Here is a 72,089-nt window from a genome sequence, read left to right as displayed (position 1 = left end):
AGGACCCGTTTTGACCATCTGTTTGCTGTGTCCATTTATGCCCATATATGGAGATATCTGTATCTGTCTGTCTGCGTCCACTTTATGCCCATATATGGAGATATTTGACCATCTGTTTGCCTGTGTCCATTTATGCCCATATGGAGATATCTGTATCTGTCTGTCTGCATCCATTTTATGCTCATATATGGAGATCTATGCAGACACAGTGCCAGTTCCGGAAAATCCTGATGTCAGACATCAGAATCCGAACCGTTCGTGCTGGTTCAAGAAAATCGTGTATCAGGTCGGGTCGAGGCCGAGCACTGCACTACCTGCTGCGGTGGGGAACGCGTGTGCCGAATTTGAAATAGGGAATGAATGCCCCACCCTTTAATGCAAACCCCATGAATGCCCCACCCTTTAATGCAAACCCCAATATATCTGTTGTCATAGGATCTGTTTGTCTTTGTCCACTTATGCCTATATATGAAGATCTCTGCACACTAGGGATGGTCCGATCAGGTTTTTTGGAACCGATCACCGAGCACCGATCACAAAAGTTTGATCACCCGATACCGATCAATCACCGATCCGATCAAGTTATTATTTATATATTATTTATATTTTCTAAATGTTAATGTTTTAACTTTAATTCATTAATTCACTCATGAATTAATTTATATATTTGCCTTATAGTTATTTACCAGCATTACTATGTATAATATTCCTTCAGCACTGTGGAAATCAATACCCCAAAATGGCCTCAAGTGGGCATACTGAACGGCTGGTTGATCGGATGCACCGATCGGATCGGATCGGTGAATTTACCTTTTGATCTAAACCACCGATTATCGCCGATCACGCTATGATCGGCCCGATCCAATCCATTGCCGATTGATCGGTAACATCTCTACTGCACACACAGTACCGGTTGCGGAAAACTCTGATGTCAGACATCAGCTCCGCATACGGGCATTCATTTTATTCCCATATATGGAGAACGCGCGTGCCGGTGGGACGAACGGTTCTCGAGATACGCGGATTACATACATACATACACACTCACAGAGATTTTTTGTTGACTCATGTGGCGTACGTGATGTCAGAGCCTTTTATGAAGTGATGTCACAATGAGTCAGCGCTTGCGCCGATTTCCTCCGGAACAGCCTGATGTCAACAATCAGCCCCGCATAAGGAGATTCCGAACGTTTCGCGCCGGCTTGGGAAAAGGGCGGCCGAGCGTCTAGTCGGCGCCCTGGCCAACTCGGGAACAATGTAAATAGGGAATGAATGCCCCGCCCTTTAATGTAAACCCCATTATACCTGTTGTCATAGGACCTGTTTTGACAATCTGTTTGCGTGTGTCCATTTATGCCCATATATGGAGATATCTGTCTGTCTACGTCCATTTTATGCCCATATATGGAGATGGGCGGCCGAGCATCTAGTGTAAATAGGGAATGAAGGCCCTGCCCTTTAATGCAAACCCCATTATACCTGTTGTCATAGGATCTGTTTTGACCATCTGTTTGCGTGTGTCCATTTATGCCCATATATGGAGATATCTGTCTGTCTATGTCCATTTTATGCCCATACACGGAGATCTCTGTAGGACCCGTTTTGACCATCTGTTTGCCTGTGTCCAGACTCCTTTTATGCCCATATATGGAGTTATCTGTCTGTCTGCGTCCATTTTATGCCCATATATGGAGATCTCTGTAGGACCCGTATTGACCATCTGTTTGCCCCGCCCTTTAATGCAAACCCCATTATACCTTTGATGACTATGGCGGCAGTAACGGCGGCGCCGACGCACGGCTGCAGCTGTGTTTGCTCTAGTATTTGCAGTTTTAGCCTCTTTAGTATTCTTAGTTTAAGTTTGTCCCTTTCCATTAACGCCACACACATAGTCTCCAGTGTCCACACATATGACAGGCACACGCTATTACAGATAAGATCAGCGATCGCTCACCTACCGGAGTTCCGTGGGACAGATCCTCCACACAGCTTCTCTGCGGGGGGGGATCCCTGGCTAACCGGTGCGGTAGCAGTGCCACCGAGACGGCGTCGGAGAAGACTCCGGAGAGGAAGGTACCGGGGAAAACGCGCCGGAACCCTGGTACGGGCGAGGAACCGAGCCGGCCGACTGCCACTGCCATCGCTACTCCTCGCTAACGTCCAAACGCTGGACAACAAGATGACCGAACTACGGGCGCGGATGCGGTTCCAGGGAGAAACAAAGAACACTGGAATTGTTTGTCTCATGGAGACATGGCTGGACGCTGGGGTTCCTGACTCCGCGATTGAATTACCCGGTTACTCTCACTTCCGGGTAGATCGATCAAAACAACTGACCGGAAAGGAAAAGGGGGGAGGAGTCTGCGTCTACGTCAAGGACTCCTGGTGTTCTGATGCCCAAATAATTGGCTCCCTCTGCTGTCCTGACGTGGAATTTGTAATGATCCAACTCAGACCATTCTGGCTTCCCAGGGAGTTCAGTGCTGTGATCTTTATTGGTGTCTACATACACCCAAGAGCCAGTATAGACACAGCGCTGAATAAACTGCACAAGGTCATCAGTGAAAAAGAGACTGCTCAGCCCGAATGTGTCTTTGTGGTGGCTGGAGACTTTAATAAGGCACATCTTAAGAAGGTTCTCCCCAAGTTCCACCAGCACATCACCTGCAACACCAGAGGTGATAATATATTGGATCACTGCTATACCACCTTTCCAGGCGCCTACAAGCCCCTCCTCCGTCCTCCGTTTGGAAAATCGGACCACAGTGCCATTCAGCTCTTGCCTGCCTACAAGCAGAGGCTGAAACGAGAGCCCATCTGTAAAAAGGAGGTAAGGATTTGGTCCGAACAATCAGATTCTACACTACAAGACTGTTTTGACCACGTGGACTGGGAGATGTTTCAGAACGCTGCTGAAAACAATGTCAACGAGTTTTCAGACACAGTCACATGTTTCATCAGCAAGTGTATCGATGACATTGTTCCAAAAAAGTCAGTCCGGATTTTCCCCAATGAAAAGCCATGGATTAACAGCGAGGTAAGAGCTGCTCTTCACGCACGAAACGTCGCCTTCAGATCTGGAAATCTCGGGGACACCCGTGCAACACTCCTGAGGACCATCAGGAAAGCCAAGAAGGACTACACGACCAAGCTGCAGGACCAGTTTGAGAGCGGGGATGTGAGGAGTACATGGCAGGGGCTGCGTACTATTACGGACTATAGAGGGAGAGCCAAATCTGCAGAGACCCCCTCTGCCTCCCTCCTGGGGGAGCTGAACACCTTCTATGCCCGGTTCGAGTCCAGTAGCACAGAACAGCCTTTGCCTGCACCACCTGTGGACACCAGCCCCTTAACCATCACGGAGCATGACGTGCGCAAGGCCTTCCAGCAGGTCAACACCCGCAAAGCCGCCGGCCCGGATGGCATCCCAGGCCGCGTGCTCAAAGCGTGTGCAGTCCAGCTGGCGGGTGTGTTCACAACCATCTTCAACCTCTCCCTCTCCCAAGCTGTGGTCCCCTCCGGCTTCAAATCCTCCATTGTGGTCCCGGTCCCCAAGAAGAACCACAAGGCAGCGTGTCTCAACGATTGGAGACCGGTCGCTCTTACACCGATCGTCAGTAAGTGTTTCGAGAGACTGGTAAGGGATTACATCTGCTCCACACTGCCTGCCACACTGGACCCATGGCAATTTGCTTATCGTCGAAACCGATCAACGGACGACGCAGTTGCCCTGGCCGTACACTCTGCACTCACCTACCTAGACAAGGGGAAGAACAGATGTGTGCGGATGCTTTTTGTGGACTACAGCTCGGCCTTTAATACGATCATTCCAGCTAGACTGGACATGAAGCTAAAAGACCTGGGCCTGCACCCGACTATGTGCAGCTGGATCCTGAACTTTCTCACGGGCCGCCGTCAGGTGGTGAGGATGGGTAACATCACGTCTGACCCCCTGACCCTCAACACAGGAGCCCCTCAGGGCTGTGTGTTGAGCCCTCTCCTCTACTCGCTGTACACCTATGACTGTACAGCCACGCTCAGCTCCAACGTCATAATTAAATACGCTGACGACACGACGGTGATGGGCCGGATCGAGAATGACGACGAGACGGCCTACAGAGCCGAGGTTGGGAACCTGATGCAGTGGTGCCAGGATAACAGCCTTGAGCTCAACGTCGGGAAAACAAAAGAACTGATCGTGGACTTTAGGAGGACCGAGAGGGACCACGCACCGATCCTCATCAATGGTGTTGCAGTGGAGCAGGTCACTGACTTCAAGTTTCTGGGGATTAATATCTCGAGGGACCTGAAATGGGCCAATCACACCACTCAAGTGGTGAAAAAGGCCCAACAGAGACTCTATTGCCTACGGCGTCTGAAAAAGTTTAAAGTTGGTCCCCGCATTCTTAGAGCGTTCTATAACAGCACGATCGAGAGCATCCTGATCATCCTGGTTTGGGAATTGCACTGCTGCGGAACGGAAAACACTGCAGAGAGTGGTGAAAACAGCACAGCGCATTGTGGGAGGGGAGCTTCCACCCCTTCAGGGGATATATGAGAGACGCTGTGTGGCGAAGGCAGAGAGCATCATTAAGGATGTTCACCACCCCAGCCACAGCCAATGCTCTCCCGCATCCACGCCCAGGAAAACGGTACAGGAGTATCGGAAGTAGCACAACCAGACTCTTGAACAGTTTCTATCCAACAGTGATGAGACTGTTGAACAAGACCTAGGTCTGGTGACACTGCACAGAACTGTGTTATAAAGGACACATTTATACTGTATATATATATATACATATATTTTTGAGCGGTGGTCACACCGTCTCCATAGCGTGGCCGTGTGTGTATCCGTGTGTGTCTGTCTGTCTGTCTGTAGCCTGAGTACCCTGTGTGACCAGAGAGGTGCTGTTGAGTCTAGTCTGCCCTGAGCATCAACTGCCGCAGTGGCGGCCTGAGTGACATCATGCATGCACGCAAGCAAGCACCCCCCCCCCATATATGTTTTTTTTTTTTACACATATATTTTTTTTTTTATTATTATTATTATTATTACCCATATATTTGTTTTGCTGTTGCGCAGCCTCCACGACCACCGCTCAGTTCACACAGGTGTGATTTTTAATATACACTGTATTATTGCATTAACATGCTGAGTGTCATTTATGCACTTTACTACCCCCTCTCTCTATGAGAACTTTGTATTTATTATTTTTTTAACTGCATTGTGGAGCCTACACAATCAAGAATTTCACCCACTTACTTGTAATGTGATGTGACAATAAAGATTGATTCTGATTCTGGTCATAGGATCTGTTTTGACCATCTGTTTGCGTGTGTCCATTTATGCCCATATATGGAGATATCTGTCTGTCCACGTCCATTTTATGCCCATATATGGAGATGGCAGCCGAGCGTCTAGTCGGCGCCCTGGCCAACTCGGGAACAATGTAAATAGGGAATGAATGCCCCGCCCTTTAATGCAAACCCCATTATACCTGTTGTCATAGGATCTGTTTTGACCATCTGTTTGCGTGTGTCCATTTATGCCCATATATGGAGATATCTGTCTGTCTATGTCCATTTTATGCCCATATACGAAGATCTCTGTAGGACCCGTTTTGACCATCTGTTTGCCTGTGTCCAGACTCCTTTTATGCCCATATATGGAGTTATCTGTCTGTCTGCGTCCATTTTATGACCCATATATGGAGATCTCTGTAGAACCCGTATTGACCATCTGTTTGCCCCGCCCTTTAATGCAAACCCCATTATACCTGTTGTCATAGGACCCGTTTTGACCATCTGTTTGCGTGTGTGGAGATCTCTGTATCTGTTTGTCTGTGTCCCAGGCTGTCCCTTTATGCCCATTATGGAGATCTCTGTATCGCCCTTCGGGCGGCCCAGCGTCTAGTCGGCGACCTGGCCAACTCGGGAACGATGTAAATAGGGAATGAATGCCCCGCCCTTTAATGCAAACCCCATTATACCTGTTGTCATAGGACCCGTTTTGACCATCTGTTTGCCTGTGTCCATTTATGCCCATATATGGAGATATCTGTTATCTGTCTGTCTGTCAGCGTCCATTTTATGTCCATATATGGAGATCACTGCAGATATAGTTCTGGGTCCATTTTATGCCCATATATGCCCATATATGGAGATATCTGTCTATTTGCGTCCATTTCATGCCCATATATGGAGATCTCTGTATCTGTCTGTCTGTGTCCCTTTATGCCCGTATATGGAGATCTTTATGGAGATCTCTGTATCGCCCTTCGGGCGGCCCAGCGTCTAGTCGGCGACCTGGCCAACTCGGGAACGATGTAAATAGGGAATGAATGCCCCGCCCTTTAATGCAAACCCCATTATACCTGTTGTCATAGGACCCGTTTTGACCATCTGTTTGCCTGTGTCCATTTATGCCCATATATGGAGATATCTGTTATCTGTCTGTCTGTCAGCGTCCATTTTATGTCCATATATGGAGATCACTGCAGATATAGTTCTGGGTCCATTTTATGCCCATATATGCCCATATATGGAGATATCTGTCTATTTGCGTCCATTTCATGCCCATATATGGAGATCTCTGTATCTGTCTGTCTGTGTCCCTTTATGCCCGTATATGGAGATCTTTGTGATTCTGCGTAAATTTTATGCCCATATATGCCATTTGCGTCCATTTTATGCCCATTTATGGAGATCTCTGTATCCGTCTGTCTGTGTCCCTTTATGCCCGTATATGGAGATCTTTGTGATTCTGCGTCCATTTTATGCCCATATATGCTATATATGGAGATATTCAGAGATTTTTTGTTGACTCATGTGGCGTACGTGATGTCAGAGCCTTTTATGAGTGATGTCACAATGAGTCAGCGCTTGCGCCGATTTCCTCCGGAACAGCCTGATGTCAACAATCAACCCCGCATAAGGAGATTCCGAACGTTTCGCGCCGGTTCGGGAAAACCGCGCGTCGGGTCGGGTCGAGACCCGGCACTGCACTCCGTGCCGCGGCGGGGAACGCGCGTGCCGAATCTGAAGCCGGTGGGACGAGCGGTTCTCGAGATACGCGGATTACAGACAGACAGACACACACGCAGAGACTTCTCGCATTTATAGATAGATAATGGCCTGGCTTTACTGTGATGTCAGAGATGTGTTTACATCTCTGATGTCATATTGATGTCAGTCTTGCCCAAATGCTGTGACAGGTAGACGGATCTGAGATGATGGATTCACGAAACGTGAACGCTATTCCGGGATTTACTCGCTTTTACGTTGGCGCTGATCTGTCCAGTGGTTTCCGAGAATATCAGAAGACAGACAGACAGACAGACAGAGATAAAAGACACAGCTCGCGTCCTTAAGGTGCTGTGTAGAAAAAAGCATAATATGAGGGTTTTTTTGTAGGCTACAATACATTCTCTACTACAGTCCCCTTCAGCATAACACATACCATCAACAAAGGCCTAAAATGTTGCATTTCATTTCGGTTTCTCTTCCCCACTCTCTATCTCTCCCACCTCTTTCTTCTTCCCCCCCTGTCTCTCCTTCTCTCTCACTCAATTCAATTCAATTCAAAGGGCTTTATTGGCATGAGAAAACATACGTTTACATTGCCAAAGCAGAAATGTACACAATACAATACAATACAATCAGAACAAAATATATACAGGTGAAAACAGTTTTCATGCATCACGGTAACGTGCAGGCAGAGCAGTGATATATACAATGGTTTTTAGGGTGGTTGGGTTCCATTTGATATCCTTCTCTTATCACAGCAGCTCACGAATCTTGCTGCTGTGTTTGCACATTGTTTTACTTCCCCCAGCAGGTATGGGAGTTTTTCATCATTGGTCATATTTTGAAACTCTCCTTGGGTGGTTATGATCTGTGGGAAGTATGTGTCTCTGATGTCTTGGTACAGCGGACAGGTGGTTAGAAAATGTAGCTCAGTTTCCACTTCATTTTGTGTGCAGTGGGTGCAAAGTCTGTTTTCTCTAGGGAGCCAGGTATGCCTGTGACGTCCTTTCTCGATTGCAAGACTGTGCTCACTGAGTCTGTACCTAGTCAAGATTTTTCTTTGTTTTGGGTCGGCCACCTTGCTCAGGTATTCTGCCATGGTGTATTCTCTGTTTAGGGCCAAATAGCATTCTAGTTTGCTCTGCTTTTGGGTTGCTTCTCTCCAATGTGTCAGGTAGCTTTCTTTCTGCTGTTTTATAATTTGGTTTAGTCCAGTGAATTGTCTGTCTGGTGGCTCTGCTTGTGTTTGTGTACAGAGTTCCCGGACCAGTTGGCTGAGGGGGCATCTCTCTAGGGTTTCTCTGTGTGTGAGTGCCTTGTTATGAAGTGCATCTGGGTCACTTTCTTTTAAGTGGTTATAAAATTTGAATGCTCTCTTTTTTATTTTGATTATGAGAGGGTATCGTCCTAATTCTGCCCTGCATGCATTATTTGGTGTTTTCCGCTGAATTCTGAGAATTGATTTGCAGAATTCTGTGTGCAGGGTCTCTATTTGATGTTTGTCCCATTTTTCAAGGTCTTGGTTTGCGGCTGGTCCCCAGATCTCACAACCATAGAGGGAAATTGGTTCTATCACAGAGTCCAGTATTTTTAGCCAGGTTTTTATTGGGATGTCTATTTTGATGTTCCTTTTGATGGCATAGAAAGCCCTTCTTGCCTTGTCTCTCAGGTCTTTTACAGCTTGGTTGAAGTGTCCTGTGCTGCTGATGTTTAGGCCAAGGTAGGTGTAGTTTTTTGTTTGTTCTAATGGGATTGTATTTAGAAAGAATTGCTGGTTTTGGCGGCTGGATCTCTTTTGAAATATCATGATTTTAGTTTTGGTTAAGTTTACTGTAAGGGCCCACGTCTGGGAGAATTTGTGTAGGAGATCGAGTTGCTGCTGCAGTCCTTCTTTGGTTGGAGACAGTAGCAGCAGGTCATCTGCAAAGAGTAAGCATTTGACTTCTGTTTTGCCTAGGGTGATGCCTGGTGCTGCAGACTGTTCTAAAGTTTTTGCCAATTCATTTATATATATATTAAAGAGAGTTGGACTCAGGCTGCATCCCTGTCTAACTCCCCGGCTTTGGGGGAAGAAGTCTGTGCGTTTTCCTCCTATTTTAACTGCGCATTCGTTGTTTGTGTACATTGATTTTATGATGTCATAGGTTTTTCCCCCGATACCGCTTTCCAACAGTTTGTACATCAGACCTTTGTGCCAGATTGAATCGAATGCTTTTTTGAAGTCAACAAAGCAGGAGAATAGTTTGCTTTTGTTTTTGTTTATTTGGTTGTCGATAAGGGTGTTGAGGGTGTAGATGTGGTCTGTTGTACGATAGTTTGGTAGGAAGCCAATTTGTGATTTGCTCAGGACGTTGCTTTCTGTGAGGAAATGTAGAATTCTGTGATTGATGATCATGCAGAGAATTTTACCGAGGTTGCTGTTTACACAGATCCCACGGTAGTTATTTGGGTCATATTTGTCACCACTCTTATGGAGTGGTGTTATCAGCCCTTGGTTCCATAAGTTGGGGAAAATCCCAGAGCTGAGCACGATATTAAGGAGTTTTAATATGGCCAGTTGAAATTTGAGGTCAGTGAATTTTATCATTTCATTAAGAATGCCATCAACACCACAGGCCTTCTTACTTTTTATTGTTTTTATTTTGTCTTGTAGTTCTTTTAGGGTGATTTGGGAATCTAATGGATTCTGATAGTCTTTTATGGCTGACTCTAGGTTTTGCAGTTTATCTTGTATCTGTTTTTGCTCTTTGTTTTTCTCCATTGGGCCAAAGAGGCTGGAAAAGTGGTTCACCCATGTGTCTCCGTTTTGGATGGGCAGTTCGTCCTCTCTCTCCCCTCTTCTTCCTGCACCAGCTGCTGCTGCTGCTGCTCTAGAGCCAGGGTGGAGAGCCCCCTCACCCCCCTCCACCACGTACACAGACAAAAGGCCTGATTCGCCTGCTGAACACTGCCCCCCTTCTCTAGCCATCCCTCCATGCTCTCAGCCATGGTGGCAGAGCTGCAGGAAGAGACGAAGGCCTGCACTGGGACTAGAATCTGGGACTGAGCCACAGAAGGAGTGAGAGTGGAGGGAGGTGGAGGAGGAGGAGGAGGAGGAGGGCGAGGAGGAGGAGGAGGAGGAGGAGGGTGATGGAGGTTGGATTGGCCGGGGCTGAACAGGGCAGGCGCTGACTGAGGCCTCAACAGGAAGGATTTCTCACTGGGGGAAAAAACTGAGAAGGGTATGCCACCATTTCCTACTGTCTGCATGGTTATGTCTTTATTTGGGTATAGTGTGTGTGTGTGTGTGTGCGTGTGCGTGTGCGTGCGTGCGTGCGTGCGTGCGTGCGTGTGTGTGAGTGTGTGTGTGTGTGTGTGTGTGTGTGTGTTGGGGGGGGGGGGGTGCGCTTGTACATGTGGTGCAGAGTGGTTGGAGATGAGGGTGCAAAGCATGCCTGCATGCAATACCTGTGTGTGTGTGTGTGTGTGTGTGTGTGTGTGTGTGTGTGTTTGTGTGTGTGTGTGTGTGTGTGTGTGTGTGTGTGTGTGTGTGTGTGTGTGTGTGTGTGTGTGTGTGTGTGTGTGTGTGTGTGAGAGTGTGTGTGTGTGTGAGAGTGCGCACGTGCGCGTGTATGTGTGTGTGTGTGTGTGTGTGTGTGTGTGTGTGCGTGCGTGTGTCATGGCCTCTTTTGCTGTCTTTCTAACAATATGATGGGTACAATCAATGTCAACACAGAGTATCTGGATTGTAGAAAGGCAGCTGTTACACTGGACAGGAAGGAATGGGGTCAAGTCTAGGCAGATGCAGACTTCCTTCCTGTGACATGTCTAAGACCAACTCAGCAGCACTGGGAGTTCTTCTTGAGGAGAAATACCCAGGTACAGAATTGGTTTTCATGGTTTTCCAGTATTTTCTCTCTCTCTCTCTCTCTCTCTCTCTCTCTCTCTCTCTCTCTCTCTCTCTCTCTCTCTCTCTCTCTCTCCTTTGCAGTGGTAGTTGTGTTGTTAGTTGGCTGTGATTTACTGCTGCCGCTAGTCACTAATACAATGTTTGGTACATCTTGTTTACCATAGTTATTGTTTGCTCAATTAATTGAGACTTTTCTCCTTTCCCTCAGTTTGTATTTATGTCAAGCTATGTGTCTTTATTTGAATATTTTGTCACCTTCCATCAGGAATGCAGTTTGTGGTTATAGAGGCCTAATTGTATGGCTGGGGTAGGGATGACCTCCTTACCAGATCATCAGTTTAGAACAGCCTCCCTGTAAACTCTTCTCCCACGCAGCCATAATGTCTGCTACTTCTCTTTTACAATAACCGCTATAATCTCCACATTAATACACAATATTGCAACATTTCGAGGAGCTTTGGGCACAAGCTGTCTCTCTGTGCTGGTGAGGCCGTACTGCAGCAGAAAGGTTTTTATGTGGGGTGACCGGAACCGGCTGAAACCGGTTTGAGGCAGACGGAGGGCTGGCAGGAACAATGCCGGCTCTGTGCTTCCACTGAGGGATAGAGAGATAGCCCAGCTTCTCCATGGCGGAGGAGGAGGCTTCTGCAGGAAGGAGGCTCTGTCCTAGGCGCTATGGCACAAACACAGATCCCCGGCAGCATAAGGCTGGTTGCTGGCTGGACCTGGGACTGGGAGTGCTGTGTGCAGCATGGCTCACTGCAAGAGGAGCAGGGAGATTTGGGAAGGGGACGGGACAGGGGACGTGACGGGCTGGGAGTTTGTGAATCTGCAGCCTGCCTCTCTGGACCATTGTCTGTCTGTCTGTTTGTCTGTCTAGTGGTGCAGGGAATGACTCAGGACTACGACCACCACACACCAGCTCCCTGGATGTAACCCTATTCTGGGCCTTCCGTTGTCGGGTTGGGAAGAAAAGGATATTCCCCCCCCCCCAGCCAAGTGGGGTGGGGTGGGTGTCTTTTTGAGGGTCAGTGGTGTTGTGCCTGTGTTTGTTTCAGGAAGGAGGGAAGGAAAGAACGCTTGGCTAGTGGCTGGAGACAGACACAGACAAGTGGGTGAGGAGCTGCTGATTCAAATTGCATGTTTCCACTCTTATGATTTACTGGGATGCTGGATTATTGTTACATGTTCTGGAGTCGAAGTTGTGATCATGCATGTTTATTAAACCGGTGGTGTCATGGGGAAAGTTTGTGTTGTGTATTTTTCATATTTGTTTCTATAAAACATTCATCCACTGTGTACATTTGGCTCTTTTCTTTTTGCTGTCATGGCTGCCACTAGCTGCTCTGGTCCTCTCCTCTGTCTCCCCACTAGGCCTTTAGCTACTGCAGCTCACTGTCCTCATAGCTCAGCAGCCATGTTTTGTTTCATCGCTCTCTGTCTTATTATTTCCTCCTGACCCCTCAATACCAGCAGTTTCTCCTTGCACCACGTCCGTTCATTTTACCTCATTATTTTCTGTGCCGTCGTCAGGATTGGAAATAGTTATTATTTTTTATTATTTTTTTCAAAAAAGGAAGCAGATACGAAGAGAGATGGATATCCGTGTGGTGTGCACTGCTGTGCAGATGTATTTACTATCCACCCTGATCAAACAGCAGCACTGGCTTTTCTGCACACGTACAACAAGAGCTGCTCCATGGCTCTGCCTTTGTCCACCCCCCACCCCCATCACTCACAGATAGTACATTACTCATTTCCATCAAATTATGTTTTTAGTGTTCACTGCAAAACATTATCATTAGATTTGTTTCAACAAACCTTTCTAATGTTTGATGCCAACATCCACTCACACATACAAAATGTATTCGTACAATGGTATTTTTGTTTCATGTAAACATTGTTTGCATGCTTCAACTATTGCCAATTTTGGTAAACAACTGTAATGCACCATTTCTCTACATACAATTCATAAACTCATATTGTGTAAATTGAATTCTTATTGTGAATTGTCTTGCAAGAAAAGAGTTGTTAAACTGTTTCTTAATTTCAGCCATTGTAAGCCCATTGAAAACAAAACGAGTAAAAATCCATATTAAATGTGTCTTTAAAAATTCCACCTAACCCTGGATTATGTCACCTCACTTAAGAAAGAATTGGGCAGATGAAGAGATGTGTGCAAACGCCAACAGGATGTGGTATTAAAGTAACATCCATTGTTCCAGAGCATTGCACATGCGTTTGCTACAGCTCTGATGCAGCGATGCACACAGCCCTAAGACTCCAGATCCTGACAAGACCCAGGCTTCATTTAAAGAGAGAGAGAGAGAAAGTTGGCCGATGCCCAACAATCTGAATTAGTAATTAGACTATTATCGTCACTGTCGGGCAGAAACCTTGTATCTCCATTTTTTTTTTTTTTTTCATAAAGTAACACCCTGCTTCATAATACAAGACTGTTGCACAAAACTAGTGAAAATAGCAGATCTACACAAGCATTGTAGATCGGCTATTTTCACTATTTTAAATCGCTTTTTGAAATGATAAATACAAAACGGTTTTGGACATGCAAGGTTTCCATCCGACAACAACGATATACTGTACTAGTCTTCAAAGAGTGAAATCTTCATGTAGGCTACACAAAGGTAGATTTGTGACTTACAACGTCTTATGAATAGCATTTAGCTATGAGCAAAACTAGAGTGAACAGAAATCTGTGTGTGTGTGTATATTGGACCAACATTTCAACATTCAGCAGTTTCCTGTTAAAAAATACAAATATATTTTCCAACAGTGACAGTGCTATAATAGTTGAAAGGAGGCATAATTTACTAAGGGATTTCCCTTAATGACTCATCAAATCACCCCCCCCCCCCCCCCCCCCGCATACAATACATCCATATCTACATGAATGCTATTCACTGTTCTCACGGTGGCATTACTCCATACGTGAAATGTGCAGAATCCTAGCTGCCAGAATGAAGAATCAATTTGGCTGTCACATCAGAGGTTTACAGGTGTGAAGAAGTGGGTGGAATTATGTATTTGTGTAAGCTCCATCATGTGCTGTTTTGGGGAAATAAATAAAGGGGGGGAGGCAGAGAGAGGGAGAGCAAGGAGACAGAAACAGAAAAATCAAGATATCTACATACACTTAGCATATGTCTAATACAGAATACTTAACATATTGATTGCAAGGCATTAGAAGGCCTTGCACTCCAAAATAATTAAACAGCAGAGGACAGGGGTGGACTGGGCATCTGGCATAACAAGCATATGCCCGGTGAGCTGACTATACAAGTGGGCCTGTGGGCCTGCTGCCCCCTGGGGGGCCACTAAGTGGAGAGGACCAATCCTTCAGTAGCACCGGCCCACAGAGCAGAGGGGCATCACATGATTGGCCCACTGGCTTCTCTATAATCTGAATACTGGCCTAGTAGCCCAATCAAAGGCTACTGTGGCCCAGGAGTCCCACCCAAACATTTAACAGCTGATACAAGCCCACAACGCATCGCTGCCTCGACACATTGTGGACTTGTAGATCTTCTATGTTTGGTTTGCGCCGGTTGTGGTGGGCCGGTCTGGGCCAAGATGCCAAACACAGCCAAACAGTATTTGCCACACCTCGAGGTCTTAAGATAAGGAATAAGAGCTGGTACTTAAGACAATCAAAATAGAGCCCTCGGTATCTAAAGGTCTGGAGACTTAAGGCAGTTTTATTTAGTACAGGATCAGCAATAATCATCAACTCAGGCATCGTTATGTCTGGGTCCTTCTGCAATTTGCTTTCTGCTGCTGCAGTTTAAAGCGTTCTTATATGGAGAGCTCTTATATCTACAGTATGAGACACAGACAACGCATTGTTTACTATAATGTCCTTATTACTGGTCTCAAGAGATGCAACACATCTGAGTACCCTGGGTAATTTCTGATGTTAAGTATGAAGAAGACCTGAAGATGTGCAATAAACAGTGGTGGAAGAAGTACACAGATTCTTTACTAAAGTAAAAGTCGCAATACCACAATGTACTATAAGTCCTGCATAAAAAGAAGAACTACTACAAGTATTGGCATCAAAATATACTTACAGTACCAAAGTAAAAATTAACAATATTGTCAAACCTTTCAAAAATAGCTGATCTACAAGCTCACAACGTGTCACAATGCAACATGTTGTGATCTTTGTAGATCAACTATTTTTGAAAAAGCTATGAAATAGGCCTTACGTGGGTAACTATGTTTTATAATAAATAATCCACAGCCATGACATTCTGACTCAGACATAACCATAAAAAAACCTGATCGGGCGGATACAGCCATATATAGGCAGGAACACGGCCACATCACTGTGATTCAGACATAACATTAAACAAACACGATAAGCCCATTTGGTCATGGTCGTGCATATATGGGACCGACCGACTTCAAACTCACAGTGGGCATTGGCAAGGACTCGAGGGAGTGTTGTGCCCATAAGATATTGAACATTTTAAAGAGCTGGTGCCATAGTTTTGTACTTTTTTGGGTTTTCATGTGTCTAGGAGGTTGACAGTACTTCATTAGACCCCCTGGTGGGGTTGTTATGAGCAATCATGTATTCCCTTTGTATTTGGGGTTTCTTCCTGGAGGCTGACACGTTGTGGGTCTAAAGTGCCGATCAAAAAACACAGATTTAATGACATCATATAATCATCCCATCCCCTTTTACCGTTCACCCAACACTGTGGGTGTGGCTAACTTCAGCTGGGTCACCACCCACCATGACAACGAGGTATACTTAAATTAATGAACTGGTGGGTGTGGCCACATAAAAAACACATTTTAACTCTTTCTGTACCCTTTTTTGAAAAGATCTTCCTCCTAGTGTATATAGCCTACCCGATAATCTTGTTTTAGCTGGAGAAAAAATCATGGCACTGCATCTTTAAAGTAAAAGTAATGTACCTCAAAATTGTACTCAAGTACCGTATTTTCCGGACTATAAGGCGCACTTAAAAGCCTTTAATTTTCTCAAAAAAACTACAGTGCGCCTTATAGTCCAGTGCGCCTTATATATGGATCATTCATTGACATTGACATTCCCTTTAGCACAGCTCCATATGTTGGATGCATAACGTAGTGTCTATTATGTGCGCCTTATAGTCCGGTGCGCCTTATATATGAAAACAGTTTGAAAATAGACCATTCATTGACAGTGCACCTTATAGTCCGGTGCGCCTTATAGTCCGGAGAATACGGTACAGTATTTCAGTAAGTGTACTTGTAGTTCACTTAAAAGTGTATTAATTTAGTGTCCATTTCTTTTGCGTTGTCTAGGTAATCTTATAAGCCCAGAAGCAGGACCATGGGCGATATGAAGACGCCAGACTTTGATGACCTGCTGGCGGCCTTCGACATCCCCGACATGGTAGATCCCAAGGCTGCTATTGAATCTGGCCACCATGACGACCACGACGGCCCGCTCAAACCAGCCAGCGGCGCGGTAGCTGCCAATGAGGACGAGTCCCACAATGCTTCAGGACATGATATCGGAGTCAGTGTCATTGTCAAGAACGTCCGAAACATGGACACCGGCGAGCCTGATGGCACCCCGTCAGAAAAGGACGGGCAACTGCACACACGCCATCATGCTGATAGCATAGGCAATGGACTTCATAATGGCTTCTTGACAGCCGTATCACCTAACAACCATTTCAATACGAATGGAGGGAACGTTTCCCGGGAGGAAAATGCACCCGCTAACCACCCAACTTCTACTTTCAATCAGTTCAGTCCTATCTCCAGTGCAGAGGAGTTTGATGACGATGATAAAATTGAGGTAGATGATCCTATGGACAAGCAGAGCAGTCAGTCCCTTTTTAGGCCAGCTGCCAATCCCTTGACAGGCCGAACCTCCTGTCCTAAGAGAGAGGAACACACAACCAAATCTTTCATATCAGTGGATAATATTAACACAACTAATAGGTCCATTACAGACTCATGTCATCCCAAACCTGATCCAAACAATGACAATGGCAATTCAGATTGCACCAAACCTAATGACATCCCTTGCTTGAGGACGTCGGAGGAACAAGCCAAAGAGACTATTGCTAAACCTCAAGAACAGGAGGGAAAGGAGGCTGGAGAGCCCTTGGCTTATGGCAATGTCGCTGTGTCCAGTCTCTCACAGGCCAAAGCCAAATCCTCAGCCAAGTTATCATCTTGCATTGCTGCCATAGCAGCCCTCAGTGCCAAAAAGGCCAGTGCTACAGACTTGGGGGTCTCCGGTTCTCCTACCTCTCAGAGAGAATCGTTGCCTATAACTCCCCAGAAGGAGTCCTCGAAGGAAATCAAAGATGGTCCCAGAGTTCCAGAAAAACCTGCTGAGCAGGAGGTGGCTCTTGAGGTTGCCAAGAGGCTGATGTCAAGAGAACCTGACAGTCCTTCCAGTGTCACCAGTGAGGGAAGCAGTAAAGGCTCCCCCGCCTCACCTACAGGCACCGCTCCCGTTATTCCCAAAGTCAGAATCAAAACCATTAAGACTTCATCAGGCCAGATCAAACGTACAGTGACCCGGGTCCTTCCACAGTTTGACTTGGAAGACCAGAGGAAAGAATATACAAACATTCCCTCTGTTATGGTCTCGTCCAGTGCAATTGTATCCTCTCCCATGCGTTCACCTCTCTCTACCACGGTAGTGGCCACCTCTGGTGGTCCTTCCATGGAAATAACCAAACAGATGACCATTAAACCTGTGGCGACGGCCTTCCTTCCCGTCTCAGCGGTCAAGACCGCAGGTTCAAAAGTCATCAACTTGAAGCTGTCTAACAACACCACTGTCAAAGCGACGGTCATCCCTGCTGCGTCTGTACAGAGTGCCAGCAGTGCCATTCTCAAAGCTGCTAATGCCATCCAACAACGGGCCATCATGGTGTCCGCCACCAGTCTGGCTAAAGCCAAACTTGTGCCAAAGACTGTCCATCTTACCAACATTAACCTCCTGCCACAGACTGTGTCCTCTGCTGCTTGTGATCTACATCAGGTGTTGTCCTCTTCAAAGCAGCCACACCATCAGAAAACGCAACATGTCAAACAGCAGGCAATGCTTGCCCCCAAGAAAGTGTCCCGGGTCCAAGTATTAGCCAGCTCTCAAACGTCTGTGGTGGAGGCCTTCAATAAAGTCCTGAGCAGCATGAACCCCGTTCCTGTATACATTCCCAACCTCTCGCCCCCGACGTCGGCTTGCATCTCGCTGCCAACTCGCGGCTACAAGTGCCTGGAGTGCGGGGATTCCTTCGCGCTGGAGAAGAGCCTGACCCAGCACTACGAACGACGCAGCGTACGGATCGAGGTCACGTGCAACCACTGTGGCAAGAATCTCGTTTTCTACAACAAGTGCAGCCTGCTATCCCACGCCAGGGGCCACAAAGACAAAGGCATGGTCATGCAGTGTTCACACCTAATCCTGAAACCCATCCCCGCAGATCAGATGATAGCCACGTCCGCCTCATCGGGCTCCATCGCCACCACCGCCACCTCCACCACCACCCAGTCCGCCACGGGCCACACCCCAGGCAAGACTGCTGGTTCTGGGGCTCAGACTGCAGTGATCTCAGCCCCGTGCAGCGCTCCCCTAGTGGCAGCCATGCCCTTGGAAGACGACGCGTCCAAGCTGTGCAGACACAGTCTAAAGTGTGTGGAGTGCAATGAGACGTTCCAGGATGACAGCTCTCTGGCCATGCACTACCAGCAGGCAGCGGATGCCAGTGGACAGGTGTGTGTGTGTGTGTGTGTGTGTGTGTGTGTGTGTGTGTGTGTGTGTGTGTGTGTGTGTGTGTGTGTGTGTGTGTGTGTGTGTGTGTGTAGGCCCTCCTCCTGCAGGACACCTCCCCATGCACACCCATTGTAACTTCATCCTCCATTTTAACAAGATTCATCAAAAACACCCATTATTCTTTCTTATTTTTAATTTGTTTTATTCGATTACTTTTTAAATTTATTTTTAATAATTCTTTGGGAAAATGGAAAAAATATAAAAATATTAAAAAGACATGAAAAAATGTATCGAAAAAACACGGCCTGCTTTGTGGCTGCTAGGAGGGTATTATGAGTCACCAGAAAAAATAATGGGTGTTTTTGATTAATTTATCGTGGTTAAAATGGATTTTGAAGTTACAATGGGTGTGTATGGGGAAAGGTCCTGGAGGAGGAGGGCCTGGTAACATTTACATCAAATATTTAAATATTGAATCAATCAAATTAAAAAACTGTTCAGGGTGTTCATAAAAACCTGATTAGACGATAAAATGACCAAAAGTTTTTTTGAAAGTGAAATATCTTATCTTGAGTCCTGCCGCCGGGCCTGCGTAGTTAACCCCATATAACCGTATCTACCTAGGTTAGAATAACGATCCTGTCGAGATGAATCTAAATTATGTTTTTGCTTTCTTTATGTCCTTTATGGTGACTATAGAAAACGTGCTCCATCTGCCAAATGATGCTTCCTAATCAGTGCAGCTTCGTGTCCCATCAACGGATCCACCAGCACAAGTCTCCGTACATCTGTCCCGAGTGTGGCGTGAGCTGTCGTTCTGTCCACTTCCAGTCGCATGTCACCAAGAACTGCTTGCATTACACCCGCAGGATTGGCTACCGGTCAGTACTTGAGAACAACTCAAATCCAGTTTTCGTGTTGATTCTATCATTAGATTAATTGGGAAAGTAATCAATAGAATAATCGCTAAGACAATGAGAGACAGTTGCAGCCCCTTTTCACAGAACATGCATTTCTCTGTGTGTCATTTTGTCCATGCAGCTGCCTCCACTGCAGTGTGATCTTTGCTGATGTTGCTGCTCTGAAGACCCACATCCAGAGCACTCACTGTGAGACCTTTTATAAATGTCCCATCTGTCCCATGGCCTTCAAGTCTGCCCCAGGAACTCACTCCCATGGATACACACAGCACCCAGGGGTCAAGATAGGGGAGCCCAAGTAGGTCTACCCATAATGCACCGTGTTACTTTAGTGCGGTAATTCATATCGTTCTGATATGAGGCGTTGTGTGCTTGTAGATCTGCTATTTTCACTAGTTTGTGCGACAGTCTTGTACGATGAAGCAGGGCTTTATTTTCTTTATTATAAAAGAAACGTACATATTTGAATCTTGGAGATACGACGTATCTGCCCAACAGTGACGATATATATTTCTGAACCAGTTCATTCTGGTAAATTGAATTGACTTCAGTATTTGTGACACACTTTTTCAAACACGTTTTTTACCTGCTTACGCACACCCACATACACTTTACACAAACTCACACACAAACACACTCTAACCGTATGTTACCCAATACTCGTGTCGAATTCATTTTGGCCAGATAATTGAATGTGACTGACTTGTGCGACACAATCAACAGTTGGGTTTAAAGGCTGTTAGACATGGAGGCTTTGCCTGCGTTGGGTATTTTTCCACATGGAACACTTTTACCTGGATTCTTTCCCCATCTATCATTGAACCGATAATGTATACCAGCATGAGCAGGTGTTCATGACCACCTCCTTCCTCACACACAAGGCTATTATAGTTTTGAATGTTTCATTAGTTTTTATTTCCCCACTGAGCATTTTTCAGCCTATTAGACGCCTAAAACCTAGGCTAGGCTTAACCTAGACGTTGAAGCAGTGTCATTTCAACGGCTATAGACAGTCTATATATAAAATTGAAAAAACCTTCACTTTTAGACCTGTTATAACCTAGTTTTATGAAAACATGTAGTCAAAACAATTGTTTTGACGATAAATTAAGTCGGTTCTAGCACATATTCCTGCATTGATGCTCAGTAGGCTACAATGTGAAAGGGTTGCTGTTTTTTTTTCTGTCTTTCAGGTTGATCTACAAGTGCTCTATGTGTGACACCGTATTTACTCTACAATCTCTACTCTACACCCACTTTGATCAGCATGTCGTCAACCACAAAGTGTCAGTGTTCAAATGCCCTGATTGCTCGATGCACTATGCCCAGAAACAGCTCATGTTGGACCACATCAAGGTACAGCTCAGTCAGATTTATTATTACTATTTCCCCATTATGACAGCAGATATGCTCTAAAAGGGTGAAAAACTTGTTTTATTTCATTGTTAACCAAAAATCTCCTACCTTGACTGCATGAACAAATATCGTAATTTAGTTCATGTAATTTAGTTCCTACACTTCATACTCCATTGTCAATGGAAGCCAGCAACATGAAGTTCAAACTGATGCCTGAAGCTTGAAGCATTCAACTTTTGACAATGCTTCAATGACTCAGAGTATCGTCAATCAATAATATTTCACCATTTCTCTCTATGGGATGTAAATCTAGTCTAGTCCATCCTTGCCATCAGCAATTTACCTGTTCTTTTAAACCAAAGCCTTTATATTTTACCTTTTTATTTTCACACGTTGGATGCCATCAACTAGTATGTTGTACAGCATTTCAAAGGCAAGAAGAAGGCAGGCGACATATGTAGCTTTTGTGGCTGCTAGTGTGCACACAGAATAACAGTGAACAGTCTGACCATGTACAGTGTATTCCAGATTTCATAATCAAGCGAATGTCAAAAAGGATCTTGAAAGGCAAAAAAAAAATCATGTTTCAGAATTTATAGGAAAAAATACTATCTTTGCTTTGTCCTGGTCTATCCGTGACAGGCCCTGCACGGGACTCTGAAGACCGTTGAGGGTCCCCCCAACCTGGGCATTAACCTGCCCCTCAGCACCAAGCCCACTCACTCCAACAGTAGCAACAGCAATAACACCAAGGATGGAGTGAATGTCAATGGAGACAAGAAATCCTCTGCGTCTTCCCTCAAGAAAGCCATGGGCTCAGCAGACGTGAAGAACGCTCCTGGTTCAGGCTATGCGTGCGGAGACTGTGACGGCACCTTCACCTCCAGGGAGGCCTATGTAGCACACATGAGGCGTGAACACGGCAAGGTAAATGGACGTTTTAAGCACATTCGGTTTTAGCTCTACTTTAGATATCTTAGATCTTCCCCAGAACACATTATTATTATTATTATTATTATTATTCTATAGATTATTACTTTTCTAATTCATTGAATAATCCAGAAGCATGTGTTTTTTGTATTTTTGTATTTACCACTTACGTTATTTTATAAAAAATAGTGAAAATAGCTGATCTAAATGCTTTTCTGAGCTTGTACACTTGAGTTTTTCGGTGAAGAAATTTGTGCAGAGGGAAAAAAGGAAGCAATTACAGACTCCTGTTGGACCCCCGGCCAATTAAGTACAGTATATAGGGTTCAAAACTAAATTATATTTCACCTGTGTCTGTATGTGTTGGTCTTGGTGAGAACTGAATATGCCACCAAATAAAGAAGTCTAAAAGCGGAAATAATTGCGACCGTCAGGGAGCAGTTTACTATGAAAACCTCCACCGGCCGTCCGTCCGTCGGTCGGTCACACGTCACACGTCACACCTTTGCCCTGCTCATATCTCCGCATCAGTATATAGGGCTTGTTTGTTTATTGTATGACATCACGCCACATCATCAGCTGTGGACTCTGTGATGTCATCGTATCGCATCAGTATATAGGGCTTGTTTGTTTATTGTATGACATCACGCCACATCATCAGCTGTGGACTCTGTGATGTCATCGTATCTCCATATATGGCCATCTCCGTATATGGAGATATAAGTCGTCCATGCCCAAGTATGGGCTGGTGAGGTCAGACTTTGTGTGATGCGTAGGTTATCTCCATATATGGAGATTCAACATTCCAGGCAATGCTCTCTTCCCTGGTGAGAATTGCCCCTTTATATAGGGCTTGTTTGTGTATTGTATGACATCACGCCACATCATCAGCTGTGGACTCTGTGATGTCATCGTATCTCCATATATGGCCATCTCCGTATATGGAGATATAAGTCGTCCATGCCCAAGTATGGGCTGGTGAGGTCAGACTTTGTGTGATGCGTAGGTTATCTCCATATATGGAGATTCAACATTCCAGGTGTAACTATGGCTACCCGTATGACGTGAGAAGTGGAGGTTGTGATATTTGTGGAGATAAGCGACCAACGGTCGCTTATCTCCCGATTAGGGAGTCTTACTGGTAATTAATTGGTTTGTTTTATGATCGATTTATTCTTCTCCTGGTTGCAGATACTGAAGAAGCACCCTTGTCGGCAGTGTGATAAGTCTTTCAGCTCTTCCCACAGTCTTTGCCGACACAACCGTCTCAAACACAAGGGAATACGCAAGGTTTACACTTGCCCGTGAGTACACAGACTGACTGACTTGCTACTGCACACTAACAACACCTTGTACATGTACAGTACAGTCTGAAAAACAAAACAAAAAACAAAACACTACTACACCTTTTCGTTACACCCTCCTATACCAACCACTACTTAACTCCTAGGACGTGTTAACATCCCCCTTAGCAACTGCAACCTCCTACACACTAGCAACACCCTTGAATACCACCTTCCAATACCATAGCAACCACCTGTTAAACCATACATATTTTTATTTCAGCCAGCAAGACCTTACCAACCGCCTACTAACACCCTATTCCCTAGCAACCACCTACAAACACCAGTTAAACCCTATCAACCATACAGCCTAGAAGTGACTTACTAGACCCTAGGGGCCCCTATCTTGCCCTATCTTGCCGCCTTACATTTTGAAAAACAAATGTACAGGAGTTTAGGCTTAAGGGGTAAGGCAGCAAGATAGGGCCTTAGAAGTTACTTTACCCTTACAGTAACTCGTAGTCACGCTAGTTTTGGCAGCAACTGTACGATTCGCTTTAATATTAAAATTCTGCCCCATATTTTGGCCGGTAAGACACATAATTTAGCTCAGATATTTAATCATTTCTGGCAAAAGACAGTATACAAAGCATGGGCTATCTCTCTCCATTCATTAAATGCCATGTCTTTGTTGTAGGTTTATGTGTACAGAGTGCAGACTAGATGCTACGTTTATTAGAGTTTTGTTTATTTCATAATATATAGGGTGTGCCAAATGTAGTTCTAAGAGCGGCCATTTCTTGGGTCAACACAGCCTTACACAGGTGTTCTGATTGGAGTAAAGCATTAGTTCTATGCAATCAAACAATTGAAACACCTGTGTTTTTACCCAAAAGATGGCCACTAAGGACTACAATTGCGTCACCGTTGGCACACACTATACGGTTGCTAGAAGTTCAAATACATGTTTTTCTTTGCCTTTCCAGGCACTGTCCCGCCCTGAGTCAGCCGTTCACTAAGAGGGTGCTGCTGGACCAGCACATACAGCTGATGCATGGAACCAAGGACCTGGAGGGCAAGGCTGGAGATTCTGAGCACATGGAGCTTACAGCTGACAAGGAGCACTCTGAGGTACTTGGGCTCAACATCGTTATTGTTGCTGTCGGGCAGAAACCTAGTGTCTTTCATCAATTAATTCCCTACTCGTGCAAAAGTAGGCTACAGGAATTGATTGAAGTATTTATTAGAAGTTTGCATAGGAAAGTTACAGTTTCATGACAGTACAGTTCACTGTCTGGTATACAAGGTCAACTAAAAGGAAACTCAGGTAAGCCTTGCGGCTTATTTCCATTGAGATCCTTCGCTTTAACTCATATAACATTGAATGACAGACAGATATGGAACACAGTATGCAGTAGATATCATCAGAAAAACAGTTGTAAACAAAAACAGCAATGCAAAATAAAAGGTATTTACAATGAAGGGTCAGGGGTTAGGCTAGGTTTATTGTTACCAGTTTTGAGTGGCAGCCGCCTGTAAGTGGCTTTTCAGAGCGGTTTTAAATGAAATTAGGTATTTACACTCCTTTAAGGCCTTCGGTAGGGCGTTCCACATTTTAGTGGTATGGCTGTACAGCAGGAGAACGAATTTGACCCTTTGTTTGAAACCCTTACTTATACATCATCTCATTCACCTACACAGAGCCGCAGTCCCAAGAGGAAGCAGGAGGATGACGACGGGTCTCCGGGGTTACGTTCCAGGGCCTCGGACTCGCAGCCGTTGAAAAAACTCAAGGTGAACGTCCTCAAGGTTCACAAATGTGCCGTCTGCGGCTTCGCCACCGAGGACGTCGCCGCCTTTCACGGGCACATCCCTCAGCACAAAAGTGACGGCTCGTCCTTCCAGTGTCGGGAGTGCGGTCTGTGTTACACGTCCCACCGCTCGCTGGCCCGACACCTCTTCATCGTCCACCGCCTGAAGGAGCCGCACGGACTCGGCCGACGCAACGGGAGAGGCGACGACAACGACGACGAGAGCCAGAGAGAGAACCAGATGGGCCTTGGCGATGAGAACAATGACGGAACGCCAAACACCAAATGTAAAGTCTGCGGCAAAATGTTTGAAACGGAGGGGAACCTGAACACGCACATGAGAACACATGGAATGGCCTTCATCAAGTCAAAGAGACTGAGTGCAGCGGAGAAGTGAGAGGACCACACTCACGAACTTCTGTTGCACCTAAATCGTGACATCTAAAGGAGCAGAACTTTTGCACACCTACAGATCGCCAGGTGCGTCAGAGAAAACCATGGGCAGTGTCCACAAAAGCATTTTTTGCCATGTATTTCTATGGTGCTAAGGCCCCATTTCACTGGCAGCCAAATCCAGCCTGAATCAGATCTTTGTCACATCCAGATTGGAATCAGATTTGTTCCATGTGACCATTTCAACCAATCGGATTCCAATCTGGATGTGGCACAGATCTGATTCAGGCTGGATTTGGCTGCCAGGGTAAATGGGGCCAAAGAGCATTCCTCTTAGCAGCGCCGCGCAGTGCGTTTCAGCGCTCTCTGCATGCAGAATATATTTGGTGAAGTGCCCGGAGTGGAAAACTCGATTTTGAAGAGGAGTGTCGCTCATCAATGTCGCTTCCCTATGCAGAGGGTTAGAGCAAACAGTGTAGCTCTCTGGACATGACGTCCAAAGCACTTCATTGCTCAACAAATGCTTTCTGTAGACACAGCCCCTAATGCAGAAAGAAAAAAAGACCCCCATCCCGCACACTTAAGTTCTTGCCTTGCAAATATAAATATTTATTGGAAACGTTTCAGCACACAGACATTCATCAGGTCAAATTGTGCAACCTGAACGTTGTTCCCATTACATATTTTTGTTTGCGAGTGAAGTAGACAGTGTGTGGGAGTCCTTTCTTCTGTAGTACCATCAGATCTAAAACAATACCGTTTTGAATTTATAACTTCAGATGTGTAATAGAAACAGTTCAACCATCTCCGTTGACTGTTGTACGGACAACATACGTACAGTACATCAGCATTTTTAAATATAGCCTACGTAATAAATGTCCATACCATATACAGACACATTTCTTATGCTCTTAAAAATATATAATATATTTCAAAGTCACTTTATGTGTATTTAATTAAATCGAACAAGATAGCATTTTTGTACACTTTATGACAGATGTTTCTATAGGCGTTGAATAGATCTTTTTTTATAGAGAACTTTTTATTTTCAACTGTCTTCATCGTGTTCTCGTCAGTGGGGTGGTTAGATAATGTATGAACATGTTCTTTTAATGGGATTAATCCTCATACGGTCTGCAGTGATCTGAAATGTTATGCTGCTATTGTCCAGCGAATGTCTGAAAACAACTTTCCCTAAAAGTAAGTGAAAGCCAGCTTTGGTCCTCCGTAGTAGTGGTTCACGACGATCTTTTCGAACCAAATGGACCCTTGCGGGTCTGTTACTCTGAGAGTGCACAAATTGTACCAAACGTACCTGTAAGGGTCCATTTGGTTCCCATTTGTACACTCTCAGAGTTAAATTAACACTGATGATTTTACAGACAGTGTAGATTGTGGTCCCTGACCCTGAGATAAAACATTGTGTCAAATGGGGTTCCGAGGGCTAATGGAAATATAACTGGGGGTCTGTGAAATTATAAGGGTTGAGAATCACCGCTCCACAGCAACCAGCTCAATGGTTTGACTCAAGACGTTTAGTTTTATTTTCTTATTATGTAGCTTAATTTACAGTATGATAACATTTGTTTTAATATGGACATATTTTCATTCACACTGGTCGTTCAAGAAGAGGGGACTGTCGATTAGGGCTGTCACGATTAGGACATTTTACATGACATTAATTGTCACTCAAATAATTGTGTTTTCGTCGTTGACAATTACATTTCTGTTTGGCTTGTAGGCTTTGAAGTTGCATATGGCAGATATGACATATAACCTAAATATACAAAGAAATGACAGGCATATTTTACAACTTTATACTTCAAAAAGAACATTGATAGTGGAAATAGCAGATTTTTGGGTGACATTTCCACTATTTTTTACTTTAAAAAATATATATGAAAACGTTTCAACATGGAAACTATTATGACGCTTATGAAAAATGATCGCGATTATGTCAAATAATTGCGATTAGACGATTATGTAAAAATGGTGACAGCCCTACTGTCGATATTCAGTAACAGATTGCCTTGGTGTTGGGAGATTATGCCCTCAGGCTCTGCGTGACAGTTTTTGTTTCTTTCCACATGTTAACGTCACATGATGAGATGGGGACAATCAGTGTTCATCAGTCTGCATTATTTCATTTTATTTTATAAGCGAAAGCACCTCAAATTTTAAACCGTGTGTCCATCTGTCCTTGACAACTTGATGTCTTGAGATCATACATTCATAGACATTATTAATTCAAAATTAGTTTGAACAGTTTCTGAATTTGTGTCAGATCATGTTAATAGAGCAGGGCTCTTTTAATCATTTCTTTTGAAGTCACTTAAGGGCCAAAATGTATGATTTGTTTTGTACATGCACAGTGCATTGTTTGTAGCCTATACATTTTTGAAAACGTCATTCCTATCTTTTTATGTTTATGACTGTGGCAGCTCTTTGTGATCATAATTTATTTTAACTTCATTTAGTATATAATGAATCAAAGCACTTTTTTACAGCAGCCTTAGATTCTAAACTAGACATGAATTATCATTGAGTATCATAACTAGTGAAAGTATCATTAGTTCCTGCCTTTTACATTTTCTTTACTGTTTCTTTTTTAATTAATTTAATGTAACTTTATTTGTTATTGTTTTTGTTTATTTTCTCTGATGGATCATAATGATCTGCATGGTTTTGTAAGGCAGAATCTCTGGGAAAACAAAGAAATATACATTTCCTTCTCAGAATGTAAAACATTGTGAAAAAGAATACTAATATCTCAGAGACAACTATTTAAATGAACACTTTAAGACCTGAGAGCGAGGGAAAGCAACGAAGAGATTATTTTCCATCCTTGTTCTTTTGTTCATGCCTTTTGTGAACCAACACGCTGTTTTAAACAATAGTTTTTTCTACTCTGACAAAAGGACTGTAAAGCATGATTTATACTTCGTCGTACAACAATGTTTTGTGCCAAAAATAGACACACTTGTAGTTTGGCTATTTTCAGTGCGAGACACCGTTATACAACAGATTATAAATCAAGCTAGATTGTCTCATGCTGTAAAACTGCATGTAAGAAGCAGTCTGTGAATTGTTCTCTGTCGATTATTATGTGTCTGGCTGCTGCTGTTTCTTCTGATGCTTGTGTACAAACGCTGTTCTTGGTGTCAATAAATGGTGAAACCTACCGAGGGGCAAGATTTGATGTCCACTGTACACCAGACATCAGCTCCTATCGAAATGATATTGGCACGACTCTCTTCTTTAATCACACTCGAGGATGAGATGCCCGCAGTACTGTACAGTGCGGTAGACTATGAATTATATTTGCTTATTAGACTATTGATTGATTGATTGATTGATTATTTTATTAGACAGAAATGGAGAATAGTACAAGTACAGTTAAACACCCTGCCTAAAAGGAACATCCCAAATAAGACCTTTTACGGTCTTTTTTACGTTGGAAGCCGTATTTAATTCATGGACATAATAAATAGCAAGCAAAGAAAACATTCAATAATATTGCAGTTATAAAAACACTATGTACAGGATATGTACTATAACCAGTAAGACTCCCTAATCGGAAGATAATCAGAAGATAAGCGACCATCAGGTCGCATACACAAACTTTAGAAGGCAATCGTAGCCAATCAGGAGGGAATATGGGAAATGGGACAGATCCATGTTGATGACATGATTTTAGAGATAGTGTGTACCGTTTGCGTGATTTTAGGTCAAAATCTGTAGGAGCAGTGTCCAAAAATTTGTTTTGCAAAAATCGGCCGGATGGTGGCGCTAGAAGAGGGCCCCCAATGATTACTTATAGATTCGTAGTGACTACCTGGCTTAATGGTGAGATTAGAGGTGAATCAATCCCACTCCCATCCGATTTACGCTGAAAGACAGGTGTGAGTCAATCTTCAAATGACATGGTTCAGGTCAGGGCAGACCGTGAAAACGGACGTCCGCCCTACCTCACTGATCGTGACGTGTCCTTTCCAATGTTATATAACGGTCCTTTACGCAAAAGAAATACGATTCCTGATGAGATGGACATGAGATGGGTGGTCTCGGTGCTGCTGGTAGTGGGTTTGGGGATGGTAGAAAGAGCACAGGCTTTGAATGTGTCTAAGGTGTGTTTACAGGACACCCATGCCTTCCTCTGGGAGGTCAACCACACCAGGCCAAGGAAGTACGCTGCTCTGAGTAAGTACTTATTTTTATTTCCCAGGTTGCTGTCAAAGTTACAGACGTGTAAGGGTCAATTTAAACCCCCATAAAGGAGCCTAGAGAGTCCCTGAAATCCACTTTGATAACCACTGACTTATACAGCATTTGAGCCACCACTGGCTGTCCCGGACCACTGGACTAATGCATTGGTTGATTTTCTTTGTTCACATATTTTTGTAGTGTAAAACAATTGCATGGTTTGCGTGGAGTGACAAACTGTAGTGTAGGTGATAAGAAAACTATTCACTTGGGTTAATGGGGGGTGTAAAAAATCTGTAGTTCTTGGATTTTGGAAAAAAATTATATATGTACATAAAGATCATACTAATTGTTTAGCATCAGATCACTGAGTCATCAATCCTGTTTCACAGTAGAAATGTTATGATTGATTTGATACAAATGACATGAATACATTATAAAGTAGTCTATATAGAGTACAATTCTTTGGTTTTGGTTCCTTAATATTGTAGCTACATTAATAAGGAATACCAACAATAGCAAGACAAATTTAAAGTATATATATATATATATATATATATATATATATAGCCTATTGCTAAAAGAAAGGTGTGTGTGTGTGTGTGTGTGTGTGTGTGTGTGTGTGTGTGTGTGTGTGTGTGCGTGCGTGCGTGCGTGCGTGTGTGTGTGCTTGCTTACATTCTCAGTGTACGATGCATTTGGGAAGATGGGTAGTGACGTGGAGGGGGGTAACGTCAACAGGCCTGGCTCCCTGCAGGAGTGTCTATCGGTCCGAGGCCCTGCCTTCTCCGGACAGTACTGTCAGGTGTTCCTCAAGCAGGTGAACATACACAAACATAATTTGGTTCCATTTGTACACTGTCAAAGTTACTGACTTGACTTGTAAGGGACAATTTAGACCCCCATAGGGGAACCTACAGATCCCCGTGAGAATGACTATGGGGGCGTTCACACCAGGGTTATTTGGTCCGCTTAAAAGGGACCATGGTCCTCTTTCTCCTTTGGTCCGCTGGTGTGAACGTGCAAAGGGACCATGGTCCCTTTGTTTGGTCCGGACCATGGTCCTCTTGAAAAGGCAGGACTCGGTCCCCTTCCAAACGGACCATGGTCCGGTCCTCTGCTGGTGTGAACGGAGCCGGACTTTATAGAGGACCAAACTTATGTCTGATCAGCCTACTACATTCTGCATTGTGTGTTGTTCATTGAAAAACAATATGGAAAAAATAATAAACGACTACTCGTGAAGCAATTGTAACTTCGGCTACAAGAGACTACACTCATCAATCTTTGTTAACTGCAGTTGTGAAGCTGGATTAATAATTAGTTCTAAAAGCATGAATTTCTTACGGGAATCATTATTGATATGACCCGACCGCTGATATGTCTTCATGACCTGCAGTAGGCTACACGTTAATAATTGTATCGTCTCCTCTCCCTGTGAGCAGGCGCTGGCTGCGGTGTCTTGTTAGCTACATGGAAACTGCGAGGTTACATGGAAACTGGTGACCCATCGTGTGCGGTGACTCCAGGGGTCGCTCTCCGAACACGGTGATCATTGTTTGTTTTGACACAAATACAGTCACAAATAAAAGTAAGGTCACCATCTTGTGTATCACAGGAGCAGGAGGCGGCGCGGCGGGCGCGCTGCGCGCACAACCTCCATCCAAACGACCACAGCACAAAATAAAGTCAAACTTGGCTTTTCTTTCGAGGCATTAGGATTTTCGCTCTCTCGCTGTTCCCTGAGGACGGGCGTGCACGAGTCAAACTCTTCACGTTGTTGCTGGGACGGCAGTATGTCCATGTCATTGGGTGCGGTGCACAAAAATAACAGATTTAAAAGCTTACAACACTGTCCGAGTGTCTGATGCACGGCTGTTATGTTTCATGGCTAAATGAGGAGAGATGTGGGTTAGCATCCCGTTACATTAATATGTTCTTTTTAAGCATGCGCCACCGCATATAAACATAAAGGTATGGCTCATACGCATATAGATTCAACATTTGGGATTATACATTATTTTATCCCTACTACTAATTCAGAGCGATTATTTTTCGATTATTTTTAGGCAACTCCGCGATAGAATCACATTTACACTGCTTCTAAAGACTCCACCTTTTGCACAAAAATCACGCATTTTTACCCGAATGTTCTCAGCTGCTTCTCCTGAAGCTATGGTATTTGGGTCAGTGACGTGACGCCCCAAAAAATGTGTTTTTAAAAAAACTTTAAATTGCAGGCATAAAAGTTATTTACTTTTGTTCTACTCACTCTCAACCTTATGGAAATACATTTTGTTTTTAGATATTTTATTGGAATCAGACTTTATTCAGCAGTTTGTTGTACTTGTGCCTAAAATCGTCATATGGTGTGACATGAAAATAATTGTTCATAAAATGAAAATGGAGTACATCTTTCTTAAGTTACTCACTTTATCAAAGTCCTTTATCATAACTAACCAGTGATCCACTATAGTTTTTTGAAAATTAATTATATCTGTATATTTTTTTCATAATCGACACTCTGTGTGAGGCCCATGTTCATGATCTTACAACATATTTTAAATGTATTCTGTCAAAACTTTCTCTAAAATTACACAAATATTTGTGACTCTTCCTGATAATATTCTCTATGTAATCCATAAACATTTTTTTGGTTTAATCATTAATAAAGGTATGATTTCTCACTATTTGGAATGTCACACCAAATGATTTAGTGTCACACCGTATGATCATATCTTCATGTGTCAAAGCAAACTGTGTTTTAACCTACCTATTAGTGAGTACTGAACTTTACTGATTGATTAAACAATTACCCAGGATAACATGGCCTTAATATTTCTGAACAGGATATTATTGTAGGGCTTTAACATGGGATAAGAAAGAATTGTAGTAGTAGATGGATGATGAGGATGTGCACAGGAATGCTACGCACACCTAAGTCTTCTGCCGGCCCACGGCAGAAGGATCCTAAAGGGACAATAAGGCGCATAGCCACACTTGGAGCCAAGGCATTGAAGGCAACATTTTATTAACACCAATTAGTGGAAACAGAACTCAGCATTCAGGTAAATTGCTTTTTTCCGAAGTCTCCTGAACTTGAACACAGCATTTTGTGTTGAACAAATGTAATTAGGAATCATGACATTACACCACATCTCCACTAGCTAAAGAGTGCTGGGTTGCGCAACTCCGAAAATAGCTGATCTACAAGCTCTCGCAGCACAACGTGTTGAGAGCTTGTAGATCAGCTATTTTCGCTAGTTTTGTCTCGGGTCCTACCTTAACACTGTCCACTGTCCAGTCCAGTGAGTGAAAGTACAAAAGTATTAGATCAGATTAGATTATACATTTAGACTGTATTGTACATCAGCCAGTCGTATTTGGTGAGGGTAGCAAACCGGCTGCCTTGTTGCGGTTCTGCTATGCCACAGACAACCTCCTGCTCTTCGTAGAAAATGCAGTCTCGCCCCTTTGGCTCCTCTCTCCTTGCTGGGTCATTGTTTAGTTTCTCCCTGTACTTTCTCGTTCTCTCAGCACTTGTCATTTTCCAGCTGACAAAAGAAAATGGAATGTATAGTTTAAGACAAAGAGAAAATATTGTTTAGATTGAAACAATATGTTAAGGTTTCTGTGAAGGGGTTTCTGCTCTGTCTGATGAATTTGAAGTATCACTGAATGAAGCTAAATTACATTTTATGTAAAAATGTTTAAAACAAATGTTTAAATGTACAAAAGAAACATGGAACTTTGTTATTTGTTGTTATATCTGTAGTTAAATACAGTATAAATCATATGGTGTGACAGTCAAGTCATATGGTGTGACAAGCAGACATGTCACACCATATGATTAAGTGTCACACCATATTACTGTTTTCTCCATTTAGGTTTACCTTGAGGCTACTATGTACACATTAGCATGCTAACAGCATGCTAGCTATAACAAAGCAGCCTAGATCTACATGGAAATATGACCAAAACCTCAAATAACTTAAGCTTTTTTTAAAGAAAAGGTGTCACACCAAAAGACATCCAGAATGGTGAGTTTGTCAACGTTTCAACAAGATGGCATTTCATGAAAATGTTAAAATCATAACTCACCTCAGACACCTGTCTTGCAGTTGTGCTGGGAGTGCTGAATAGCCTTACAGAAGAAGGACCTCTCTAGCCAATAGTTGTCCAAATAATTGCCTGTTTAATTTTTCCAAACTAGTGTCACACCAAATGATTTTGGGTTGGGGGACAAAATGTTTTTGATCAGAAATGACTGAAAACATTATGCTTTGACTTTGAAAAGATATAGGCTCAAAATAGACATTTTTTTTAGCCTAAATTCATTTTCAAATGATTTTTAGCAATTCTTTTTCTTAGTTTTATTCAAGTTCCCACTTTGAGAAACAAGGTCAGGACAGTCACACCATATGAGTTTTGCCATGTTTGGTTGAAGATTCTGAAGAAATGAGGAATGAAATGTTTTAATCTTGAGTAAGTTCACATAAAGCTTAATGTCCTGCACAATATTCAGAAGGTTTTTGACAAATATATTTTTTATTTATACATGTTTGACACCGAGGACAGCGAAAACGTTACGTCACGTCACCCACCCATTTGCACGATGTACACTTTGTACAAACGTAATGTGTAAGTTTACTGAGCATATCTTTCCCGGAAGTTCTCCTACGCAATTTTCGTCACGAAAATTGCCCCCCCCCCCCCCCCCCCCCCCCTTCCTCCGAGAGAGAGGGAGAGGGAGGGAGGGAGACAGTGAGCTGGAATATAGGCTACCCCTCTCCCACTACTTACATTGCGCGTGGAATGGATCCAAGTACAACATTAACCTCTATGCTGGATGTGTGAATCACCTAAAAACAGCGATGTTTGACGAGACACACGTGTGTTTGTGTAGTCCGTTAATAACAAGCATGGTACGTTGGTAGCGATACTTTTGTACTTTTACTTGAGACCTGAAGTTGGGAAGTGTTACCGAATATGTGTCGTGTTTCTATGCGAGTCTAGAACGTAACTCGACAAGTGTTATCCTTATGCATAGATTAAAAGCTGCCATTTCATTTGCCTTGATGTTGAAAGTGAACACGTAACGTGTGAAATCAGTGGTGGACATTTTAGACTGAAGTAAAAGTATCAATGAGCAGAGTGAGACCAGCACAACAGAACAGAGTAGCTCAAACGGGACCAATAGTTTGTCAATAGACAGTGTCCACTCTTGCTGTAGCCTCGCGTAACCCATGAGTCCCTGCATGGGCTATAGTGCACACACATGACAGATTTGGTGAGAGGCTGATAGCCTATTCATTCACTTCACCTATATACCCAGACAGTACAGCGACATCACGCCGATACCTACTCAACCTCTGTAACAAAGGAGGTTTGCTCATTGGGATGATGCATTTGCGACGTCGCTTGCCACACGGCACGGATATTTTTAAATTTTCAACATGTTACACCCATAGAGTTATAATAAGTAGGTTACACCACGGACAACCGCTTTTCGCTTGCGTCGCGTGTGTGAGTGAGTGAATGAGTGAGTGTGCGCTCATGCCTCGGAGATAGAGAGAGCACAGATACAGACAGCGTCTATAAAGCTGCGTGAGTATGATGTTTTAAGCATTGTTTCCCAAGTACTGTGTGGGTCTCTCGACCCACGGGTGGCTCGCGAAATGGGACTGTGTGTGTGTGCCAATGTTGTGTATTGTAACTGCGTCTTCTATTGCAAACAGTGCTAAACTCTTCAATCAATCAATCAGTCTAGATACAACAACCTCGCAAATTTGCCTACAGCCCCCCCCACCCCCACACCACTCAAAAGTCCTCAATTCAACATATAGGCTACGTCAGTAAAAGTACAAAAGTATTGACTGTCAGCCCAGACTACACTGGACACCTTACACAATTGTTCCTGTTTCCTGAGTTATTGGTGTCCGACCAAGTGTGCCTTTTTGTTCATGATAGATATTGACAATAAGGTATTGAAAACATTTTAATCTGAATTAAAACCTAAACCCTTATGTTGATCAAATATAGAGCAGTCCTGCCTGAGCGCCCCTAAACCCCTTATGTTGATCAAATATAGAGCAGTCCTGCCTGAGCGCCCCTAAACCCCTTATGTTGATCAAATATAGAGCAGTCCTGCCTGAGCGCCCACAGGGCCCGAAGCCTTTCTAGTTGTTTTTATTTAGGTTATTTATTCATTTAGCTTCACATTTCCAACCTGATAAGGATAGGAAATATCATTACGGACCCGTTGCTTCACTTGCTTGTAAAGAAAGAAGAGACAGACAGAGAGAGATTTGATGTGGAAACGGGGATGCTTATATTATGTTCTCGCGTTCTTGCGCTATTTATTGTTAAATGAATCAAGGAGAAGGCTTTATACAGGCTATGTTTTGAGAGAGAGAGAGAGAGAGAGAGAGAGAGAGATAGAGAGAGAAAGAGAAAGAGAGAGAGATTCCTCCACCCATCCATCGCTAATTACTGCCTGAAATGCGGGTTTCGCTTCTTTTAAAAAAAGAGATATAGGAAGCGGCTGTGATTAATAACACAAAATTAATTGGAATAGGCAGTGAAGTAATTTTCCATAGGAATAGCCTATTCTGTCAATAGATCAACAGCCGCCTGTATGCATGACCACGTGTCAGTTGTTTACATATTTGGTTCTTTTAACAAAAGTCCCGTGTGAACGCTAACCGGACCAAATTCAAAATGCAACAATGTAAACATTTGGTCCCTGATCCGGACCTTTTAAGCGGACTTTGGGTGAGAACGTGCCCTATGTTAGCGGTTGGAGTACAGTACAGAGGCCTTGTGTAGGATTAAACCCGAAGGTGTATTCATTCACAAAACCAACACATATAACTTTCAATTCTTGTTACAAACATTGCCACTAGCTTTCCACCCCTCAACTCTCTCATCATGTTCACAATGGTAGCATCCTTTTCACATCTTTCACATCCTTTTACACTTCTCTATGTTACTCCAAACATAATATTGCCCTTACAATAGACCGTTTGTCAGCCTTCTGATTGGTCCCTGAGACTCCCTGACTGGCCAACCAGAAAAAAACATTCACTTTTTGCTATCGGGGGTGGAGTTTGTGCAGTGGAGAATGTTGCTTCAGGCTTTCAAAAACTGTCCGCAGTGCGCGACACGGAGATCGGCCGGTACGGTGATAGCGACGGCAAGCGTCAAGCGATCTCGCTCATCATAACGAATAAGCTTCAACAAACTAGTTCACATGTACCTTATCAATGGTCTAAGAGTCACGATTGGGTACATATAATTTAAATGGGCAGAATTACGAAAAGCCAGCCTATTATGTGAGGAGAAACATTCTCTCTGTCCTCTTCCTAGTACCCAAGATGCAATGCGCTTCTCTTTCTATCTCTGATCCAGAGGATTAAACTAATTAAAACATTTATTTTTCGGGGGAAAACTACTGTTTTGCTATGTAATTACTGTACCTTTTTCTTCCCTTTTTATTAATATCACGTAGATGTGTTTTTTGTGGTACTTTATATAGCTGTAATGAGGCTATGAAGGGGAAAAAAATCCCATCCACTTCCACTATAAAAACAATCTGCCCAGGGTTAATGTCCCATCATAGTAACAGGGCAGAATGGGGCGGGATTTACAAAAGGGTTTATTAAATTGCCAATGTGCTTTGCAAACAATCAATAAATAAGGGTTATGTGCAAATATCAGTAACAGAGGATCTCTCTCTGTTACACCCTGAAATCCACTTTAGAGAACCATTGAGCTATAGCACCAGTTTACACACATTGCCTGATGTTCTTCAACAAAACCAAAGGAGACATTCCATTTGATAGCTGCTATTTTTGCGTATGCCAGTGTGACCATGGTTCTCAAACAATTTAATTTCAAGCAGTGGTGTAAAGTAACCAAGTAACATTTACTTAGTACTGAGTACAATTTTGAGGTATTTGTACTTTACTTGAGTATTTCCAATACCTTTACTTCTACTCCATTACATCTCAGATACCAAATATTGTACTTTTACTCCACTACATGTAGGCTATTTGAAAAATGTAGTTACTAATTACTTTGCAGATATACTGTACATTATAATATTATCAAACATACATACATGAACCTATTTTATACCTTTGCTATTTTTCCACCACTGATTTCAAGGACCTCCAGTTTGGTATGCACTAGGCTACGGGCCCCCATAACTCAAGAGTGCAATTAGGTTCAGCAATCCATTTGGTTCCGAAGTCCCAATCAATCTAATATATGGGGACCCCCTGGAAAACCACTGTGAGAACCACTGTTACACAATACACGTACCACGTGTCTCAGTAATGTGTTTATGTTTCAGTGCAGACGATGACAGCACTATGTGATATTAATCATTTAAAATAATGCTTCTAGGATGTGGTCCAGTATTTTGTGGGCATCTGTGTCCCTGACTCCTGTACAGAAGAGGAGGTGCAGACACTTGTGGTTTATGGTGAGTGGCTTTGAATGGCTGGCTGTGTGCCAAGAATCCACCCAATTAGACATGCAGGACAGTTTTCTTCTTTATCTGCGACCTTTGCAGGGACGTGCAGAGAATGTCTAAAAGGGCCTTTGGGTGAAAATATTGAAAATAGCAGACCTCCTAGCTAGTTGTGAACTTGGAGGTCGGCTATTTTTGGTGTTTGAGCATTTTTTCAGGGGCTTGAGCATTTTCAGTGCTAATCAAGTCAATACCGGAGATCTGGCGTAACAGCATGGATTTCTACACAGAGTGGGCAATTCTTTCAATATAATATGCGTTCAAGTTCAGGAGAGTTTGGACAAGGCAATTCTCTGGAACGCTGCCTTCAAGAATGGCATGGAAAGGGGGGGCTTTTGCATTTCTTTCACCATAATAAAAACTAAAAACTGCATTCATGGTCTGGAGAAGGCACTTTTGACAGACGTATAAAATGACAGGGGCTCAGGCCCCCTTTGATGTATATGTGTGCACGTGCCTGGACCTTTGTGTTTTGTTTGTTTACCAGATACATTCCAGCAGGACAAGGTGTCACTCATCCCACCTCTACCCTCCATCCTGGTGGCCAGCTCCACTCAGGGGATCTTTATGACCCAGTGTTTGTCCAAACCTGCACCGCCAGACCTCTCAGCTGTCACCTGCCTGTGAGCATTGTTCCTATACATCCTCAGCTGCCGTAAAGCTGACATACTGTATGTAGTTTTCTGCTTAATATATATATATATATATATATATATATATATATATATATATATATATATATGCATAGGCGATTCTAGCCTCTTCCAGCAGGGGGTGCACGACCTCTATTACCTCATGCACGCGCGCGCAGCGCAAAAAAATTGCGGATATTAGCGGTTTTGTAATGTTGTTTTAGCGGATTTCTGCAGTTAATTTTGTACCCAAATGTAACACAATATAAACAAAAAAAAGTGTAAAACAGGTGCTTCTTTTTCTAGACACCATATGTCTATCTATAGGATTTATTTACTTATTTTGCAGACAGAGGCAGCACAGCCAGGACATATAAAGCCAAACATCAAGTTAATCATCATTCATCAAGCAATCAAGCAGTCATTTACAGTGTCAAATAAGCATTTCACAAAAACAAATAGTAGACACATCCTTATTACACAATGAACTGCAGCCTCCGGGTTTTGGCACTTGCAAACCTTTCAATTATTTTCTGCACTTTAATTTCGTGTATTTTCTCAATCTGTAAAATGCCTATATCTGACACTCTTTTATCAGTCATGGTTGTCCGTAAATACGTTTTTAGTTGTCTCAAAGTAGAGAAACTGCGCTCAGCTGAAGCACTCGTAACTGGTATGGTGAGGTACAGTGTGTAGACGTGTTTTAATGTACCAAATGAATCAGAATTATGCATTCCCTTCTCTTGAAAAAAAGCAAGTTTCTTTTCAAACAGTGTCGTGTCCTCCATTTCTTTTTTTTTGCGCACATTCTCTTCAATATAACGAAACAGTTGAAAAAAGGGAACATAATAGACTATGCACTTGGAGGGAGTACAACAGCATTGTGTAAACAGAGATGTGTCTTTATGTACCTGTCCTCCTGAAAGCTTGCTCGGCGTTCTCAGAACCAAAGGCCCGACATGGAAAGCAGAACGCCCGGTCATGGCGCACGCTATACTCCAGCCAGGCAAAATCTTTAAACCACTCCTTTCTGAATTTGCGTTGTTTTTCGCCAGCGGCCTTTAATGGACATTCTACATCTTCTGGCTGATATGGACCCAAAGCCAAAAACTGCTTGGCTTTATCCGGGCCATGGCAAGGGTCTCTTTCATGAACAAAGTTGGCTTCATTTGGCTCCTCTGGGTCTGGGCCTGGGGTAACAACAGTTGAGTCTGGAGTGGGGCTTGCTTGCTGTGGAGGAACCGGGGCCTCGGTCTCCGGCAACGGCGAGCCTTCCACAGTGATGTCGGTGGCTGGATCACTGCTGCTGCAAGCTCCGTCCACCTCCTCTGGTTCACGTTCATTAGCATTACTGTCAGTGTCGAGTGAACTACTATACTTGCCCCTCCACCTCTCTTTTTGCGCACATTTTACAAATCACGATCACTGTTTTATTTAATAATTATAAAATAAAGTTACATTACAAAAAAAAAAAATCAAAATGGCCGCCTGGCGGCCAGGGGGTGCACGTGCACCCTAGGACACCCCTTAAAATCGCCTATGTATATATGTATATAATATTCAGATGGCTAAGAATGTTCTCTAAAAAAATCTAGTCTCAGTGATACTTCTAGGGGCCGCAGTCTGCCTCCAAACCTATTCTGCTGTTTCAGCATGCGGCTGTTACCATGGTGGCAGTATCAGTGATGTCAGTCATCTCCAAATTTGGGCACTGTTTCAGCATGCGGCTGTTGATCAGAATCCCTTTTATGCCCACATGGAGATCCCTGGTGTCATCAATCTCCAGGAATCTCCATATATGGGTACCAGGGGTCTCCATTTATGGGACAATTGATACATCACTGGCCAGATGGCCAAGACATGGCCCTTGTCGCCCTTAGGTGTCTTACTAGTTTGTAGGATAGTATATTTAACTAGAAAAATATTGTTCCTTCGAAACAATTGTGGGCTCGCTTCAAGCCAGAAAACAATGGCTATAAAAGCACAAAATGTCAAGATCGCAGGCAGTGCTCTCTTTGACGTTACTGACATCAAAGTTTGTCCATTTTGTTCCAAAAATGTGTTGTGCAAAAGTTGACCCGCTGGTGGCGCTATAACAGGCCAATGTGAGAAGGTTGGTATCTGTTCCTTGACCTATTGGGAATGTGCTTGCAAGATTTCACGCACATCCCAGGCTGTGTTCATGATTTGAGGTGTTTTTGGCTTTGGACACTTTATCGCTGCTTGCAGCTATATTTATTATTATTATTTTATAATTTTTTTGTGTGCACTTCATAGGCATGTTAGATAAAGGTCCTTAGATTGCGTGTAGAATGTTTCATGCAAATTGCAAAAAAAATCCTAGAATAAAAACGGGTTTAAGCGTTTTACAAACTGCTCAAAATGATATAGCGCCCCCCTTTGGCCATTTGGGGTAAGATTGGTTTCAGTGATATTTGAACTAACCCTCTACACTATTTTGTCATGAAAATGTGACTTTGCATGTATGTTTTAGAGGCAGAAGAATAATTTGCATAAAAATGCAATATTGTTTGAATTATTTAAAAAAGCATGTTTCAATGTTAAAGAAATCCGATCTGACAGATCTTTAGATATCGGTCCAAAGTTCACGTAAAAAAAGTTTTGTGCACGTGACGCGAAAATTCCAGAATAAAAGCGGGTTTACACGTTTTACAAACTGCTCAAAATGGCGGAAAATTGAAGGGCGGAGCTTACTTAACAACGACACAGATGTCTTCCGCTTGAGTCAAAGCACGCGTGTAACAAGTTGCATGTCTTCAAACGAAACGAGTCATGACTTATGGCCGTTTGAAGTTTGAATTTTCAGACGCTTCGTATAGCGCCCCCCTTTGGCCGATTGGAATAAAATTGGTTTCAGTGATACTTTGACTAACCCTCCACATCTTTGCCAAATGCCATGAAAGTGTAGCTTTGCATGTATGATTTAGAGGCCGAAGAATAATTTGCATAAAACCGCAATATTGATTGAATCATTAAAAAATTATATTTCACTTTAAAAGAAATCCGCCGAGATTAGTTTGACCGTATTGGTCCAAAGTTCATGTGAAAAAAGTTTTGTGCACTTGACGCGAAAATCCCAGGAGGAGATAGATTTTTACTGTTTTTCAGATAATTCCAAATTGTGGGAGACCTAAAGGTCAGAGGTCAAAAGTCAGAGGGTAAAAGTTGTTCGGCATGAGGAGACGCATACGTGTATACAGGTTTCATGACTGTAACTCAAACACAGCATGAGCTATACCTGTTCAAAGTTCGCACTTTCGAAGGCTTCCTACAGCGCCACCATTTGGCCGATTGCTATAAAAAATAATAGCGCACTTCGCCACTGTAAACTGAACACATTGATGTTTTTATTTTCATTTTCTCACTAAGTATGTAGGAGTAGAAAGGAACCGAAGTTCCCGTCTACTGTCTGTCTGTCTGACTGACTGACTGACTGATAGATAAATAATGACAATATCTAAAGTGTGCTCGCCTTATAGGCGAGCCCACAATGACATTGTATGAAAAACTAAAATGACCCTATCCTATCCTTCAGGTTTGTGTGTTGTGTCATGGTGTCAATCCCGCTGGCAGCCACCCTGTTCATGGCTGTGATCAGCTGGCAGCAGCACAGAGAGGTCAGTCCGGCTGTAGAGTCTGCTCTGAACACCAACCCTAACCTGTATGGAACCATGATGACGCTCAATGGTCCCCCTAGTGGAGGGAATCGCAGCTACACCGTCCGGAAGCTGAGTGAGACACACAGCAGTCCAGAGGAAGAAAATAGTAAGGGTCAAGTTTGTGACTTGCGCAAACCTTGTACTGTATGTCCAAAGTGTTTGTTCTTGTTGGATCCTGTGCTCCAATGTATACCAATGTAATTATTAGTAACAAGCTGTAAATACTTTTCTGGTATGAAAAGTATGAAAAGTATTTATAAAACAGACACACAGACTTGAGCTGCACTATGTAACTTCCCCGCTCTACCCTGGATTTGAACCTGGGTCTTCTGTGCAATGCTGACATTTTGACCACTGAGCTCATAGAGCTTGCCTGCTTGCTCTGGGGAGAAACTGAATTGGCCAACCAAGATACAGGATCTAAATGTCCCCTTAGGAGACCAAATAGAACCATCTCAATTGTATAAATATAGTATTAAAACTCATTGATTGGTAAGCAAAACAGTGTTGTTTACAAAGAAAGTGAACAGGAAGTGGTCACAGAGAAATGGCTTGTTCCGGCCAAATAAAATGCAGATCGGGTTCCGCTTCCGGTCCCACACTGGAAGCACTAAATCTTAATCTTCTTTGGGGCATTTAGGCCCCGCGGATCGGCAATCCGATTTTGGATTTGTTTTTAAACAAATCAAATTAATCTAAACTCAGCAAACTCGGGCCTCGGCACGCAGAGATATCAGGAAAAACTCTGGAAACTCTACCATACAGATTGGACAAAATCTAGAAGGTATGTGCATGCATAAAGTGAGTGGCAAGTTGAGTGGCAAGTTGAGTGGCAAAGCGAGTGACAAAGTGAGTTTAACATCGTTTAACGTCGTTTTATGCAATCAGATAGAACTTTTCTGTTTAGATGTAGGGGCTATTAAGGCCAGAAAGTAGTTTTTTTGCCACTCAGTAGGCGTTACCGCATAACTTCCGGGTATGCCGATGATGTCACGCGCATACCCTCTATAAGTTACAATGAGCTTTAACCACGTTTAGATCAGCTAATTTCTGCTACATTTTGTGACAAAAAGTACAGCATTCTTTTGCAAAGAAAAATATGTTAGGAAAAATGGAGACACAAGGTTTCTGCCCTACTGCCATTTGGACACTCACGTAGTGTTTCCCTCTAGGTTGTGTGCACTGGTTTCTCCAGGTCTTCCCTCTCCAGAGGACCTGCCAGGGGGTGCTTGGCACCACCTCCAACAACACAGGAGGGAGCTACTCCTCCCTGAACGGAATCCGCGTCCTCAGCCTCTTCTGGATCATATGTGGCCACACCATCCAGCTCAGTGCATGGAAAAACCTGGGTGAGACAGCAGTGGCGGGGAAAGTACTCAAATGTTTGACTTAAAGGGGGCGTGACACGGCCAAAACAGCTAATTATGGCTATCAATTTAGCCAATTTCTTTAATGATGTCATGTACCCCCATGTTAAATGACCCAATCAAATTAATGTATTGTAGTTACTGTACTGAAAGTAACCAATCACTGGAGACAGTTTTCACGCCGACATGCCCATGCCCAGGCAGCCGACATGCCCATGCCCTGACCGTGTCAGTTAGTAGTGAATCCTCCTGGGCATGTCAGCCCCGCCTCCTTTTCAGACTGTTTGAAGGAACACCATGTGACCTACTGTATCATAATGTTAAATTTCGGCCGGTGTCGCCACTCCTTTAAGTGAAAGTATCAATACTGCAATGTAGCAATACTCTGTTACGAGTAAAAGTCCGTAATTCAAAATTGACTTGAGTAAAAGTACAAAAGTATTGGTATCAGTACCGAAAGTAGAAAGTTATGCAGAATGTCCCGTTTCACATGTATCAAATGTGTACAAATTTGAAAATAGCCAAAATGTATAGGGCTGAAGTGGTTAATGTATGTTTTCTACAAATCTACAAAGTAACTAGTAACTAAAGTTTTGAAAAAAGTGTAGTGGAGTAAGGAAATACCCCAGTAATGTAAAAGCACCTCAAAGTTGTACTTAAGTAGGCCTACAGTACTTGAGTAAATGCATTTAGTGACTTACACCACACAACTCAAACCCATTCCTCAATTATTACATTCAGTAGCTCCTTCATTTACTTGAACAGTGCTTCACTCGTACTGCCATGGTCTCTGTTGCAGATAACGAGAAGGTATGGAAGGAGACAGTGGAGAGGAACCCCATGTATGTGTTTGCGTTCAGCGGGCCGGTATATCTGGCTGTGGACACCTTCCTTCTCCTGGGGTGAGACTGAACAGTTTGCACTTGGCTTGGGCCCTTTTACTGTGATGTTTTGTTTTGTTTTGTCTTAAGTTCCTTTAAACACTTTTAACCTGGCATCCCTATTTTGAGCATGTCATTATTGGCAAAACCTCTTGCCACAAATTTTCAGTGTTTCATCTTAGCCATTTTAACTATTCATCTTGGAACAAATTATGTTGAAGCTCACAGACTCACACCCCAAGTATGGATGTGATGTACAGTAAGAGCAATATGGCTGCTGTGTGAATATGGTAAATCAGTTTCTTCGTAATGTCTTGTTTTCATGTGTTTTGCAGGGGTCTGCTCAGTGCCAGGTCTTTACTTAGCTCCATACACAAATCTGAAGACAAACTGAGCCCTAGTCTGGTGGCCAACTATCTCTTCAAGAGGTTTAAAAGGTGCATTGATCTATCGAGTCATAATTTACACTGTACCTTCTCATACAGTAGATGTGTATCATCATGGGTGTCTCATCTGGCAACTAAGCAGTATACACTCTGAAAGCTTCTGAAAGCTGATCACCATCTCCCTCCCTCCCTATCTTTCTTTCTTAATCCCCATCATCAAACGCACATGGTCCCATCGTATAGGATCCAACCCCTACACCTGTTCATTGTGTGTCTAGCCATCGGTTTCTTCTCAGTGATCCAGAGAGGAGCCTTCTGGTTCACGGCTGAAGATGAGGTGATGAACTGTAAGAAATACTGGTGGTCCAACTTACTGCTGGTCAACAACCTCTTCACCATCACTGATATCGTGAGTTCAACCACCAATCAATTCAATTCAGTTACTGCTGCTGATCTTTTTTTGTGTTTTGTTTATGTCAGTGGTTCTCAAGGTGGGGTCCAGGGAACCCCAGGGGTCTTTGAAGGGCTTCATTGAATTGACACTGGGTGAAAAAAAGGGTTGCAAAAATCGTAGGATGAAAATGTAATCAAATACGTATATTGAGAACTAGGATTAGGAACCAAGTGGAGGCTTAGGAGGATGTTACAGTGTATATTGGGGTGCCAGAAATTGTAACATATATACAGTAGTGGTCCGAATGCATGCCAAACTGGTGGTCCTTAAAATGAAAGCGATTGAGAATCACTGGTTTATATTGATCTATCCTTTAATGACCTTCACCATTTCATTCCATTGCAAGTTAATGGTGCTTTCTAACTGATGTGTTCCTCTCTGTCTATTGGCTGGTTTCTCTGCAGTGTGCGCCCTGGACGTGGTACCTGTCTTTAGACTTTCAGTTCTATGCCACCACACCTCTACTGATCTACCTATACCGACTGTAAGCCAACAGCACAGTACTACCCGCTGAAAATAACTGATCAACAAGACCACAACATGTCGAGCGTGTAGATTGCTTATTTTTTCTCATGTGACATGAGTGACGATAACTGAGCATTATTCTTTGGTTACAACTTCAATACATGTACAGTAGGCTATCTGCTGTATTTCACCTCAACCAGAGGAGAAATCCCACATATTATTATGTACAGTACTCTACTCTACTCTACTGTATGTTTCTGATCTTTTGTCTCCTCCCTACCGTCCTCTCCATCAGTAATAAAGGTATACTGGTTGCAGTGGCAGCAGCTCTGCTGTTGATATCCAGTTTGGCCAGTGCTGTTATAACGGCCCTACTTCAGCTTCCTGTCCACCAGCCAACGACACTGTAAGTAAGACACCAGAATCAGTGGTGTAAAGTAACTATGTACATTTACTCAAGTACAGTGCCTTGGCTAAGGTATATAACCTTAAAACAAAACAAAAAGACAACTAAAAATGGTGTGCAACAACACAAGATAGAGGGTGGATGTCACCCCTGACAAATACCCTGTATTACAAAAACACTATAAAAATAGTATAGCATTAATTTAAAAGAAAAGTGTGGAGTCTAATTTAGTAGACGTGGTGATGCATTATGATGCTTTGTAGCATGCTGAAATACTAAAATATCTAAAAATTGAATTGAATTGAATTGAATTGTACTGATTGAACACAAAAAAACAACTCAGGATTGTGTTGATCGTGTCCCAAACAACAATAAAATAAGAACTGGTTGTCCCATAGGTAAAATGGTCCTTAGTCCGTAAAGATGTTTAAATTATTACCAATCATAATTATACTTTTTTTAAGAAAAGGACTACTTTTAAAAGTTCTGTAGATCTATCTAATTTATTATTATTATTATACATTTTCATTCAAAGCTTATCTACATGACCTTTAAGGCAGCTATTTCTTTTAAATTGTATTTTTACTTTACAGTACACCATAATGGTTTTTTTTTTAAACAAAAACATTTCAGTAAGCAAACATTTACTTTCAAAACCCCATTCTTATTCAAAATGTTTAACAGATATTATGTATCTATCTATTTGGTTCCAGTGCTTATGAAAGCTATTTCCAGTATTACTACAATAAACCCTACACCAGATATGGGCCATATCTCATAGGGATCCTGGCAGGAATATACATGACCACAAAAAAAGATCCGCTCTTAAAACACCAGGTATGAATTTCAGAATATGCTATCTATGACGCACATTTCATGCAATCTATGTCAGTATATCTGTATACACAGCTCATTCTTTTATTAAAATGTAATCGCATTTCATGCATGATGTATCATTACATCTTAGGGTTCATAATCATATCTATTGTGCAGCTGTTATCTCAGGAACACTAGCCTGTTCATAGAGCGGTGGTTCCCAAACGGTCCATTTCTGCCTTGGGATTTTGTAACAACCACATACATTATTATGGCAATATACTGTATGCAATAATTAAGTCTCTTAAAGGAGAAGTTTGGCCTAGAAGGTTATTTTACCTTTAGTCTGTGTTCTTCTCTCCCCCAAAAAAGTAGTCCAGGTGTTTTTTAGTTTTTGTTTCTTTGCTTTTTCATAACAGGCCTTTCATGGCGTTTCGTCCTATTCCAGGCTCCAAACAAGAGTAATATTGTTAAGGCCTGTCCATACCCGAACTTTTTGTCTGAGAGTTCCGACTTTCCGACATGCAGCTTTCTGAACTCTAACTCAGGATAATGCTTTTCAGAAGTTACGAGTGACGTCATTTTGTAGTTGAACTGTACCTTTCCGAAGAAAAGTTAGGTTTCAGAGAGAGAATGGACAGGCCTTTGGTCCTCTTATTTCTCTCGCTCGAAAATCCATTTTTCCGGTACAGCCATCTGCGGAAATGCAGTGAAAGGGCAACATTGCCTCTTATGAAAAACAAACAAAAAAAACATCTGGATTACTTTTTTGGGGGAGAGAAGAACGCAGAATAAAGGTAAAATTTACCTTCTAGGCCGAAATTCAAACCTATTTTGGGAATGTCATTATAGGCACAAATCTACAATCAATCAACAAATCTACAGGCTCACAATGCGTCGCATCATGGCACGTTGTTGTGCTTGTAGATCAGCTATTTTCGCTACGAATACAGGTGTGCCTTGAGATGTTGACCTGCCTGATGGGGGACAAAGAGTGTTAAAACCACTGATCTAGAGACAACGTCCAGGTGTTAACCCTTTCATCTGCATCATTGTCTCCTCAGTGGCAGGCAGCGCTGGGTTGGCTGTCCTGCCTGTTGGGCATGGCGGTGTTAATAGGACTGGCCTACGCCCTGCGGGACGTCCCACCCGGGCCATCCGTCTCCCATGCCCTGTACCAGGGGCTGCACAGACCCCTCTGGGCCCTGGGAGTGGCCTGGATCATTGTGGCCTGCGAGGAAGGATATGGAGGTCAGGCTACACCTATGATGATGACCAGGGGTCATCGCCATGTTGGCATGTGGTGGACATTTTTGTCAAAATGTATTTTTTGCCACAGACATACAAAATGAGACGGAACACTTCAAGAGATAACCCTGAATCATGACCATAACAGGTCTGTAACACTGAGAATGTACAAATGGAACCAAATGTTGGTTCCATTTGCACACTCTCTGTGTTTTTCAGTGTTATTCAGTGTTATTCAGTGTTATTCAAGTCCTTGCAAATAAAACATTTGAGAACCACTGGTACTAGTTGGACTCCTAATATGCCATAGCGTCGTAGTAAATAAGTGTCATAAATATTCTGAAGAAAACCTGGAGACTTGACATTCAGTAATCTAATTGGGTCTTGTGATCTAAATAAGACAATTATAATGGTGTGTAAAAAAGAAAATCTAGAATTTGCCACGGACACATTTGTCCCCAAACGGACATGTTGATGACCCCTAATCATGATGTCGCATGCACGCACACACACACACACACACACACACACACACACACACACACACACACACACACACACACACACACACACACACACACACACACACACTGTGTATGTACTGTAAGCAGACATTTCCAAGCACATTAAATGGTCTCAGAAACTGATTTTTTTTGTCTCCCTCTCTCTTTAAAGGCTTCATCAACAGCCTGCTGTCTTTTGATGTCTGGGTTCCGCTTTCCAACATTAGTTTTGCTTGCTATCTGATCCACCCTGTTCTCATCATCATCTACAATAGCAAGCAGGAGACTCCAATCCACTACACTGACCTCAACTTTGTGAGTATTTCCATGTAGTGTGGTGGCGGTAGAAGTAGTTTTACTTAAAAGGTAGCAATACCACCACAATATAAAAACATATTTGGTTAGTACTTTACTACTCCACTACATCTCAGATCCTAATATTGTACTTTTACTCCACAACATTTATTTGAAAACTTGAGTTAGTTACTTTGCAAGTAAATTATAATATTAAAAAACATATATAAACCACTTAAACCCTATTTTATATAGCTCATAGAGCTTGTACAGCTTTTAAAGCTTTTAGAGCTTGTAGATCAGCTATTTTCAAACAGTTTATACTTTTACTTTTGGTATTTTAAGTATATTTTGATGGCAATACTTTTGTATTTCTACTCAAGTATACATTTGTAATTCAGGACTTTTACTTGTAACAGTATTTCTACACTACAGTATTAATATACTTTAAGTAAAACATTTGAGTACTTTTCCCACCACTGTCCTGTAGGTATCCCGAGCTGAAAATGTAATGTCATCTTCTCTTTATTTCCAGATGTACCTGTTCTTAGGCCACCTGGTGCTGACACTAGTGATGGGATATGTTCTGACGGTTTTGGTGGAGAAACCCTACCTTTTCCTAAAAGGGAACATTGCATAGAAAGGAGCTCACACCGCAGAAGGCCTTTCGTGTTCAGTTCTAAGCTACGTTATTTTTTTCTAGATTCATATTTCTATGCATTTGATGTATTGATGTTGATGTATTGATGTATTACCTTGCTTATTGTATTGATGTATTACCTTGCTTATTGTATTGATGTATTATTAACTTGCTTATTGTAAATTGCTCTGGATTAAGAGCTTCTGCCAAATGCCTACATTTTAAATTGTAAGCTACTTAAAACCTATATACTTTATTGTAAATAGCGAAAATGACAGATACAAAAGCTCACAACGGGTCGTGTTGTGACACGTGTTGAGGATCTGCAATTTTTGTGGAATATTTGCCTTTTTTTGCCTAATGTTTGCTTAATATGAAATATAACTAACCTACTATTCCCTACTGCCTAATCATTTGAGATTGTAAATTAATTCAATTGAATACAGCTGTTGTGCTTACAGATAATTGTAATGCTACAAAGACACTACTGTCATGTTTTGTATGGATTTCATATGTTGCCTGGTGTTATTATTATTATTATTGTTGTTGTCATACAGTATGTATAAAACAACACATATTTACAATTACAATATTTGTGTTTTTTACAGTGTGTGTGTGTGTGTGTGTGTGTGTGTGTGTGTGTGTGTGTGTGTGTGTGTGTGTGTGTGTGTGTGTGTGTGTGTGTGTGTGTGTGTGCTAATGTCTCGTCTAATACTAGCTGGCAATGCACCAATGTGTTTTCGATTTTTGTCTTGCAGGCCCTTGTGAAAGAATAGTGCTCAGGGTACACCCTCGGAAAAACCTAATCCTTGAACTTTCTGTTTATAAAGCACTGGCATATCTCCTGGACCACAGAGGTATTTGATGGTGACAATTTAAATACCTACAAAACATCCACAATGTTAGAGATTAGAGATTAAAGGTACAAAACACAGACTCTCGTCAACATCAGGTTTACTACTAAGCATGGTGTTTTTATTTTATTGAGCATAGATTTCATTTTAGAGAGTAATTGTGTTTGCAAATGCGTGCTTGCAATTCATTTGGTATTCAAAAAATCAAACCTCGGTTCGAAGTGGAGCCGTGAATTTGAGCAGTTCCAGGTCTATGTTTTTGATTGAAGTGATTTGTAATTATAATCAAAATCTACAAAGTATTTACAAAATAAATAACTTTTGAACGGCTCTTTGAAAAGAACGGATCCCAGAGATTCGGCTCACTTCAAAGTGACATAAATCCCATCCAAAAAATCGGCTCACTTCAAAGTGACATAAATCCCATCCAAAAAATCAGCTCACTTCAAAGTGACATAAATCCCAGCCAAAAAATCGGCTCACTTCAAAGTGACATAAATCCCATCCAAAAAATCGGCTCACTTCAAAGTGACATAAATCCCATCCAAAGAATTGCGCATGGGCAGATCCTGTTCATTCTCGACTGGACACAGACTCTGGTGAGACAGGACACACATTGCCACTCAGAGGGAGCTCATGTGCTCTGCACACGGCTCCAATTAAAGATTAAAATCAAACCTCGTTCGAAGTGGAGCGGTGAATTTAAGCAGTTCCAGGTCTATGTTTTAGATTCTATGTGTTCTAGATATCTGAATTCTGTGTCTTAGATCTATATAACGCAGTATGTTGCAGTATCCCATCAGCCTCCATGCATCCGGGCGGAGGGGAACTCAATTCGATAGGTACCGAAATGTTGTGTAACTGCTGTGCGCACGTGTGTGTGTGTGTGTGTGTGTGTGTGTGTGTGTGTGTGTGTGTGTGTGTGTGTGTGTTTGTTTGTGTGTGTGTGTGTGTGTGTGTATGTGTGTGTGGGTGGTAAAATCGCGCATGTGCAGATCCTCTTCAAACTTGACTGGACAGACTCGTACTAGTGAGGACAGACACACTCGTACTAGTGAGGACAGACACACATTACTGCCTATAGCGGAGCTGCTGTGTTACACACACCGCTCCAAAAAGTAAAGCCACTGATAATACCCAGGCTGGGCAGGAGCTTGTTTCTGTGTGGTTGATGGGCTGGGGAGAACATGCTTGATTAGTGCCCTCTTGTGGATTATTGGGATAACAGCATTTTAAAACAGAGATTACGAGTGGCATGTTTTTTGGAATGCCAGAAGAGTAGGGTGACCATATTTTCAGCCACTCAAACCGGGACACAAAACACTGTTGCCTAAAACTGGGACCCTAAAAGCAATGCGCACGTTACCGCGCACGCGCGTGCCCATTCTCTAACGTTCGTGCACGCGCACACACGCACCGCAGGGTTGCAAACAGGCAGTGAGTGATTGACAAACAGCCTCAGCGTTGAATTCAGACACGCAACGAATTTGTTCCTTTTTGGAGCTGTGTGAAGCACAGGCTCCCTATACGTGGCTGTGTGGGTCTGTCTGTCTGTGTGTGTGTATGTAGCCTGAACTTCCTAAACTTCGGCACGCCACTAGTCCCACAGTTTTGCCACCACACACTCGCGCCATATGTCAAATCGACCGGCTTACTCGGGAATCGTGGGCTATTACTTTTCTAAGAGAAAGGTTCTATAGTTTAATTGATATTAATTTATTAGTGAATTAATTTTCCCCATTGACTTATAATGGGAATCGCAAAAACTCACATTCAATTATTTGTCTCTCGCAAACCATAGGGGCTAGAGTTTCAAGACTTGGAGAGGAGGTTCATAATGATTTCAAGGATTAAATAAAAAATAATTGTGTCATTTGGCCGCATGGTGGCGCCATAACACCCCACTTTACGTTTTGGCCTGTAACTCTTGAACCGTAGGTCGGAAAATTAAAAATATTTTTTCCCTGGATTCCTTGGGCCATGACGCATCTCCCCATATAGGCCACGCCCATTTGCGCCATGATAGATTTTCCGCCATCTTGAATTTTCTCCAAAACACACTTTTTGCTCCTTTTCCTACATATTTTCTTCAAATGTCACAAAAATCGGTACACATGATCCACACACACACACACACACACACACACACACACACACACACACACACACACACACACACACACACAGCTCCACTTCACACGGGTGTGATTTTTCTGATTGGTTAGGTGAGCATGTTTTCATGAAAAGAACATGATAAATGTCTATGCAACCACTGAAAACAGCTACTATTATTTTAATTCTGGCGAAAACCGGGACAATTTTGCAGTGAATGTTGAAAACCGGGACATAATAGCGTTTTAGAGATATTTGTCGGGACACTGGGACACGCAGCTTGAAAACGGGACTGTCCCGGGTAAAACGGGACGTCTGGTCACCCTACAGAAGAGTCATCCCTTTTCAAAGTCATACCTTTTTTAAATTGGAGATGTCATCCCAGGGCACGGAATAGTCAACCTAGGGTTGGGAGAAGTCATCCCAGGACCAGAGAAAACCCACCCAGGAGAAAATTGGAAATCTCATCCCCCATTATATGAAATCCCGACCCGAATATTTTCGAGACACAGAGGGGAGACAGAGAGGGGGAGAGAGACACACAGGGAGAGAGCATTCCCACAGAACGCATTCCCACCTAAACGATCAGATGCTTATTCAACGTAATCATGCAGCTATGAGCTTTTACCTGTGGTCAAAGTGCGTGGAAACTAACCTTGGATTGCCTAAATGTATTTCCTTTCAAGCAGGCAAAAATGATGACAATGGTCACCAGCACTTTCGCCTATAACATATTCGCCTACACGCATTTGGTCTTTTCGCGTGGCCTTTTCACCGTGGAGGAGAGACTTTTCACCAGGCCTGTCTGGTCAATTCACTGCTGTTGAAGAGCCATTTTGCCTACCCTCAGACTGTCCATGTTTGCTTGCCAGTGGTGTTACCTGTCAAACAACGGTGACGGCTATCCTATGCAATGCCACTCCATAGAAATCACATTAATACAGATTAGAAGTTAGAACTATTGGAATCCTTTAGGGCTTTGCACAGGGCAAAAAGTCCACAGTCCGGTCCTCCTAAAGCACGATGTTATTTCTCTCCGATGCGTCCTCTCTGAGGCGCATGCAGAGAGCACAGACTGGGCACGGCAGCTCAGAGCGCCAGTGGCGTCAGTTAAAAAAAAGCTAAGGTATGGCAAAATGACTGGTGTGACACCAGTCATGTTGCCATACCTTAGCAACAGGCACGATGAAAAGTACATTTCATTATGTCCCCTGTAGCCAAGGTAGGCCTATGGCAGCTGCCATAGCTTGCCATACCCAATTGACGCCTCTGAAGAGCGCACCACTCACGCAGCAGAGACAGAACAAATGCTGGGCTTGTTGTATTGTAGTTTGATAAAAGCTAATGAATGCCGTTTTACCCACCTACAGCCCCCGTCAGTCACTGTTTATTTTGTGTCGGCGCTCCTTCGCTTAAGCCTACAATCAATCCAAAAACTCTGTGACTCCCTTTTTTGCCGGTCTTTCAATCCGCTTATTAGGTTATGTATCAATTAATTAATTATTTGGACGCACCTGATTCCAATAACTATCTGTATTGATGTGATTACTATGGAGTGCATGCATAGCCGTGTGTAATGGTCACCGTTTGACAGGTAACACCTGTCACAATCAATATAATATTTAAATGACAAAGGGATAATATGCAAACATGGACAGTCTGACAGCAGAATTGAGCGTAGACATACAGATTAGAGCTTTGGAATCAGGTGCGTCCAAATAATAATTAATTAATTGATACGTGCACTGCGCATGTAGGTCATGAGTCATGATGTCCCGATATAGGCCTACATCATAGCATTTGATTTTGAATATTATCATAGGCCTACTGCTGCTATGCATTGTGGTGAAGAAGGTTTGTAAAATATAGATAGGATATGCAGCAAAATTGTTCTGGAGGGATGCGTGCAGATCAACCCCGCAAGCATAAACTTTCTGTGTCTGGTTCTGGTGGTGCGCGCTCAGCGCTCTCCTCTGCTCTGTGCCAAATTATGTCTGTCTGTCTGTCTGTCTGTCTGTCTGTCTGTCTGTCTGTCTGTCTGTCTGTCTGACACACAGACAGAGCGTGTCATCATTGCCTCGTTAAAACCAGGCAAAATGGATTTAGGATTGATATAGGCTTAAGCGAAGGAGCGCCGACACTAAATAAACTGTGACTGACAGGGACAGTAGGACTACAGGTGGGTAAAACGGCATTCATTAGCTTTTATCAAACTGCGAGCCCAGCATTTGTTCTGTCTTTAGTGGTCGTGCGCTCTGCAGAGGCGTCAATTGGGTATGGCAAGCTGCCATTGCTTGGCTACAGGGGGACATAATAAAATGTACTTTTCATCGTGCCTGTTGCTAAGGTATGGCAACATGACTGGTACCAGTCATGTTGCCATACCTTAGCTTTTTCTGAACTGACGCCACTGGCGCTCTGAGCTGCCCTGTCTGTGCGCTGCATGCGCCTCAAAGAGAGGACGCATCAGAGAGAAATAACATCGTGCTTTAGGCAGAGAGAGAGAGAGAGAGAGAGAGAGAGAGAGAGAGAGAGGGGGGCACCTGATTCCAATAGCTCTAATCTGTATTACTTTGATTTCTATGGAGTGCATAGGATAGTGTAATGGTCACCGACAGCAGACAGGTGAGCCGAGGCAAACATGGACAGTCTGACAGCAGAATTGAGCATAGGTGAAATGGCTCTTCAACGGCGGTGAAACGGCCAGATAGGTTAGGTGAAAACACTCTCCTCCACGGCAAAAGTGCCCCGCGAAAAGACCTGGCGAAAATGTTATAGGCGATTATGCCTGACACCATGACAACGATGAGTCTAGGTAGGTAGGATATTCCTCTATAAACGCACCATGCGTTTGGGTCGGTGTCTCTCTCTTTCTGCCCAAGTAGCCTCGAGGAAAGCAGCTGCAATCACTTCTCTAACAACCTATTTGTTGACGTGCAGGGGTGTTGCGCAATGAATGTATGTGATGTTGTTGCCTACTGGCAGCAACCTATCAAAGTGGTCAAGCTATGAATGGGGCCATTAGCACTTGCATTCTTGCCTAGTGGTCAGCAGAATATTGGTCTCAAGGGTAGCCAGATAAGACGACCTCTTTTCAAGTCGACCTTAGTCGCGGAAAAGTCACTCGGGAAGTGTCGACCCCCATTCTAGGAAATCACGACCTAAAAAATTGGAAGTGTCAACCCCAGTATAGGGAATCCCCGACCTCATGAAAATCAAGAAAATCCCCCATTATATGAAATCCCGACCCGAATATTTTCTCCCAGCACGCAGCAGCTGTGTGAGACACAGAGGGGAGACTGAGAGGGAGAGAGAAGTTTAGGCGTTCTCTGTTTGAAAGAGAAAATATTATAACCTCTCTCTCTCCCCATCTTTCATTGCTGTGACTCATTTACAGCTTTTCACAGTTATTGTCCACGACATTGCAAGCGGCGCGAAGGCCAGCGGACCTTGGTCCTGCTCTTCGCCCCCGAGCGCCGCAGGCGCGAGTGGCCGCGAAGAGCGGGTCAGGGCCGCGCGGCCGGCGGAGCGCCGCGCGAGTTACGAAGCCGTGGTGAATGCAATCGTTATATTTATAAGGCCTGGGCAAGCGCACGATAAACGCCATGATAATTGGGGTTTGGTGCACCTCGCGCGGTCCAAGTGACTACAACGGAGCGCTCCCTACGTCCGGTTCAGCCAATCACAAGCTCAAAATGAGCCCGGGGGCGTGGTTATCCATCTTTCCCAGTGGGATCCATAATCACGCGTCTCTCTCCCCCTCTCTGTCTCCCCTCTGTGTCTCGAAAATATTCGGGTCGGGATTTCATATAATGGGGGATGAGATTTCCAATTTTCTCCTGGGTGGGTTTTCTCTGGTCCTGGGATGACTTCTCCCAACCCTAGGTTGACTATTCCGTGCCCTGGGATGACATCTCCAATTTAAAAAAGGTATGACTTTGAAAAGGGATGACTCTTCTGGCATTCGTCTCAAGTACCCTATGGTCATTTTGAAAAAGATATGATATGATATTAAACTGTTTAGGGTGACTTTGTTAAACAAAGAAAACATCCAAGTTTAAGGTACAATACAGGTATTGTGTGTGTGTGTGTGTGTGTGTGTGTGTGTGTGTGTGTGTGTGTGTGTGTGTGTGTGTGTGTGTGAGAGAGAGAGAAGTCATATCCGCTTTGAGTGTGTGATGCTTATAGATCAGCTATTTTCAAATAAGGCTTTGGCTGTAAATGAGTCACAGCAATGAAAGATGGGGAGAGAGAGAGGTTATAATATTTTCTCTTTCAAACAGAGAACGCCTAAACTTCTCTCTCCCTCTCAGTCTCCCCTCTGTGTCTCACACAGCTGCTGCGTGCTGGGAGAAAATATTCGGGTCGGGATTTCATATAATGGGGGATGAGATTTCCAATTTTCGTGATTTTCATGAGGTCGGGGATTCCCTATACTGGGGTTGACACTTCCAATTTTTTAGGTCGTGATTTCCTAGAATGGGGGTCGACACTTCCCGAGTGACTTTTCCGCGACTAAGGTCGACTTGAAAAGAGGTCGTCTTATCTGGCTACCGTTTTTTGTACCCCCTTTAGTTCCAGTGATGTATAGACTAGATGTAAGAGAAAACAAGGTCCATGCATACAACTACCTACAAAATGACTCCACACTTCCTGGCAGTAAATGGAGAAATAGCTCTGTCAGGATAAAAGCCTGGTGACGCGAGGTTACTGGTAGTGACTGACTCAGCTTGTGGACTCATAAGAAAGGCTTGCCATTTGTAGTGATGCAGACATTCAGCCATGCAGCTATGCAGCTATGCGCATGGACGGATTAAACCCTGCAAGGGCCCCTGGCCCCCCCTCCCTCCCGACGCGTACTACCCAGCTCGGATTTTAAGCCATGATGATCATCTGTGGGCCAAGAAAGCACCTGTAGACAATAGAGGAGGGGCACACACATTAGATTTTTAATTAACGTATAGGTCTACATTTAATTTTAGTAAATTGTCAATGACCACGCGGCCCAGTTCCCCCAAGGGCCTCTGAGAGCCAAGGGCCCCTGGCAACGGCCCCACCGGCCCAATGGTTAATCTGGCCCTAGTATAGCTATGCGCAGTTGAATCATATGCGCAACAGCAGATAATGACATAATCTATATGTCATATCTATCTATACCTATCGAGTGTGTGTGTGTGTGTGTGTGTGTGCGTGTGCGTGCGTGCGTGCGTGTGTGTGTGTGTACTGTGTAGAGAAAGAGAGAGAGAGTATGTCACACGCCTATGGAGACTGATTGATGAAGCCTGATGAAGGTCCGAGTGACCGAAACATTGTGCCAGAGAGAGAGGGGGGAGGGGGGGAGGGGGAGGGGGGACAGGCAACACTTTTTGTATTTTATTTTTTACATGCTGTGAGGGCAAAAGCTAACTGCACCATTGTCAACAGGGAATCAAAGGACTGTCTAAATAGGACATGGTAATTCTGTCTGTCCTTACAGTAAATGCTCAAAATATTGTTCCCATTCAGCCGTTTTGGCCGTTATCCATAAGGCCTACTGCCTGTTCATTCCAGGGAATCTGACCTTGGAATTGGAAATCTGATAAGAGTTTAAAACAGACTTAATTTGGCTCTTCTCTTGACTCAACTGTCTTTATACTAAGATGTGTTCAAAAGGGTTGTTTGGTTCTCAAAATGTCACAAATAATTCTGTATTATTTCACTGGCTATAGATGTTAACCCAACGAGCATAGCCGTGGGAACTAATTTGAGGCAGGAGGGGCTGTTCGCGCGCGTGCGTGATCCGATCCCGCACGCGGCGCGAAAAATTGCGGTTATTTGCGGATTTTAATTGTGTTTTATAACCTTTTTTGCACGTTTTATTCGGGTTTCCGCGGTTTATTTTTTAGCTAAATGTAACACAATTGGGAACTGCACACTAAACTTTCCCTTTGCCTCTCCAAACGGGCTGTGGACAGTGCGGAGACATATAAAAAATGCGCACACAGTGGCCATATGCCACTGATCTGATTGCAGCCAGCAGGATATTATTAGATGCTATATTGTCCGCCGCATCGGTCCAGACCCCAGTGTTAGGAAACAGCTGGTCAACTTCTGGTACACCATAGCCATTAGCCACTAGCTAGCCCAAACATTAGCCTAGCCAGGCAGCACAGCAGCATAATATAGCATTCATCATTACAAGTCTTTAGCCACGACTCACCAGTGAGGACGCCAGGGCTAGCAGAGGGCGATGTGTAATGCCTTCATAGCCTAGGTTGTGTTGTCTTGGTGTTCTGTATATTCCTTTTATGCCCGTATTGTTATAATTCACCCGAGTCCATGACGCATGATATGTTACGCACGGAGAGACAGACGCTTAGACAAGTTAAAAGGGAAGTCCTTTGAAAGCCATTTCCTGTCTAAACAGTGCCCAGAAGCACATTTCAAAACAAGAGCCTTTCTTTTTTTTTTGTCTATACAATCGATCATTCAACACATGTTTATTTTGAAATTGTACTGGAAATAGAAGTAGCCAATAGCTCCTACTTCACGCCACTGATGTCAGAGCCTCTACTTGCCGATCGGCAATATTTTTCCCCCAACCCCCCTTTAGGGGGTGCGGTGGGGGGTGCGGTGGGACGTGGGGGAGGGGGTGCGGCCGCACCCCCAGCACCCCTACTTCCCTCGGCACTGCCAACGAGAGATTGTACTGAACAAAAACAAGTATTCACTCTCTCCAGTGTGATCGAGCCACTAGTATAATTCTCTCTCTCTCTCACACACACACACACGCACACGACAATGACCAGTGGTGGAAAAAGTACTCACATTTATTACTTAAGTAAAGGTTTACAAGTAAATATATAAGTAGCAAATAGAAAATAAATCGCAGATCAGCTATCAAATGGCCTAGGTATAAAATAGGGCTAAAGTGGTTAATGTATGTTTTGTAATATTATAGGCTATACAGTATATATATCTGCAAAGTAACAGGTAACTAAAGTTTTCAAATACATGTAGTGTTGTAAAAATACAATATTTGGATCCGAGATGTAGGCCTAGTGGAGTAGAAGTAAAAGTATTGGAAATTGGAAATACTCAAAGGGCAAATATCTCAAAATTGTACTTGGGTTAGGGTTAGGGTTTACTTACAGTAAGTAAATGCATAGTTAGGATAGGCTACTTTATGCCACTAACAATGACACGTGTTACGTGTGTAGCACCTCGATCCTGGTTGTGCTCAGAGAGAGAGAGAAAGTCAGTGTGGGGAAGAAGGGTGTGCGGTAGGCTGAGACGGACTGTGCGACAACATGGTGTAAATATAGCAGGGCTTGGTAAGATGACACTCACACATGTAACTCCATAGGGACATCAACAACATCCATGCAAAACGTCCATGACTAGGAGAGCACATTCAACTTTTGGTAACTTTCTCATAAGGTACCCTTAATTAACCAGACAGTAAGTATTGCTTAAGTAATACATTATTTAAGCATACATTTTTTTTTTTATTATTATTTTTTTTTGCTGTACTGTTGTATAATTTAACAACATTTAGTTTGAAGATGTTAATAGACTATCAGAGATTGCAGGCTGGTTGAGACAGGCAGACAGCTGTTTCATAATAAAGGATTTATTTTATTAACTCTTAGTAGTACAATTCATTGTCATTTTGTGAAGACAAAATAACAAAATAAATGATATACTATAGGATTAGTGCTGGTGCTTAATACATCTTCAGCTGATTTGTTGTTGTCCATAATGTCCAATAGATCCACCAGCAACCAGCAACTCGCAGCTAACTCAGCTGTTGCATGGAGATTCCATTTGCGTCTTTTCTACTTCTGAGAAGAAACCAAGAACATAGCAAGTTAAGGTCTATTAAAAGCCCTTGTGATACCAGGTGTGTGTGTGTGTGTGTGTGTGTGTGTGTGTGTGTGTGTGTGTGTGTGTGTGTGTGTGTGTGTGTGTGTGTGTGTGTGTGTGTGTGTGTGTGTGTGTGTGTGCGCGTGTGTGTGTGTGCCGTGCACGCGCGCGCGTGTGTGCGTGCGTGCGTGCGTGCGTGCGAGCGCACAGCTACAAATAAAAACTCCAGCCACCATCCCTGTACAGCTCTATCAGTCTCATGCCTCAACACTATTTAAACTGGCCTCGTAATAGTGACAAGGCTAAGCACAGAGTGACCAGCAATAACATGACACACTTAGAGACAGACGCTCAGTCTGTGTGCGAGCCACCGGCTTACTTATCAGTACAACCACTTTCTTCGCAGATACAATTACAAGAATAACATGTGCAACAGCACCTCTGCAGCCTGTTTCCTATTTCCCCTTGGCGGACTGTGCACGTGCACGCGCACACACGCACACTCACACACTCACACACACACACACACACACACACACACACACACACACACACACACACACACACACACACACAGTAAAAACCTGAGTGTTAGGCCTCTAATGTATCCTTCTGTCACTCTGAGAGGGTACAATTGTGACCAAATTGGTCCATTTGGTTACCTCTGTACCCTCTCTGAGGAGTGCTGAGGAATCTTGTGTGGAATTTGATCAAATAAAACAGTTCTCATTTGCCAAAGGTAAAAGTAAACACCACTTGTTTGTTATAATTATTAATATTATATATATATGTTATTCATATTCAGAATACCAGAGTGTAAGTGTGTAAACAGTGTCCATATTCTGAGCATCTCATTATATTGTAACGTTATATATTGTCAAAAAATAGTCAAAGATTCTTTTAAAAATAGCAGATCTACAAGCTCAAAAGGAATTTTATCGCGACCAGTGCGCTTTGAACTTGTAGAGCGTCAATTTTACCTATTTGGCGTATGACACGTTGCGATGCAATGCATTCAGCTATTTGTCAAATGGCAAGCGGCACCATTGTACTACGGTGTTTAAATGAAGCTTAAGTAGAACAGGTGTGACATCTCCACTGTTACATAACAGCAGAGTCAAGGATAGGAGTGGGGAATGAGTCAATAAAAATGATTTGTGACTGATTTCCCGCTCCATTGAAGGACAGGTGAACAAGACCTCATTCTAAACCTGCCACAAGTACACACATAGGCACGCACGCATGCACGCTCGCGCACACACACACTCTCTTAACTTGTTAAACACTTATTGTGTCTATTGATTTTAGTAGCAGCTTCCCATCTGTCACAGTCCCACTCACAAATGACGCAACGATGAGACATCAGCCATGAATTATCCAACGCAATAAAACTGTCCTTCACTGTTATTATGCAACATCTAGATGTTAGCAATACAAACTCTTTAACTTCTAAGTGCTCTACACACTCTACCGTGCATGTACAGCCTGAACACACACAATCAAAACTCAATGCTGTTGTGTCGCTAGACTGAAGTGTTTATTGGAGAGGGTAGATTGAGAAGGCCTGTGTGTGATGCAGGATTGGAGGAGAGGGTGATTTCAGACTGTCCACTTGACCTTTAGGTGCCGTGGCGATAAGGAGAGGAAAGACACTGCTAGGTGCTGATCACTGACCTTAGGGAAGGCATGGGAGGACAGGAGGATTGGCAGGGCTTCCCGGTGGATCTCTGATGTCACGTTGATGATGTCATACCGATGGCGTCAACATGGAACTACGTATTTGGGCAAGACTGATCGGTGGTACAGTGGATTTGAGATTATGGATTCACAAAAAAGTACAAATGTTCACACACTAAAAAATATTCACAAAATGTGAAACATGTTCATGGATCCTTGGTCTACTGGTGGCGTGCACAAAACATTTGGCAGGGACACTGTCGGAGTTGAAGTAGAGACCAACCACACGTGGGATATATAATGTATCTGAACATTAGAAAACTGGTAATTCAAGGCCACATCGCTCATGATGACCACATGAGCGGGTACAGTATTTCTGTAGTTCTGTGTCAGGGTCAGGGGAGACAGCTCTACCCAAAGGATCCAGCCATAGGAGCTCCTCCTCCAGCTCTTTGTCTTCTTCTCCGCAACAGAGTTGTTGTTCATGTTGGGGTTCTTAGCATGCTGTAGCTTAAGCATGATCCTGGGCTGTGGCAAGAAATCGTTGCTGACCAGGGCCTTGAAGGGGAACAGGATGAATCTGTGAGGATGCACTTTCTGTCATGACTCATGTACAAGCTGTGATGGCAAGGGGTGTCAAAGTATAAAAATTAAAGAAGAGGTTGCACGGCTCAGGGTGCCAAACTGACACAACTGAGAAGCCTTTTAAAAGTAACTGGCGATGCTGATCTCATGTGCACTGCTCTCTTTATTACTGCCTCAAACGTGCCAGAGCAGAAAAATTACAAAAAATCCATTCCCACTCCTTATTCTATAACTGCCATTTGCTTACCCAAAGCAGCCGTTTCTGCATTAATCCCTGATGTAGAATAACTTGGCATCCTTTGCAGCCATGACCTAGGGTTGGTCAGTTGGTAGACAAGTTCTCTATTCTACTGTATGACGCTGCTTAGTTCCTGGTCTGTATCCCTGAGCACATTCCTGTGCTCTACGATCAATCTTCTAATCTAAATGAAGGGAGCCTGTCTCCTTGGGTGGCAATCTCCTTGTCTTTTTCTTTTGCCTGGAAATTGTTCTCTGCCGTTGTAATCTTTATCTTTTTGTGGGCTAACACATTGTTCTGTTGCTGTTGGTAGTCATGGCTGCCAGTTCCCATCTAATGTCATGTGGGAGTCCTGACTGTTCCAGACCATACTGAATAACTGCTAGCTTGCATAACGTCTTCAGCCCGGGACTCAAGTCTAAAATGTACAGGTCATCAGGAATGAATCCTCCGAAGAGGACGATACGATCTCCCACCATGCAACAGCACATTCTAAAAGAGGATGAACATGGTCCTTTCCCCTTGGGCTCAATCTTCTTCCAAGAGAAGGTCTCTGGATTGAATTTCCACAAATCATCTAAGGTCCTGTTTAGGCGATCACCGCCAAATATGTACAGCTCTCCATTATAGGCAAAAGCTGAATGACCCCTGCGTCTTTCTGGCAGATGCTGTGTAGAAGGTGAGCGCAGCCAGCAGTCAGTCTCTGTGTCAAAAACATAGATGTTGTTGCTATAGTTGAACTGGTCCCCTTGGCCCCCAAATACATACATCCTTTTCCCAATGATGGTGGCAGTGTGATATATGGAACCCGGTGCTGCAGTACCTGTGGTGTTAACTAAAGACCAGCCCATTGTGGTGGTGTCCAACTTGTGGATGTCATTAGTGCATCCAGTCAGCAGGTTGAATCCCCCGAAGATGTACATGACCTTCACCAAAGCACAGGCTGAGTGGTTGTACCTCGTCTCTGGAACGTTTCCAGAAATCCTGGGCTCGAACCATCTGTGGGTGTTAACGTCAAACGCATAGAGCACGTTGCAAAAGTCCCTTGTGTACTTGAACCCTCCCCAGACATAGATGATATCTCCTATCAGCACAGCTGTGTGGCCCATGCGCATCGAGGGAACCGCAAGGGGACTTTCTCCTCTTACAGTTGTCATTGGGGTCAACTTTATCCAGCGCAAAGACACAGTGTTGAAGATGTGGACCTCGATCTGATCCCTGTTCATGTAAGTCGCCACCAGCCCTATGGAGCCTCCAAAGGAGTACACATTTAGCCCCACTGCCACAGCAGCATGGTTGGCTCTCTGTGGCCCCTTCAGGTACAAAGTCCAGCGCAGAGTTTCAAACACCAATACCATTTAGTTTCGAATTGGAATGGCCTAATATACAGCAGCTCCGTAAAAGAATGACATCCAATTATGGCTGCAACATACTTATACTAGTACAGCGGCTCAAACATCACACAAAGCTCAGCAATTGAAGCTAATGGGTCTATTAGCCAATCAGGGGAGGCCACGCTTCTGGGCTCTGAAGCGTGGCCTACATCTGGCCTACATCTGGTCTACATTTCGGCACAAAGTGCATGGACAAAGTGCATGGCCAAGCTGGCCAATGTGAGCTTCATATAAACTTGTATCATGGGCTTCATATCAACTTGTATCATGAGCACTGCCACCACTCACTCAACACTGGGTGTATTATTTTTTCTTTTTCTTTTAATTATGGCTATTTAAACCGCAAGTAATAGTAACTACTGGTGGTCTGACTCCACAAATCAAAATTCAGTAAATAAACATGCCTAGAACAAGCTATTTTTTCATACACATTCCTGTGTAAGATATACTATGTCTTGATAAAAGTAACTCATTATCAACTTGTATTGTGAGCATCGCTCACTTTACACTTGCTTCTGTTGGTAATTGCTCTCATTTTGAGCGGCCAGTGCCAGGGTGTGTTCCAGTCAGGTGTGAGACAGTCACAGGCATGTAACTGGCGCCTAAGCATGGGTCCAGTGACTTTGTCGAGTTTGTGTGTGCTGCAAGCAGCAACACTGCCCTCATGGAAAGATGCCACGTTTAAGCAATAGGACAAGTGGAAGCTGGTGTTCCATTACGCAGAGTGGCAGCATTATTTGGTGTCAGCCCTGGTACCATTTCCAAAATTAGTTCTGTGAGACTTGTGTAGTCAAAGGCAGACTATTGACTTCACCAGATTTAATATGAGTCACAGTATACTTGACCGTCCCAGGAGGACAACACCCCGAGAAGACCAGTTCCTCACCCTTCACAGAGGATTCGGGAACCGTAGACGTTCTTCCTGAGATTTACAGATCCCTGTCAAAGTTGCAGGACCCATGCTCAGGTGCCAGTCACACACCTATGACTGGCAGGTTGCTCAAAACAAGAGTGAATACCAACCTCAAGCATATTGGGGGATTTTGTCAAATTGTTTAGCTGTGCTGCTCATTCCATGATTAATCAACGATAACAACAATATGAAATACCAATTGGTATCATTGAAGGGGAGAGATAATTGACCGAAGTTAAGTTTCCGAACTTTTTTTGAGGAGTTTTATGTAAAAACAATCAAGGCATCCTATGGCCCCTTTCCATTCCATTCCATGCCATTCCATTTGGTACCGGGTCAATGATCCCTGTCATCAGCTAAATGCCTAAATTGTAATCTGCATGAAAGGTTAAATAGATTTTCCACGGCACACAGGCACCATAGACTATGTTCCTTGAGCTTAGCGAATGGAAATATGCGTGTCACCGTATCGGACTAATTCCACACTGCAAAATCCAGAGGGGACCCAGTAAAAGGGTCCACGTTTTCACTCTCTGGGTTAAAGGAACACTCCATACTTTCCAGTGCACCTGCTGGCATGCCCACCTCACATTACAGCCCAGACATTTCTCAGGACCTGGGCAGGGCTCCAATTAACTGGGTCACGCTTACGGCTGCTGGAGCTTGGGAAATGTTTCTTCACTTTTCCTTAAAGGGGTATTTCACTTTTAAAAGAAACTTTTGGTCATTTTATCGTCTAATCAGGCTTTTATGAACACCCTGAACAGTTTTTAATTTGCTTGATTCAATATTTAGATATTTGATGTAAATGCCATCCTCCTGGAGGAGGAGGGCCCCATACACACCCATTGTAACTTCAAACTCCATTTTAACCATTTATTTAAAACCCATAATTCTTTCAGGTGACTCATACTATCCTCCTAATACATGTGCAGGCCGTGTTTTCTTTTTTTTGATAACCTTTTTGTAAACAATGCGATAATCCAATGTAAACCTTTGCCATAGTTGTATGGATTTGACTTTATTTTACGTTAATAAGGTGCTTGAATTTCACACTGTCTTGTAGAAATGCAGAGTTTTCTGCATGTCTGTCATGCTGTGATATCCTCCGAGGTCAAAACCAGCAGTGACTCCCCACTCGTTTAGACACTGACGAAGTGACTTTTGCCGCTGACCGAGTCGCTTCTTACGAGGTCAAGAATAGCAGCGATTTTTGGACACGGATGAGTTGAAGGCTTTGTTGCTTTTCCACCTTGGCATAGGATCCGCTCTCACTCTGTTTCTCTGCCGGTGACGTGTTTCCTTTGACATTCTAATAGAGGCGATTCCCCTCCATTTCCATGTAAACTCACTAGAATGACACTGGGAAAAGAGCACGCGACAAGTTCTTAATGTCCAATAATTCCAGAATGGTTTATTAAAAACCCTTTGAAATAATAAAAGTCACAAAAATTATTAAAACAAAATATACATTTCCAAAAGCTTGAAACTGAAGTCCATCAGCCAAATATCCTTAGGCTAAATGGTTCACAAAGTTAAAATGTCCAATATTGTCCAATATTGTCCATGAAACTGAAGTCCATAAAATATAGGATATTTCCCGAGTCCATGCCACTTAGGCTAAAACGGTTCACAAAGTTCTAACTTTTCCAAAGTTAAAATGTCCAATCTTGTCCCTGGCTGGCTGGAGTCCTCCAGCCAGCCATCACGCCAAGCGCGTCCAGACCCTAATGCCCCAACTCCTGTCTTTGTTGGCGCTACTTATACTACACTTCGCACGCTATCTTTTGATTTATCTATATTTGGCACGCCCACTTACGAAATATCTGTTTTTTTTGCACGCCAACTTGTGACGGGCGCCTAATCACTCAATATATAGACCTTTTAGTTTCTATCACTTTGACAGCCTAGTTTGTATAGGTTAAATATTCTGTTTTCTTTCACATTCTTTTCTCCTGATGCAATACCTGCACTCTACCAGTGTTATCGCAGCCTAAAAGAATCAAAAGTTTGTGACATCAAAACACAACACTTAAATCACCCAAGTCTTCTAATATGACCAATCATTATATAAAACATTAAAACCCATATATTTCATTTATAATATTCCACATTTATCAATACATTGGGGAGGCAAAAATCATCCTGACAACACATTCTTGTATTTCAATTGGATTAAATAAAACAAAATAAAATTATAAAACAAATCTAGGCCTACTTCATTAGGACGTGCAATCATGACTATTCGTTAGCAATCGTATTCTTCTAATCATCATACATTTTTCCAATGATCCCCACAACGAGGTACTGTAACATCAACATTCTCATCATGTTTTGTCAGTGTAAATAATCATCAGTAAATCAATGCCTTTTTAAGTCCTTTTAGGGTTCCTTGTGAGGGAGGGGGGGGGGGGGGGGGAGACAAGGGGGATGGTAAAGGGGGGCGATAGTGTTCCAGGGAAGGGGGGGCTGGGAGTCTATAAATCTTCAGTCCAACTGAGAAGAGACCCGTTTTAACTGGGGAAAGTCAATGTCACTTTGCGTTTGGCCAGGATTCTTTGGCATCCCATGAATTAATTCATGACGATGGTGAGAAGTCCATGGGCAGTTTGATAGCCCAATACTATTGTCTGATTCTGTTCTGGTCAGATCATTTTAGCAGTTGAGGTTCAAAGGTCACTTGTAATCCATCTCAAAAGCTGCTCCGGCTCTGACGTTTTCCAGACCCTTGTCCATAGCGGCCTTGCACTAGGGCTTCTGCGTGTCCCTAGTTGTTCTGATGCAGGGGAGAGGATTTCGAGGGAATCCCCCCCGCTTCTCGTTGCCTCGGATTGTGGTGATTTATACCCTGTCCTCCATATTTGTGTATTGTGGAGTGCTTCAAATGTTGGTGTTCCATCCGATACGATTTATGGCTCTGTCCAGGCCCTTGGTCTTGCGCAGTATTCACCTTAAGTTGAAATCCAGGAAATTAATTGTCACTAGTGAGGGAAAATTGTCTGACAGAGGGAGAAGGCCTATAGTGTCTTGGGGGGAGGGGCTATGGGGTGGTTGAGTAGGCCTCGCCTCGACTGCCCTCTGACCTCTCCCCTTCCCTTCCCTAATCGTCGAAAGCACAGAAAACTTCACCTACATCCGGATTGTTAACACCGCCTGATGAAGTTGATGTGCTTCTCCTCTCTTTCCTTCCGTCCTCTCCTGTAGCCTCAACACTGCCCGTTCGTGTCCCCAGAACGACTTCCTGTATGACCTGATAAACTCCTTCATTCACGGTCATGGCTTTTACCTCAGCCCAACCCCTGGTTGTTTGGGATTGCATTGAGTACAGAGTGCCCATAGTAGAGTACCGACCATGGTGGCAATCCAGATCTGTTATATCCTGTACATTCCATATAGGTTGATGCATACATTACTCTCACTCAGTGGGATAACGACCAGTTCATTAAATAGACATCTTCTGCGGAAATGGGGACAATGCCTGGTTTCATCATGACCATATTCCTGCCAGTTGCCAGGGCCCCCGAGTTCCTGTCCTCTGATATAGGTTAGAGTCTGTTTGATACTGTTCATGAACGGGTAGACACATAATCCAAGGAGGCGGGAAAAATACTTAATACAATGTCCCGGAAATGTCCATGAAGGGGTTGAAACATAATCCAAGGAGGCGGGAAGAATACACAAAAAGGCGAAAAAGCATGCAAAAAAAATTTAAAGATGCTTCTTGATATCCTTGAAGTTGCCAGTCCGTGCTATCGTGCACTACAGTACGTCTGACTAATTGGAAATGGCCGTTACACATCAAGCACACGCGGCGGTGGGCCTGATATGCAGGTCATTACCAACAGTAGCAGCACAGAGTGTCACCTGCCGGAACTGACTTCACAGAAACTCACTATCAGTCACTTGGAAGGCTGGTAGCGGGCACTTTCTTTGATCATTGTTCCTCTACTGGTAGAAGAACCACCAACCTCCTAATATCCTTGTGGCGGATGGTGGTGGGGCAATTCCGTGCGTGCTTGAGACGGGAACATAGAACCTAACGCTTCCTGGTGTGGATGCGCTAGGGACTGTGGCCAGCATTTGTCTTTTAGCGACTGTGTATTCTTGGTGTCCCCCACAGTGGGTCCTGTCTAGTTTTTGTATGTACCCTCAAGGACATTTCCGGTTCCGTAACTTTATCAGGTGTCTTTTCCCTCGGTGGTGCAGTAGGTATCTCATTCTGATGGGTCTGCTTCGTCAGCTGTGACGTCGTCTTCCTCTGGTATTTGTTATGGTCATACATACTTTTCCTTTTCCTCTTCAAGATCACTGAGAGCCCCCCTCCATCTGCAGATGATGAGGGGGAATTCAGTGTGTCTCCTACTTGTCCAAACAATTATCCATCGCTGTGACAATAGCAAAAAAAAATAAGGTGCAGTAGTCCAGTACAGTAGTACAGTTGTACAGTATGTCCAATACAATGTCTTTTGTGGTTTTGTCCCATATAGTCAGGGGATACCGGTCATTCTCCCCGGCCTCCCCTGCTACTTCAGCCTGGGCCGTGAATTATTCCCAGATGCATGGTATAGGGGTATTCACACCTATAACTGTGCTTGTAGATCTGAGCATTTCTCCATGCACAATATCAATGTGCACCACCTCCCCTCGTACATTCAACACTGCAAGGGGAGGAAAATGCACTGGACCTGTTATACAGTATGTCCAGCGTTGGGTCCAGTGATGTTCCACCACTCCCTGGTTTGCTTTGGTTGTCTGCCCACCAGCCTGTCCACTTCCAACGGCTGGCACTTCCAGCGTGAGAGGGTTGAGTAACACCTTAGGCTTCTCCCAGCCCCCTCCGTTCTCCACTGACCATACTGATTTCTTCCATAGTCATTGTTTGCACTTAATTTGCTCCTTTTGCAAGGGAAATTTCATCGCAGAGCGTTCGTTTGCAGACTTTCCTTTACTGCTCCCGCAACGCTCATTCTTCTCACATTGAATTTAAAGTTCCAAACTGTCTCTTTCTGAGTGAAACTCCTAGCAGAGCCAGGGGGGTCGTGACCCCCATCAAGGGAGCACCCCCCTGACATCAGCACAGGACCTTTAACTTTTCTTCTTAGCCATAGGTCCATCTCTGTAAACTATTTTGTTGTATCTCCTAGAACAACTTGATGAAGAGCTGATCCTGGTCTTTGCAGGTCCCAGCCACGATCTTGTTTCCTCGATCGTGTTGTGGATTATAGTACTTCACGACTATTTATCACCCTTGTACTTCACAGGTTCCAAAAGTGACCTCTTTCTCCAGGTCACTGTTCTCGTGGCTGCCCCCTGCGCGTGGGAGCCCTGCTTCACAACCTTACGGAAGGATCTAGTTATCTGTTGCAACATCCGATTAGGTGATTTAGTTACCCAAAACCTCTATTTAAGTAACTCAAGTACATAATAACAATTAACATCATTACTATTACTTTCTCTTTTACACAAAATAACTTCAATGAAGTATATATTGTACTTTGGTCACACCTCCTCATTGTTAGTAAAAAGTCAGTTAGTAAGTCATCTGGTCAGTTAGTCAGGTAATTAGTTAGAGTTTTCCATGCTAGAGAGGGAAAAAGGAGGTGGATCCAAACTACAATCGATACCTATTTGAAGTTGCCCTACTATCTCTGCTTTGGAAAAATACATTAGATTATTAGAAGGATTTGGTTCACTTTTCTCCTCGCTGCCTTGTAGGTCCCTGGGAGAAAAGCACCAGTCCCTGCTAACAACTGTTCTATAAAACATTCATCTGGGTTAGAGTGATATGCAGGCTACACGTGTCACCCTTCAAACCCTTTAAATCACTATAACGACACTTTGTGTCAGCTGAGGTAAATATCTATTACTCGTCATTTATTCTTTTCTTATATATATTTTTTTAATATATATATAGGCCCTACCGTATATATAAAAGTGGATTATTTGTTTCTGTTCCTTCAATGTTCATGTTTGATTCGGTTATCAAAATGTCCATCGTTCCAGACATGTCCATGTACACATGCTCCTCTTCTGACGGGCAGCAGACCTCTTGCCGCTTGACCCCTCTCCACTTTGCCGTGCACGGGGCTCCTCTGCTGTCCAGCTGCTCCCGAAAGAATAGTGCTCCGTCTTGAGATAGCGTGCGCGCACGCCCGCCACACTCAATAAAAGGAATCCAGGGACGCCATGTAAACAATGCGATAATCCAATGTAAACCTTTGCCATAGTTGTATGGATTTGACTTTATTTTACGTTAATAAGGTGCTTGAATTTCACACTGTCTTGTAGAAATGCAGAGTTTTCTGCATGTCTGTCATGCTGTGATATCCTCCGAGGTCAAAACCAGCAGTGACTCCCCACTCGTTTAGACACTGACGAAGTGACTTTTGCCGCTGACCGAGTCGCTTCTTACGAGGTCAAGAATAGCAGCGATTTTTGGACACGGATGAGTTGAAGGCTTTGTTGCTTTTCCACCTTGGCATAGGATCCGCTCTCACTCTGTTTCTCTGCCGGTGACGTGTTTCCTTTGACATTCTAATAGAGGCGATTCCCCTCCATTTCCATGTAAACTCACTAGAATGACACTGGGAAAAGAGCAC

The 72,089-nt window shown here is 43.4% G+C and overlaps 3 protein-coding genes across 3 annotated transcripts; 2 read left to right on the top strand and 1 right to left on the bottom strand.

Annotated features, from left to right (window-relative positions):
• Positions 1-16,259: 16,259 nt before the first annotated feature.
• Positions 16,260-25,365, top strand: znf532 (zinc finger protein 532; the record flags this gene model as incomplete). The annotated part of the gene is made up of 8 exons (XM_080743484.1): positions 16,260-18,668; positions 19,368-19,549; positions 19,710-19,886; positions 20,782-20,944; positions 21,587-21,871; positions 23,066-23,178; positions 24,144-24,288; positions 24,859-25,365. 8 exons carry the CDS (start codon positions 16,260-16,262, stop codon positions 25,363-25,365), a joined length of 3,981 nt encoding a protein of 1,326 aa, XP_080599610.1.
• Positions 25,366-29,404: 4,039 nt separating this feature from the next.
• On the top strand, positions 29,405-49,872 carry oacyl (O-acyltransferase like; the record flags this gene model as incomplete). Its single annotated transcript, XM_080743483.1, has 15 exons — positions 29,405-29,561; positions 30,251-30,384; positions 37,974-38,052; positions 38,588-38,723; positions 42,289-42,529; positions 43,608-43,761; positions 44,579-44,681; positions 44,996-45,097; positions 45,290-45,455; positions 45,905-45,984; positions 46,261-46,371; positions 47,085-47,208; positions 48,252-48,438; positions 49,111-49,253; positions 49,768-49,872. 15 exons carry the CDS (start codon positions 29,405-29,407, stop codon positions 49,870-49,872), a joined length of 2,022 nt encoding a protein of 673 aa, XP_080599609.1.
• A 13,595-nt stretch (positions 49,873-63,467) lies between these two features.
• LOC308299691 (kelch domain-containing protein 3-like) lies at positions 63,468-64,541 on the bottom strand (the record flags this gene model as incomplete). The annotated part of the gene is made up of 1 exon (XM_080743481.1): positions 63,468-64,541. The coding sequence occupies one exon, from the start codon at positions 64,539-64,541 to the stop codon at positions 63,468-63,470; it is 1,074 nt and encodes a 357-aa protein (XP_080599607.1).
• Positions 64,542-72,089: the final 7,548 nt, after the last annotated feature.

Source organism: Nannobrachium achirus (genome assembly GCF_963921795.1).
Source record: "Nannobrachium achirus genome assembly, chromosome: 15".
In the NCBI taxonomy this organism is placed as follows: Eukaryota; Metazoa; Chordata; class Actinopteri; order Myctophiformes; family Myctophidae; genus Nannobrachium; species Nannobrachium achirus.
This window is presented reverse-complemented; position numbering and strand designations above follow the sequence as displayed.